Genomic DNA, 71,581 nt, shown 5'->3' with positions numbered 1-71,581 from the left:
CCGGCTAGCAGTGCTGTGCCTGATGCACCCCAGGGTATGGCTGGCCCTCTAGGCCACCAGGGCACACTGCTGGCTCATGTTCAGCTTGCTGTCGACCAAAATCTCCAGATATATCTCTGCGGGGCTGATCTTCATCCTCTCATCCCCCAGTCTGTACGTACAGCCAGGGTTGCCCCTTCCCACGTGCAGAATCCGGCACTTTCTCTTGTACTTCTAAATAACGACACCTGCACACCAGCTTTTTTATTGAGATCATCACTCTGAACAAACACATGAGAGCTATTAATGGTGGTTTTGTTGTTGTCTTTTCTCCATCTGTACAGTGAAAACCAAACAAGACATGAGACAGCTTGTCTTCATTAAATTAAAAGAAGCACCTTAGTGAACAGAAAATGCAAGAGACTCATGGTCTTTCATAGACATTGGACAAACGGACCCATGGGTGTTACAGAAAACATCTTACAGGAAAAGATTTAACATTAACTGTGCCATGTTAGACCCCAACTCATAAGCTGGATAGCCCAGAGCTGTAGGTCTGCTTGAGCCCACAGAGTCCATATTGTCAGCTCAGATTTACTCTCTGTTTTCTTTTAACTACGGACACATTAATATGTTTAAATTGTCATTATAGCATGACCTTGAAGCTGTGGCATTAAAATGCACAGAACAACCCAATGATACTGCCGATGTGAATTCAATTTCACAAGCAATTAAAACTTTATGTTTTGATTCTCAGTTTCCATCAAGTTACTCCACCATAAGTGTGAAAGTGTGTACTAATTCATATAGCATAACAACTGTAATTTAGACAAATACTTAAACTCTTAATTAACTAACCTTTTCAGGTTCTCTCCAGACTCGAGGAGTCATGTGCTGTGTCACTCCTTCCAGTTCTGGATTTCTAGGCCCTCATAATGAGAATCTGAATAGAGGAAGAATATCATTTTAGTCTTCAAAGTGAAGTTTATTTTCCACTGAAAGCAAAATATAGGGATCCTTCCATGTTCTGAGGTGTCTTCCTGGCATGGGTTCAAACCATGGCTGGGGTCTGTAGCTGGTTTGTGAGGACCCACTCAGCTCCTGGGTCCAACAACCTCAGGGACAACCTCAGGACAAAAGGCAAGTTACGTTACAGGTCTCTTTTCACAGAAGCAATGCAAAATGATTACGGGAGACAGGAGATAAAAGTGGTTGGAAGCTAGGTTTAAAATCATTTCACAAATTGTGATCTTCCCCACAGAAGTCAGTCTGCATTTCTCAGGAAACTTTAAATACTTAGAGCTCTCAGTTGCCACGTTGCACAAAAGAGTTTCTGTTTCAAGAACCTTTTTATTGTTCTTCCTGTGGCTTATGTGGTTCCATTACTGTAATATCTTTACCTTATACAATTATTCCTTATGACCTCAGCGGAGAAAGAAATGCTGCATCCTCAAGGTAATATGAAATACAGGTTGTTGAGTAGTGTCTTAGCCACCTCATGGGGTTTGCAGGTTTGCAGTTCAGTTTTCTATTCCAGCTTTGGGGTACTCATGATCACTTTATCTCTTAGAACTTCAGAAATGACATGTATTATCTCACTTGTTTTTTTTTTTTTTTTTTTTTTTTTTTTTTCACCTACTTGATTAACAAAAGTTCAGTATCCTGGAAGCTGCCTCTAACTGAAGGAAAAATTGGTGATAGATATCTTTGATGCACTTCTGTTTGTTCATACTTCACAACTTTTTTATTTTTATAATTTCCTGACCACAAAAAGCTTTGCATAGGAAAAAGTACACTGAGTAAAGCTCAGTTTGGGATTTTCCTGTTACACAGTGACTGCTTGAAGTTCTCTGATTATTACATGAATGAAAGGATGCTGTATCTGTCTATTTGTCTAAGAAAATCTGTACAGTGGTTTGTAGACTTCAAACATTTCTAAAGCTGATGGTTGGTGTTTCCAGCCATGTGTTGTGTCCACCAGGGTACCTGCGTGGATTTTGTGGTTGTTTCTTAACAGTTTGAGTTCCATGAGCTATTCCCTCATGTTTTATGCCTTGCTGCTACTGCTACAGTTTCTACATGCTGTGTGCAATATGACCATGCAGTTGAAAGCATAACTAGTGTTTGCTAAATTTTCTCTCTTTCAAAACTCTTCTTCTCTGCACCAGTCCTCTTTTCTGAAGAAAAGAGACACAAAGTAGGGCACAGAACTGCTGGAGTGCAGGAAGTAGTCTTTCTGTGCTGAAACTGCTGAGAATGGGTAAAAGACAAAAGCTACAGAAATGGACAAGTTACAGCCCCAGAGCATGTTCTTTAGCAGGGCTTCCAGGTTTGGAGTGTCAAGCTGGCAAGGAATAGAAATGGTGTGACCACAAGGACATTCAGCAAGCATGGGTTTGAAGGCACGTGGTGTTAGTAGAAGCTGAGGGGGATACTATGACACTTTTGCAAGTATAAGTGCATATATCCTTCTGAAAGTGGCGGCAGAGGGAAAGAGATCTCTTATGGACTCTGAAGCACTGAGCGCTCCCTCCATGTGGGCTGTGAATGTATTTTCACAAGCAGCTAATTTGCTGCAGACCCAGGATTGTGAAAGAGGGTGGAAGAGTTCCAAGGATGAATAATCAGAGCACTTCAAGCACACTCTGTCTAACAGGAAACTCCAAATCTGAGCCCTGAACAAAGTCTGGAGGAGGGAGAGACTAAAATCACGATTTCTTTCTGCTAGGAGTGCTAGGAGAAAAATGTGCTCAAAGGTTATCTTCCAAAAGGAAAAAGAATGAACATAGCACAGTAACAATTCTCTGTCATCCTCTTCTTCTCTGGAGGCTTCTGTGAGCAAAACCCATGTATATGTTCTAGGGAATACATGGGCATGGCAGAGTACTTAAGGTTTTGTTGTTGTTGTTGTTGTTGTTGTTGTTTTTGTTTTGTTTGTTTGTTTGTTTGTTTTTGTGGATGACGTTCCAATGTTTTCAGAAGGAAAACCCTACATCTTTGGATGAAGTTGGAAGAGATCAGATGAAGTACTAAATGTATGTAAGACATGAAAGAAAATACACAAGATGGAGAGTTGCAAAATGAGAAGTGAAGCACCTTGTGGACTTGTCTTAGGGATTTTGTTCTGGGGCTTTGCTGGTTCCTGAGTTTACCTGGATGTGCAGGCATGCGAGCAGAGATTCAAGCCCTATTGGTCCTGAAGAGTCTGCATGTTCTGTACATCCAGTTCTTGAGATTACTGTTTTCTTCTGAATGCCAGAGGGCTGCCTGCCCATCCGTGCACTGTCAGAGCTTCCCTGTTGCATGTGTAGTCAAAGGGAGTCCAGTCATCACCTAGAGTTATTTTTAACCTTTAGTAAGGAAACTGCTAAATAACTATGAAACATCGTGTGACGGAAAATGGAACAAATGGGGGAGGTTTGAAAAAATGGGCTTATAATGATCATTTTCTGTAAGATGTGTTTTCTTTGCCAGTCTTAGGCTATATTTAGGTATATAAACCATATATTAAAAACTATATTGTTGATATAGTTTCTGCTCATATACTACAAACTTTTGTTAAAAATACATGTAATTAGAGAGAGGGTTTACTCTGCAATGTTCAGATGAACAGATGGTCTGTAAATCACAGTCCTTGAAAGGTGCTGGAATAGCTTTATTCTTGGGAAGATGATATTTCTGTCTCAGCCTGTAAAGATTTGGACAGAACCACTGCTCTTAGTGCTGGGAAGCTTGGCCATGGTGGTCAGTAGCTGAGTTTGTACAGGGCCTGGCTGAGGCTCTTTGCAACTGCTCCTGCATCTTGTAAGCACCTTGAGCACAGCCTGAGTTCAGGCTGTGTAGAAGTACTGCTTATTTTTGGGGAATACCTGAAGATGCCTGAACCCTTTCTGAAGGGGCTTTTCTAGGCAAGAAAGGTCCCAAGCTATCCTTTTTGTCTGATTTTAAAACAAAAGCAGATGGAGATCACATACTCTGTTCTGGGAGGCTTGAGCCTGGTCACACTTGTTTTGGTCAAAGTCACAAACATATTTCCTCTTAGGAACAGGTGCAATTTAACTTTAAACTTCTCATATGACATTAACATTATCTCCTTCTCTAAAATAAATATACAAGTGTCTTCAAACAAATACTCAACAAACTTTCACAGTAGTGCACCACAGACAATGAACTGCAACAAGAGTTAGTGTTCAAGTACTGTGTATCACACAGATCCTAATTAAAAAGGTGAAAGACAAAAAAAAAATAAATGTAAAAATGTAGGATAAAATATGAGGTAGATAACAAACTGTTTTACAAGGGTTAGATTCTTATCAGCAAGACTTGATCATTCAAAGATTTCAAAACGGTTTGATTTATAGATCTGACAAGGAGCAGATAGTGAAGAAAGGTTATTGTACTAAACACATTTGAAACACTAGACTCAACAAGAAAAATAATAAGCAAATGGTTCATAAGTTTGTCCTGCATATGCAGTAGCTCATGTTATAATTTATAATTTATAATTAGGTCATTTATATTGTAATCTGTATTAGCTCGACATTAATATGAATTTATTTTTAATTTAAATCAATTTACAAGAGGAAAAGTTAAAATTCATAGCCAGGTACACAGCAGAATTAGGAGAAGATTTGCCCCTTTGGATGAAGAAATGCTATCACTTACACTGCTCACATGATTAATGTAGAGGACTTTGTGGATAACACTGTCAATGTTTTAGTCAATGAAGTAAAAACAGGAGATGACCACAATTTATACATTCTTTCTGACTTGGTTTCCAGACTGCTACTCTATTAAGATGATTCAGAGTTGTCCAAGTTTCATTTACCTTACTGATCACAAACAGTAACTTGTGACAGTCCAGCGACTCATTTCAGAGTCGCTCTTTCAGGACCTAATTGGGGAAATCAAGGTCAGTCAAGATCTGGTATCTTGAACTACACTCTTATGGAATTGGACTTGTTATTTCTGTTGTATGTACATGCCAAATCAAAGGTTTGATATTGCAGAGGCAGCTTTGTACATGGCATCTCATTCAAATCTATTAAAATAAGAGAGCCTAGCATACCATTTAGCTGTGTGAGCAAACCAGAGACCACTGGATTACTTCCATCTCCTTGGGAAAAGGATTCATTGGTTTTGCTTTGTTTTGTTTCGCAGTTTTCACAAGGAAGACATCAGCTCTCTTGGAAATAGATCGTCACGTGCCGAGCACAAGTATTATTTGGCGTATTGCCTGGAACTGAATTGATAATGTTTTTTTCTCTAAATTTCTCTATTGAAAGGCTTCTGAATAGTACAAAATATGTCTCTTTCATGCTCTGGTGTGTTTGCTGAAGATGTATAAAGCTCTTGGCAAGGGATGAGGAAGAAGTCAGGAGTTTTATCACTTCCTGACATTTTCATACCCATCCAAATAACTCCCTTCCTTTTCCATTTTTAAACAGGTTGTGGAATGACCTGACTCCCATTTCCTTACCAGGCTGCAAGAAACACGTGGGTTATTATTTTAAATTGTCTGCTTATTGAGTTTTCCTGTTTGTGACTTTCTCTGTTTAACACAGAGTGTAATTGCTGTTCATTGCAATAGGGGCATGGCCATAGCTTCAGCCACTACAGTCTCCAAAAAATCCTTTTGACACGCATCAACCAAACTTCAAAAAAGAAAAAGAGAGACATCTTAAAAATTCAATATACAACTATTGCTCTTTAATTTCCATTCCTTTGTATAGGGAGGCACCTAAGGTAAAAGCCTTTGTGTGAAAGGCTATCTGATGTTGTTCAAAAATCCCTTTTGAGATAGGGAGTCTACATACATACATGCTTGTGAACAAAAGCAGCTCATGGGCACTGTCCCACAAGTGTCTCCTCCACCTGCATGCTGCCTGGTACACTTCTGCCTCATATCAGCCAGCTTCTTCCCAGGAAATCCTTGGCTATGGTACAGGGACCAGCCCAGGCTAGGGATATTTCCCAGTCAGAAGTGAAGCTGAGAACACATTTTTGAAGGCAAAAAGAGCTATATGGAGAGAAACAGACAACCTGTTCTCTAGCCCATTAATTTATTTGTCCTGATATGACTGGGTGTGCAGGTGTTGAGAACACTTTTTGTTTTTATTGTGAAAGCTGGATTGTTTTATGGCAGAAAAGATAAAGGGACAGGGCAAAAACATGGCAAAAGATGAGAAATACAGCTTTAGATCCTGCAACATGATTCTCCTTAGACTGGAAAAAAATGTAACTTCTAAGTTGGGATGCAGAAAAGGTTTTGCACTTGTTCTGTGTTCTAACATAAAGCCATTCCCCAAACTCCACACCATTAATTAGACCAGTGTTAACCTGAAGGAAGATAAAGCACAATCTGCTTCTCTCTCGTGTACTGTAAGTTGATCCTTTGTAGCACTGATAAAGGATATGATAACTGTATTAATAGAATAGAATAGTTCAGTTGGAAGGAACTTTTGAAGACCATCTGGTCCATTAAGGTAGTCAAATGATGACCATGTTAAGATACACCCTTCTTAAGGGTGTGGTAAAGTAGACCAGTATTAGGCTATGAAGGCACAGAAGAGATTTTTGTTCAGCTTTCTCAGGTATGTACACAAACTCCTGCTAGGAGGGACTTACTTTGTTATCACATCTGTATTTTGTAGGCAGACTCTGCTTCTCTCACAAGGCTGAAGCAGGTTCTGGCAAACAGTGAAGTGGTGCCCATGTGGAGGTGCCTGCACTAAGAAGTGATGGCGTGCCTGGAAGCACACTCAGCAAGCAGTCTGGGGACACCTCCAGGCCCCCTATTCGAGCTAGGGCCGTGGAGCATGAAGAGAAAAAGAGCTCTGAGCCACTTTCCCCATTTTTGAAGCTGTAAGAGGATTGATGAAAAACTTAAAAGGGGAGTGAATGTAGTGATGATTTGGGAATCCTTTAGGCCTGCTGGCAATTTTTTTAGGCACCTAGGGAATTGTCCTCAAGTCAAATGCTATTGTTCACATCTAAAAATATGCGCAGCTTGAAAACAGAGGAAGGTGGTTTGGCAGCATCTTCTCTTTTCTCCCTGCCATACTTGAACCAAAGAGATAAGACAGGAATCTCCTACACATCCTTTTATTGTATTGTTTGTTTGGTTGGTTTGTTTTTTACAATTGGCTGGAAATGAGGGAGAGGAAGGCAAAGAGTTAGAGCCAACACCATCTCAGGAAGCTTCAAACAATCTTAACAGCTCATAATTTGATACACTTGGTGAAAACGACAATTTCCAACTTCTAAAAGATTTATAAGTATTTCTAAATTATAAATTATGCATGGGTTAATAAACTCTAAGACATGAAAGAGAGGAAAAGGATAAGGTGGGGAAGGAAAAGGGTGCTTAAGAGATGGGATGATGACAGGAGCTTCAAGCACATGTTTCAAGATTTAGCCAAAATAAATTGAGTACTGGCAATGGTACTGCATGATTTCAGTAGTGCCTATTATATTTTGGACTAATTCCTCACTGTTGAACAGCTGGATTTTATATTGGATTAAAATGATGTCATTTAATTAGATAATGGTATTGGCTAATGTGTCTTGCTGTAATTCTGGAAGAAAAATCTAGATTAAAATCACCATCATAGTTTATGTTTTAATTATGCAACTTTGGTGTTATGCTACCGGGTATACAAAGGAAGAGCTTTTGAACCTTTTTGAGAGGAGTTTTGCTCTCCTCCTGGGTTCAGACTAAGTGATGCCATTTTTCACACTTATCTCTTGTAAAATTAAGGTAAGAAAACATTTGTACTTGGAATTAGCTCATCTGGTTATTTACCTTTGACCCACTCAACATGAACAATGTACCACAGTCTGACCCGTAAGACAAGACCTCAAAAAGTGTTTCACGTCATGAAAGCACCATCTGTTTTTTCTAGCAAAGACTGTATGAAGAAAGCACTTATGCAAAAATACTGGTTTCTACTTAGTACTATGTAGAAGAAAAGTGTCCCATTGAGCCATCTTCGATAGAAAGTACAATCAAGCATCAAAGAAGGCAGAGGTATATCATTGAAACAGGTATAACGTCAATTGTATTTAGGACAGTGATACATAAAAGCATAGCTCCTGTGTTCTAAATTGGGCCAACTACCATTGCTAATTGGGTCAGCTAACCACAAGGGCACATGCTTCATTTCCTCTTCAGGCATGCCATTTGGTGGCTTCTCAGAAAGTTACAGCCTGTGTACTTTACAAAAATACTTTGAAACACACTCCAGAATAATTTATGTTCCTTTCACAGCCATTACTTTCCTTCTGTTCCATTTTCTGTGCCTTGCCTCAGTTATCTCCCCTTTTCTATTATCTTAATATATTTTTTTCGTCCTTTGTATGTTCATTTGTGACTTTATATTATTGTTATTTTTTACTATGATGTCTCTCTCAGTAACTTCTTTAGAATGATTTTTGGTTTCCAACTATTATTAATTATTTCTCTTCTGTGTTTTAATATACTTATCTGAGAAAGTTATGCACACATGACATTTCTTCAGTCATGTCCTCAATTCTTTGCCAGTTCAAATATACCTTTTCCCCTCTCCTTTTTCTATCAGGTTTGGCTACCTTGTCTAATTTGTTTAATCCAGCCCCACTGTTTTGGTCATTATGAGAAATTAGGAATATTGAAACCTAGATATCATAAAATATTAACTAGCTGAGTTGATTAACTCAGCTAGTTAATTAAATACATTTGACAATTATGAAAAGATGATGACAAATGTCAAACTCCTGTGCTTATAGGAAATGGAAATTTCCACAATACAGCATTCAGGAGAATCTTTTAAGGTTCAGCAAGGTTTTAAGGTTCAGCTCTGAAGATTTTGGCTTTACTGAACATACTCCATTGCTTTGTGGCTGTTGGTGCTGAACATACAGAACAAGTCTGTGGATCAGTCCACAGTCTAGGAATAAAATTGGTCATTGCCTAGACTAAATCTGTGTAAGGTTGGATTTGGAGCAAGTGTTTCATACTTAGGTAAGCAGTAAAAAGAAATAACAGAAAAGTGAGTGAAGTGGGTAGGAAAGACAGTCCGATAAAAAGAAATGTTTTTTGAGAGATTGAGAGATTGTTTAGACAGGGAGACTGGCATTAGAGGTTTTTTTTTTTTCCTTTTTTTTTTTTTCCTTTTTTTTTTTTTTGTAGAAAGAAAGAAACAACACAGTCAGAATATGACAGGAGATGGATCTACATAGAGTGGGAGATGAAGAAATGGGTGTGAGATGGATAGGGTGGGGAGAGCAACTGCCAACAACCCCCAGAAATTATGTTTGTGAGAGTGTATGACAGGAATGGACTGTACATAGTGGCCAAATTCAACTGATGACCCTAAATAGCATCTCCCATGGCCACTGCTGGAGACGGACTGCTGAGCCAGGTGGGATGTGGTGTGGTCCAGTTGGGCATTGCTTTCATTCTCAGATATTGTGTGCAGCTCTGAGCTTCATGATTTAAAAAGGATATTAAGATATTTGAATGACTCCAGAGGAGGGCAGCAAAGCAGGTAGAAGGGCTGGAAGGCACGTGCTGTGAGGAGAGGCTGAGGACACCAGGACTGTCCAGCCTGGAGAAAGGAGGCCAAGAGATGACCTCAGTGCTCTCTGCAGTGTCCTGAGGAGGGGAAACGCAGAGGGAGGTGCCGGTCTCTGCTCCTGGGGCACTGGTGACAGGACAAACGGGAACGGCACAGAGCTGTCCTGGGGGGGTCAAGCTGGGCATTAGGAAAGATTTCTTTCCCATGAGGGTGGTCAAACCCTGGAATGGGATTCCTAGAGAGGCGATTGATTCCCCATGCCTGTCAGTGTTCAAGAGGCATTTGGACAATGCCCTTAATAAAATGCTTTAACTGCTGGTTAGCCCTGATGGGGTCAGGCAGTTGGACTCAGTGGTCTTTGTAGGTTCCTTCCAAATGAATTATTCTTGTGTAGTCTAGTCTAGACTAGTCTATTATCAAGAGTAAGTTTATCAAGATCACAAAACAAATAATTCAAAATTATTTGTTTCTTAAAGTTGCTTATGCATTTTTTTTTCCTATGCATGTGTTATAATTATTTGTTGTACATTGTAGGAAGACTTCAGCTCTGTTAGTAAGAAAGAAGGTGCTGTCTTTTAATCATCATCTAGTCAGGACATTTTTTCTCCCCAGTAACTCAAGGATCATCCTCATGCTTTATCTTCTCTTCAAGTCCAGATCATAAAATATTTGTCTCTACATGTACCTTTTTTTTTTTTTTTCCTAGTACTGACTTTTCAATCAAGTTATTTTACATAGCAAGCTCGTGCTATAAATTTAGTCAGGACAAGGCTGTGTGTTGAATACAGTTTTTACTTATAGCTGCCAACAAAACTGACAAAGAAAAAAAGGACACACCATAACTCTAAAACTTACATGTGACAGGTATCTTGTCATCAAGAGACTAAATACTTTTGAACATTGAAAACTAGGAAAGGCCAACAGAGGGTGAGATGTATCAAAGTCAGGGAATAAAAGTGTTTGCCATCTCTTCAGAATGGGAGATGCACAAGAAATACGAAAATGGGAATGAAAAGGAGCATCTGCCCATGGGTCCCAGCTGCTACTCCTTGTATGGGTCACGTTCACTTTGAGTATGTGGGCCAGACACAGGTTGCCCCAGAGTATAGCATAGATGTGAACTAACATGTATCTGTTGTAGATACCCTGTTTAACCCAGACTGCCAAATATTATTAGATATCTGAAAATGTGGAACAAAAGAAGTGATGAAATTTTCAATAGAAAATATTCTTTTTTTTTTCCAGTGGAAAACAACTTTGCAATACCTGCAAATGCTGATGCTGCTTTATTCTTTGTCACTACTACTTTGTTCTCCCTTTACTGAGTGTTGCACGGAGAGGCAGGAAGCCTGGCAAACCACAGAAGTGTAATCACAATGTGCTGGTACCATATGAGCAATTTTCCAGAAGCAGCCTAAGCTGCTGTAGGGTTGCACTGATTGATGCGATGTACTATCTTTGGTGTAGCAGATATTATTGCCTTTGTGTAACTTAGCTTGTAGCTGAAAAGCTTGTGAATTCAAAAAATCAGTGTCCTAGTGATCTTACAATTTCACTTTTACATTTACATTGAGGAGTTGTTTTCTCTGTAGTCTACTTTTTTTTTTTTTTTTTTCTTCTAGGTTTTCAAAAATATTTGTAATCAATAAAACATTTTTCTGAATGTAAGCAATTTCCTTTGAAAATCATTAGCACTAAACAAAACTGGTGACCATTTCAGCATTGCAACAAGTGTGGGTTCCCACAGGAGGCTCTTTCAGCAACTTGCATTATCAGGATGAAACAACTGTTTTTTTAAGCACCAAAACTGCTGTCCAGCTTACCTCAGTGTAGGCTTTCCTAAGAATGTTTGTCAAAGACTCTTTCCAGTGGCAGCCATTGCAATCAAAACACACTGGGAAAAGATACCTTTCAAATGCATCTGATTTGTAAATAGAGCATGTTTTGGCCAGTTTTCTTGTAAGCTGTTATAATTGGTGTGCATTAGGCTGTGAAAAAACTGGATCTACTTACTTTAATGCCAGGAATAGAAACATAATCTTTGTCAGGGACATGGTGCTTGCATTTCTGTAAAGTGCTTTGCAGATTTGGCCAATTTCGAAATTGCTATGTATTTCATCTCACCCGTGGCCATATTTGCTGAGTGTTAGAAGATAAAGAGTTTGGATATTTTTTTTTTTTTTTTATGGTTGTTCTGTCTGATTTCTGTCCATGCTCTGGGAGCTCAGTTTCTGTGCCATGCGAAAGGAAGTGTTACGTTATTGCAACATCTTCTACGCAAGTCATTGACGCTATATCTTTCCAGAATATCTCGAAAATTCTGGGTCCTAACCACTGTAGATATCAGCATAAGGAATTTGAGGAGGCAGCCTGTGCCTGCTCTTTTTCAAGCCAGCTGGGACCATGGGCTGTTTTTTCCCAGATATGAGGGTGCCTCTGAAAGCTATTCTAAGCTGTAGCTCCTTTGGAGTGGTCTATTAGGGCCACCAGGTGACTCTGCTTTGGTTGTTCTTTTTCTTCCACTATTCTTGGAAGAAAGAATCCACTATTTTTCTTCCACTATTTTTCTTCCACTGTTTTCTTCCACTTCCCTTCTCTGCTCTGGCTTCCCTAATGGCTAGGGTGGCCAGAAATGTTCACAATGTTGTCAAAAGCAGGAACTTACCCAGCATGAAGTCTCTTGGATGGGCAGGAAGCCTTCTCTGTGTGCTGCACAGCGCATGAACCGAGCTCCTTCCCCTCCCTGCCACTTGTGTTTATATGTATTGGTAAGCAATGTCTCTGAGTTAGCATAAAAATACACGTCAGATTTGAAATGTTTCAGTAAATTGAAATGTGTCCTTGAAAAACTGTTCTTGAAGAAAGCAAAACAAACTCTGAGAAATTTCTACCAAGTGAAACAACACAGGAAAATCCCAGTTTTGTAACCTATTGGAGCTGTGTGCTTAACTTTCTAAAAACAGAGAAAAGGTCTGATCTGCAATAAGATATATGCCAGAGACAGCTCAGCTAATGTATGGATTTGTCTTCTTTCCCTTAGCTCTGTTCTTTCTCTTGCACTCCTTTGTGTCCTTTGCCTCATTTGCTCCTTCTCCCCAGTACGCTGTCATTCTGAAACCAAGTGCTGCATTGCTGCTGAGCAACATGGCACAAACACCTCACAAACGAAGGGTGGGGAAATAAAGGCAGGACTTACTGATGAATCATGTAAACAAAAATTATTTTTTCCAGCTTGCCTACATGTAGTGTGCATTCCCGCCCCCAGTATATCCTGTTTAAGAAAATAAAATAACAATAATAAAAAAAGCATGGGACTGTGGTCTGATTTCTTTTCCCTCCTTCAGGCTTCTTAAGAAGAGCAAGAAGCTGAAATCGGAAGGAAGCAAAGCTCACTCATCATCTGGCAGAGCAAAAGATACTGGGAGAGTTCAGAGCTCAGAACTGCTTCTCCCATATGATCCAGGGATGGATGAGATGCTGCCTCCCATGATATCACCTTCCCAGCTCTCCAGAAAGTGGCTAGAGACCTGGTAAGGGTGGATGGGGTTGGAGGGAACCAATGGCTACATTAAGTAGAACGTTTTTCTGCATCCCAAACAAGAATCAAATAAAAACCCAGTTGTTTTTGTCCTTTTTATTCACTTTCAAACTCTGCTTAGCACTCCCGAGAGGTTAATATCATCAGTTTAATAGCTTAAACTACTATCAGCTCAAGCTACTGGTTTGACACCAGTTAAATGGTAGTGTCTAATTCAGGTTTTGTGCCTCCTCTTGTGATCAGACATTCTGGTCACCCACATTAAGATAATCCCCCCTCAGATGGTGAATTAGCATCAGGCTTAGACAATGTCCAAAGGAGGAACTGTTGAGGTGGCTCACGTCTTGCTCTCTGTATTCTGTTTTCTCTGGCTGTATTGCTCAATCCCACATGCTTGGACCTTTCCCATCTCATTACAACTTCTTCTAGCTGGAGAAACATCAAGGCTGCTGCCATCAGTGGTGAACGGGGTGACTCTGAAGTCGTTATTGTGTCTTCAAAAAGAGTTAAATCAGCAAAAGGTCATTTCATAATAGCAGTAAAAGACAGCAGTTATTGTTCAATGCAACATATTGGCTGGTGGCTTAACAGGTTACATTCTCACCCAAGCTTTCTTTGCAAAAGGAAATATAAAAAACACTCCAAACAAACCTACGTCAATGACTTGATGTTCTTTAAGCCACTTTGGGTCCTGTAAGTAAGGTTAGGCTCCCTCTAACAATAGTTGTTCCTGCTCTGTACCCCTGATTATTTAACAGCTTTTGATGCTTCCAGTAGACAAATAGTAACACCCTGTTCCCCTAATCCATAGAACTCTGTTGCTTTAAAGCGAACAAGAAATGGGAAAAATAACAAAGCTCCATGACACATTTCTCACTCTCTAGCTCTACTTGCATGCAAAACTATGGTTAACCTCTGAGTCAAAGCTCTGGCTACTGTTTGTATCTCTTCACTCCCTTACCACAGCAGCACAATGACACTTGAATGACTGATTTTTATTAGGAATCCAGTTCTAACATTTGCCATAAACTTCTTAAAGCTCTTGGTTGCTCTTTTGCAAGGGATAACAAGGAAGCTTTTCTTTACGTGCAAGCACTACCTTACTTTACTTTATAATAGTGTTTCACTTCACTTTTTTCAGCCTTTCTTCTGAACATATCCTCAGAAATCTGGCCACCAGCTTAAATATAAGTTGGTGGTTTTAGCTTACTAGCTGGATTTCCTTCCCCAAATCCTCCTTACTTCCACTCCTTTCTCCCTCCTGATGCAAAGTTTTTACCATTCACACAGCATTATAGCATCTTTTTCAAAAGGCTGTCTTGGACTCTCCCTAGTACATGCAGGTCTTGTTTGATTTTCCTCTTCTCTTCTTTACACAAATCTGGCTATTCCAATGCACTTCCAAGGTTGAAGACACAGGCTAGGACAGTAATATTTTCTATATAAATAAAATCATCAAAACATAAAGAGGCTGCTATCTCAGAACAAGGGAACAAACTGCATTGTTTCCCTTGGAAGACCATACGGAGAGTCCTCATGCATTGCTAATGTTCTTCTTGTCCTCCTATACAAATACTTCTTCATAACACATTTTAGTTTTACATGTATTACATTCTGTTGTGGGCAAAGGTGTACATTATAGCTGTTTGACCACTGCTTTGCTATTGGTAAGCTCTGTTAAAAAGGCAAAGGGCACTAGAATCAGAAACCTGTATAATTAAGGGAACTCAAGCATTTGAGTCTTGAACTGTTACTTCTTACAGTGTTGATTTAATTGCCACACTTTTCAGTAGAAAGGTCTAAGTGTTTAAGGGGAAAATGTAGGGTGCTGGTAGACAGTAAGAATGGCAACAGCCTTCTTACACTATCACCATATATTGTGCCTGACATCTCATGATAAAATCTCCAGATATATTGGGGGCAAGTCAAATTATTTGAAATATTTTTAGATGGTGTCAGTATGAATTACTTGAACTTGAGATGCATGTGGGATATATGTCCTCTTTTGTTTCTAAAGCTTGTACAATATAGGAACCTGGTACTTAAATTCTCTGTGGGGAGTAAACTGTCTTGATACCATGAAAAGGAGAAGAAAAGAAGAAGAAAATATTTAGTATATGTTCTTAAGTTTAGCCTTAACTCTTCTCTCCGAAAGAGAGGTATTATGAAAGGCAATGAGCACAGCACATTCTCTCAGTTTGTTTGTCCATTGTTCGATCACTCTGGATAACCCCCCTGTGTTTATCTAGCAGCATCTGAAAGGGCATACTTGGTCTTGCAGGTCCTTATGAACTCTGGACATAAGTGGAGGACATAAGATGCCACACAACATAGTTATGGTCTCCACAGGCTGGGAAGCTGGTCTGGAGGATGGTCCTGGTAGGAACTATAAGATGTAGTATTAGGTAACCTTGATCCCCTAATCTCCCTTCTGAATAGGCTTTATGGTTTCATCTCCATAGTGCTGACTAAGCACATCTTGCATCTTTTGTGCTCCTATCCCTGTTCTACTTCATCTCACATCAAAATGGATGTTCTGAGAGTCCAGCTGTGTATCCACCTCTTCAGACATAGAGAAATCACATGCAATCCAGAGAAAAGGCAAGGACATAAGGAACACATGGAAATCCAGAGAAAGAGTGAATGTGATTTCAAAATATTTCAAAACAAACTTAACCTATTCTGGAGCACAGCATTTCAATGTGACATCTGTTGTTGTATTTATTGTGGGCGGAAAACTGGTTATGATTACCAAAACCCAGGCAAAATATAATCTGTAGCCCAATAATTCAGTGAATACATCAGCAATATTTCACTCTAGCTTCCATATCCCAAGTCAGCAGCTAGCACAGGAAAGCAAGGACCATGGGAACAGAAGCGACTACTTGGGCAAAAATGTACACAAAATATTTTTATTTTTACTCATTTACCATGGTAGTCCTTAAGTATGGAAAAATGAAGAAATTTTAATGAAATTCAACACAAGAGCTCTCTGTGGCTCTGTGCCTATTGAAAACAACAATGCTGTGGGTTTTTCTTCTTCTTCTTCTTCTTTTTATTTATTTATTTATTTATTTTTATTATTATTATTTTAATTCCATCTCCAAAGTGCCATTCAATAGCTGTGGTCCAAAGGAGTTTTATACCAATGAAAACACACAGAATGAATGTCTCCATAGTGCCATTCAAAAGCTGCGGTCCAGTTGAGTTTTATACCAATAAAAACACAGAGAATGAATGTCTCCAGAGAAGAAAGCATAATGCTAGTGTTAGCTGGGATTGCTTAACACCACTGTCTACATTTGCCAATTCATTTTTAAGGATTTCACTGACAGAAAACCAACTCGTAAACTACTTGTGTATTCCACATTATTGTTTACTGTCTTTTGGCTGAGGAGTATGCTGGCTCTCCAAGCAAAGGAAAGTTTTAGTGAAGAATAAACACAGCTACTGCAGGTACTTTGGGAAGCAACAAAAAGTTATTAGTTTGAAACATAATGCAACCGCTGAGAGAAATTGTCTTCTCTTCTATATCATGATCCAATATAATAAATAAGTGAATTAAAAAATGCATAAAATGCATTATAGATGCTGCAGGCTGTTTAGAAAGGTCTGAGGACAGGATTAATCTCTTGCATTGTAGACATCCACAGCACAGAGAAATGTCTATGGCTGAACCAGTCACCTGGCTCTGTGCCTGGTGACAGGAGTGCAGCTTGTCTCATTTTCAAGCAGAGGGTGACCTCCCTGTGACTCTTGCTGACCACAGTTGGAGCCTGTGCTGAGATGAACTCTACGTTCCGAGTGCTCAAGTGAGGCATTTTGAAAGCCCAAGGGACCTACAGACCAAAAGTCCCAAGGAGCTTGCCCTGAAGGGAAGTTTATGTAGCACTGAGGAATAGGAAGAAAGTAAAACCAAGTATAGCAGTGTGGCAGTGGGACACTTGGACACCTTGACAATAAGGAGGTTGGAGACTGTTTTAATTTCTGCTGAGTGTTGTAAGACAAGGATAGGATTTAGGAGAAGCTGTTGTGCTGTAATGAATTAGTCTCCTTGTGGTAAGATAAGAGAGAATTGCAAGGCTACTCTTAGAAGGTCTGAGCTAATGTTTGTGTTTGAAAGACATGTGGAAAGGAAAGAAGCAAAAAACATCCGTTAGTGTTATGTGTTGTGAATACTGCCGATGACTAAAAGCCTACTGAGAAAAAAATAGGTGTGTCCTGATTGATGTGCTACAATGAATGACAGGGATGCTACAGGGAGGGCCCTGTAACAGGTAAGCTTTGTTTATATACGGGAACTGCAATGAAGCTGTGCCTCATAGGCTTTAAATCTGTCCGTTTTGATGGTGAAACAATTTTGGTTTCAGCTAATATGCTGGCACTGAGCAAAAGCTATGGCATGACACAACCATAGCTGTCTTCCGCTATGAAAGTGTTTGTGTTTAGTTCTTTCCACATGTACCACTAATTAGATGACTGAAATCAAGTTTCTGCTTCTTGTTTATAATCTGTTTCTTTTGTCCTTCCTCTTTTCCTTTGGCTCCTCGTTTTGTAAGCTAGATAGTTCAGGGTGGGTACACAGTGACTGTGAAGAAAAATCTGTGTCAATAACTACATTTTGGACTTTATAACAAGTATTAAATAGCAGATAGATGTTATTAATATAGAATACGTAGAAATTCTATTAATATAGTATTAATACAAACCCAATAATAAGAATATTCATGAGCCATTCTCCCCAGGGAGCCTGAAAGTACCAAATTTTTTGAGTAAGGGAGCATGTTGTAATACTGGTTGCATTCACCACCCCAGACTGTTTGGTCTTTTCCTAAAAGTTCTTTGCAATTAGGCTAGCACTGGATCTCTATTCAGTTTGTACACAAAGCTTCTGAGGACTAATTAATTAAAAGCTACTAACAAGGGGAGTACTAATTATTTGTTATGACACTTTAGCAAAGTCAATGGCTTAAGCTGGCATAGAGTTAATTTTCTGCCTAATAGATGGTATGGTGCTTGGATTTATGGTTTTGGATTTGTGATGACAACAGATTTGATAACACCCTGATGTTTAGTTGCTGCAGAGCAATGCTTACTGAGGGCCAAGGACTATTCATCTTCTTGTGGTGCCCTGCCAGCAAGGAGGTTGGGGGTGCACCAGGAGCTGGGAGGGGACACAGCCAGGACAGCAGGCCCAGGCTGACCAAAGGGATATTCCATACCACATGGTGTCATGCTCAGCAATAAAAGCTGGGGGAAAGAAGGTGGAGTAGGGGATGTTCAGAGCGATGGCATTTGTCTTCTCAAGAAACTGTTACATGTGATGAGCCCTGCTTTTCTTGGAAGTGGCTGAACATCTGCCTGCAGATGGGATAACATGAAAGAATTCCTGGTTTTACTTTGCTTGTGCATGCAGCTTTGGCTTCATCTAGCAAACTGTCCTTATCTCTACACAATTCTGTCCCCCATCCCACCCGAAGAGAGTAAGCAAGTGGCTGTGTGGTGCTTAGCTCCCTACTGAGGTGAAAGCATAATAAGCAACAAGGTGAGAAAACAGAAAAATCAAAGCTTTTGAAACAACTCAGGGATGATACCAACAGAGGACATCTGGAAATGCATACAGCAGACAGAAAATTGACTGCTTGGCAAACATCAAAAAGAAGTCGAGTACTCTGCTGTGTCCCTGGAAGCATTTGAGGCAGCATTTAACACAGTGATTTGTGTTCAGCCATTTAGAACTCAGCCCTATGTAAGACAATAAACTATTCTCCAAAAGGAAAGGGTTCATGCTCCAGTCATGGGAAATCCATTTCTGTTGAGTACTAATTATTTTATTTTGTCATGTGCATTATCTTCCACACAGCTAATACTTTGATTTTTTTTTTCCTTCAAGAAATATCATAGCTCAGGCAAAAATAGTTCAGTATTTATTTTCCTACATCTCTTGCTGTTTTGAGGCCACAGCTTTTACAAGTGGTAGGAGAAAGCAACAGTACTGTCATTTTTACCTGCTTCTGAGGCAACTAATCCTTCTAACCTGGGCTGAAATTACCAATAAACCTTAGCGTCTCTTGGGACAGAGGTTTATTTTTTCAAAGCTCAATCTAACACAGGTTACTGCTCCCAAAGATCATTTCAATCGCCATATTTCAGAGTCTGCTCTAATTTTGTGCATCTTTTTTTTGCACTTTCCTAGCAATGTAAAGAAAATTTATTTTGTATATGCATTTCCTCAGGCCAATTTGTTGCTCCAATTTGCTTTTTTTTTTTTTTTTTTTTTTTTTTTTTTTTTTTTTTTTGTTCATATAATTTAGTGGTATTCTAGCAAGGGACTAGATAACCTGATTATAGACATTCAGACATTGTATGCTTTGTGCAGACTTTATTGTGTGCTGCCTCTTTCTGGCTGGGTAAAAAGGCTAAATTAAGGATTCTTTTGCTCACAGTTCTAGGTTCCTTTTAATCACATTGCCCTTTATTGTATATTTTTTAAGAAAAATTTCTGAGGGTACATGTTATGTAGGAAATTCCAAAAGCAGAAGCTAGACAGCCGCTTCATAACAGCAGATAGATAGTAGTCATTATAGCTGAGGGCATTTCAAACTCGTGCTAGCTGGATGTGAAGGATAAATTACTGCATCCATCTTAAAGACCTCATTGCAAATTAGTTACAGCCATTTCAGTTGCACTTCTGCTGTCTCCAAGAGCTTTAACCCACAAAGCAGGATAAGATCTTGAGGTGGCTGTGTGTCAGAGATATAGTTGTGAAACTTGATTTTAATTTCACTGAGTCACCTACTGGCTAGTGAAGCCATCACTTTCTTTGGCATTTGGTGAGTTTTGTTACTGCCAGCATATGGGCTCCACCTCAAGGAAGTGGAGGGAGACCAAAAATAACCCTGAAGTTATTTCGAGATATGCCTTGAGAACTGCTTCAGTTCAAACCAGAACTATTGAGTTAATGTCAGTAACACAAGCACTACTGATTTGTTTAAGTGTAATTGGTAGAGCCAAAAAAGCAGGGATTTGGACCTGCTTATTGTGGTGGGTTAAACTTGGTTGGGCAGCAGGTGCCCACCGAGCTGCTCTCTCACTTCCTCTCCTCAGCAGGAAGAGGGGGAAAATACGATGAAAAAACTCATGGGTTGAGATAATGACAGGGAGATTGCTCACAGATTACCATCATGGGCAAAACTCTTAACTTCGGGAAGACTGATTTTCATTATTGCCAATTAATAACAACAGAGTAGAACAGTGAGAACTAAAAAAGTGAAACGAAACAAAACAAACAAAATCCACCACCAACAACTAACTAAAAGCATCTCCCACAGTCCATCTTCTTTCTAGGCTCATCTTCATTCCTGATCCTTCCACCTCCTTTTCCCGGTGCAGCATAGGGGAATGGGGGCTGTGATCAGTCCCCAATGCTTCATCTTCGCCACTCCTTCACGGTCACTCTCTGCCCCTGCTCCATGAGGGGCCCCTCCCACGGGATGCCGTCCTTCCCAAACTGGGCCTGCGGGGGCTGTTCACAGGCAGCAGCTCTTCAAGAACTGCTCCCACATGGCTCTGTACCACGGGGTCCATCCCCCAGGAGCAAACTGCTCCAGCACGGGTCCCCCACGGGTGGGCGGCAGCTCCCCCCAGACCCCTGCTCCTGCGTGGGCTCCTCTCCACGGGCTGCAACTGTGGCCCGGGGCCTGCTCCTGCGGGGGCTCTCCATGGGCCACAGCCTCCTCCAGGCCACATCCACCTGCTCCACCAGGGGCTCCTCCACGGGCTGCAGCGTGGAGATCTGCTCCATGTGGGACCCATGGGCTGCAGGGGGACAGCCTGCTCCACCAGAGGCCTCTCCACTGGCCACAGGACAATCTGGAGCACCTGGAGCACCTCATTCTCTGACAATGCCTGCGGAGTTGTTACTCCCACATTTTCCATGCTCCTCTCTCTTACAGCTTTTGTGCAGGACTTTTTGCCTTTTCCTAAATACATTATCACAGAGGCCCACACAGCGTTGCCCCATGGCTCAGCTCTGGACAGCTGTAGGTCTGTTTTGGAGCCAGCTGGAGCTGGCTTTTATATGAAATGCATGGTTCCTGGTGTCTTCTCACAAAGGCAACCCCTGCAGCCCCTCTATTGCCAAAACCTTGACATGTAAATGCAATACACCTAGTGGGAATGAACAAGGCTATAGCGTTTCTGCATGCTAAAGACAAAAAGAAAAAAAATCACCAGCAATTCTCAGCATTCTTCTCAGGAGGCAGGGAAAACAGTCACAGAAAAGATAAGGCAGAAGCATCCTGTCATCCTGTAAGGACATCCACAGTGATATGCATTTATAGGAGTGGATGGGGAGAGAAAGGTGCTTCTAGCTCTGCTTGCATTCCTGGTTAAGAGTTGCAACTGCAGTCACACCATTGCAGAGACCTTCTCCACATTAGCTGCAGTTGCACATGGAAACATGTGGAACTGATGAAAAATCTTCCATCTCCTTTGAAAAGAAAATTAAAATATCTGTTTTTATTCTAAACAAGATTCCAATTACTAAAGCTGTGTTTTGAGACATGCGGTGTGTTCAGGTTTTTCACTTACTTAAAATGTCATTTTGAGATCAGTTGCTCTAACCAGTATAAATTTGCTCCAAGTGCTGACAGATATATCTGATCTTTGCTTTGCATGGAAATGCTGGACAGTGTGACTGAACAAGTCCGAACACATGAAAATATGCTTCAGATTACTGCTGCGTGTACAAAGCAGGTTTGACGTGTCCTTGAAGTAGCACTAAAAGCACTCTTGTGAGGGCAATGTTACGCCTTTTTGCTTCAGTTGCAAATCTGTATTACTGAGTCTCAGTTTGAACTTTGGACTTGGTTGAGTATTCTGCACTAAACAGAAAATCAACGACTCATACATTTAAGATCTTCTAGAATGAGCACCCTGGTAGGCACAAGCTCTGATGCTGTGTTGAAACAGGTATGTTCAGACTGCAGAAACTGAGAACTGGTTTGTGTTTTCAAAGATCTATAGCTTTTGGTGCTACAGCAATCTGTAGCATGACTTAACTCAGTGTACATAGATACTTTGGCATAACTTTGTCTTTCTTGATTTCTTTTCACATTATCCTACTTTAAGCAACAAGTCCAAAGCGTCCCGTGGAGAACTTCAGTGGACCTACCAGGAATACCTTTGAGTTACCAAATGTGATAGCCATCAATTCCCACATCAGTGATAAGATGAGTCAAGTGCTGTACCTTTCAGGACCAACGGGAACTAGTTACTGTATTACTCTGAAGTTCACCCTGGCCAGATACTCCAAGATACTGAAGGACACAAACCTCTGTCCAGTTTCTTGATGCTGACTGATTCCTGAATAATGAAGTCTTACTAGCAGCAACTTGGCATCTGCCCAGAGGTCTGAGCCCTGAAACATGCCCCAGACACATGCAGTTGGAAGCAACGAGAGGCTTTTTCCAATTACGTGAGCTCAGTGCCACAGTATATTCTCATGATTGACTGTATAATTGGGGTAACAGGCTGGGTTGTACAACTCATGAGGGAAAACAGTTATACATTAGGATAAGAACAGACTTTAGCGAAATTATTCTTTTCTAACTGCAGTCCTACTAGATGTTTCATGATAAATTCATCTTCAACACTCAGGAAACTCTGGGAAACATCCTCTGCTCTAAGAAAGACGCATACTTTGCCACTGAATCACTGCTTGGCAGTACGGACACTTGCGTGCGTTCTTTCAGAATTGTACTTTTGGTTCCACATGATTAGTTTCTCTATAATGAATGACAGTCAGTACTTTGGATTTTTTACTTTAGAAGAGTGGTTTTGACAGATATGAGATACCACAATTATGGAAATAGTGATGCATGACAGATTCTAGAAATGACTACTTCATCTTTCAATATGTAGGTGTTACTCTTTCTATGAGACTGATGGGTTTCTGGCATCCTCCGTATTCCCTGGCTTTCCTGCTTGTTGCCAGCTACTGGGAGAGACTTCTTTCTCTGAACCCTCACGAGTCACCAACTTTCAAACTAGTTGTGCAGCTTAGTTGGAAGCATTGCTATCATCCTTTGGACATTGTGGAATGATGTATTGCACAAATGGCCACTCACAACACCCTAGTATCTTTGTTCTTAGGATTGCTATAGCCTATGAAATGAATGTTTCAGTGTTAGCCAGTCACCTTAACATCACCCTTGAGTCAAGAAAAGGCAAAAACAGATTAAAATATTCCTTAAAATATTCCATTAAAATATTCCATTAAGATATTCCATTAAAATATTCTCCCGTGAAGGCAAAAGCAGATTAAAATATTCCTTCAACAGAGCTAAAATAAATAGGAGAGTTTGCAAAGGTTTATAAACACACAGGCAACAGGAAAGATCTACCCATCTACCCATCTACCTCATAAGGGTTCATCTCACCCTTTATATCATCCAATAAGCTGATCAGCATTTCATGGCTTTCCTTTTTGACACCTCCATGGCTCAGAGAAGCTCTTCATCCTAAAATTGTCAACACAGAAGAAGCCCTGTAGGACAATCCCATCTTTTCTGTAATTAGTGTTAATGAAACCAAGAGACAAGTAATCTAGCCCTTTCTCCCAAAAAAAGACTAAGCTTCCCGTTTTGGAAATGGCAATGGTTCTGTAAGTCTGGAACAGAGGATCAGCTGTGCCATTTAATAATTTAAAATATTCCTTCCCACACTTTTCTAATCCCTTAACAAGTCCCTTCACACTGTTTTGGGAATGGCTCAAACCCAAAGGGGAACTTTCTTTTTATGTTACGTTTTTATAATTCATCTTATGAATGCTTACTTCATCTGGAATCTCAATGGAGTTAGTGTATGTAGAAGGTTTTGAATAAAAGCAGAGATGGGAATAAGCGGTCACTGAGTACCTTGCAGTCAGGTTTTTGAGGAGTGACCAAAATCATGTTGGTTGGAATCAAAATGAAGGAGGCTGAGTCAAATTCAAGGAGGAGAGGACACTGAATTGAAAAATATGGGCAATTAAGTGATTCCAGAGGAACTTTTCCCTGTTTGGAAAAAAATTACATTTTTATGTTTGAACGTGCTTAATTTCAACCATTGAAGTAAGGAATGAGAACTTCTATAAAGTTACTACCCAAATCCAGACAGAAAAAGCTAATTGTTTGAACTGGAAGAGTGATGCCCTGACACAGCAGAAGGGACAGACGACCGAACAGGACAAAAAATAGACACATATGACAGAAAGCAAACAAGCTCTGCTCCAAACCCGAGCATAAGCTTATAAACTCATAAACTCGTGAGCCATAAACTCATGTTTATGGCCCTGAGGAGCTCTGAGGAGGGCTGCAGACCTCCCCGCTCACGAATCTCCCTGATCCCTGAGGGAAACTGGGCTGCCCTGAGGCCGTCCCCTCGGAGCCATCCCCCGGGCGGTGCAGGCCGAGGGGCGGCCCCGGGGAGGGGCGAGTCCCCATCGCGGCTCGGCAGCCGAGGCGGAGCCAGCTGCCTGGCCGCTATGTGGCGGAGCCGGGACGGCGGCCGAGGCTTGGGAAGCAGACGGAGGTGAGGAAGGGCTCGGCGGGGCTCGGGGAGCCGCCTCGGCCGGAGGCGCGACGGGGAGGGCGGCGAGGGTCCTGCTGCGCGGGCCGCGCGGGGGCGCGGCCATTTTCCCCCCGGGGCAGCGAGGGGCTGCGGGGGCCGGGCGGCCGCTGGCTCGCAGCGTGCCCGGCACGGAGCAGCCTCGCTGGGAGGCGTTTGCCTTCGGCGTGCCCCTCTGCTGCCGCTCCGCGGGTCCCATTGCACAAGGGCAGGTAGGGAGGAAGGGCAGGGAAGCGAGAAGTGCGGGAGCGCCGAGCGTGCCACGTTTAAAGGCTTATAACAGGAAGCAGGACAAAGCTTTTCGTAAATCTCCTTGACCTGGTAAAGCACCGCAGCAACAACTGTTCATTGCACAACACTGATCAAACAAGCGCTTCAAGCACTTTTTTTTTTTTTTTTTTTTAAACTGTTAGTTATGATGACGAGAGCAGGCTTTGGGCAAAAGCGCTGCCCTGGCAGAACTGCTTGCAGATCTCCCTCCAGCAGAGCTCGGGGCTGGGATGGTTGCAACGAAGCCACCGCATGACAGCTCGGTAGGAACAAGCTCGGAGTGACAGCTCGGTAGGAACAAGTCGTCACCCAGCAGTTCCCGAGCTGAATCACGGCCCCAGTTTTCAAGTTTCCAGAAGCAGCTCGTAACTTCGGGGAGTTTTCGCCAGGGATGTCAGGAAACCGCTGGATGCGTTTTGTTTTTGTTCCTCGTAAACTTGGTAGCTTTGGTCTTGTTTGACTTGGACTCCCTGCATGTGCTTGAACTCTCAAAAACAGTTCCTAAATGAACACACTGGTCTTTCATACCGATTGTGAAATTGGAATGGGTTGAAAGCTGGGGAACTGGCATAAAACTTTTGCACAAATGTTTAATAACACAAAATCCTTAACTTAGATCCTTTAAGTTAATTCTCAAGTGAGAAATACTTTCTGGTTTTGGTAAACTTTTTTTTTTTTTTTCAGAGAATAATACATTTTTATATTTTTTTGCATCACCGTGTGTTTTTTATATTTATAGTTTTATCTACGTGACCCCTCCAGGTCCTTTTAAATGGCTTCGTTCTTTGAAAATGATGGTGAAAAAGTAATAATTTACTTTCAATTTAAGTAACAACTTTTTCATATTACTTTATATTGACAGGCATCAGGAGTTGAAATGACATAGAAAACTGCTACAATCTCTGACTACAAAATGAGCTTCTTCCACTTGATGCTGAAAGCAGGAACTGGGTTTGATTTATTTGAACACTGGTAAGTTCACTTCCTTAAAGGTAGCGTGGATGCTCTCATTGTCTCCAGTTTGATGTGAGGTGGAAATTTGTGGATAGGTAGCTTTTCGTTTTGCTGGCATCCATGGTTAGTTATCCACATCTGCAGATATCCATCTATATATCTGGACAGCCATTCATCTGTGTTTCTCTCTTCCCTTTCTCCCTGTGCTTTGATGAAAGGTGAGGCAGTACCTGTAACAAACACTTAGCTCAGAATCTAGGCATATGGTTGCTAACACTTTTTCTCACAGCTGAACTGAAAGATGTCTGATATGGTCAGCTACATTTGGCTCATATATTGAGCACATGAGACAGGAAAGTGGGGACCTCAGGTACAGTAAACGGGAAACGAAGTATGTCTGGTAGAAAGTCTGTCTTGCTTTGCTTAGCTTTAAGAAGCCTAATGACAGGAGTAAACTCACCAAGGAAGATGTGAGCTGTGTGAATTGTTGTGGTAGGTTTAATCTTGTCTTGGTGGTTGTATTTTGGAACAAGAACATTTTTTTGTTTGTTTTTATTGTTCCCCCCACCCTCCGTCACTCTCCCACCTTCACTGTTTCAGTTAAACTTTAATAAAAATTTTAGTTAAATATAAAAAGTTGACTCATGTAGGTGTGCTTATAAAATCGGGGTACTTTATATCTCAAGGTGCACTTCAAGCACAGTTTTTGTTTCTTTATGGCTTAGAGACTAAGGATCTGCTAGTCCCCTGATAGTAACAAGTCCCTGTAGGTAGTGATCAATATTGAAAACCACTTAAATAAGTTAGTAGCAAAGTGCTGATAAACAACTGAAGGATCTAGATGCTTTCTTAGCTACTATCCTGAATGATTTGTCATTGTATTGGCCTCTGCAAGAATCGGTCATCTCCATGTACTTGTAAATTATTTACAAGTAAAATCATTTTAGAAGTTGCAGACAGAAAATTTTGAAAAGAAAGTAATGGTTATGCCTTTTGCACAGCTTCCTGAAGGACAAGTTTGCTTAGGGGCCCAACATGTCTTTAAAAGCTATTCTTACCATGTTTAAAGTTGGCAGCGTGCCTAAGGCAAGTAAAAGGTCAAGTTCTGTGGTGACAGGCATCTTTTGATGAACAAAAAGTCAGTATCTTAAATCAGGTCAACATATTTACTGTTTCTGTTTTCAAGATGTTAATTTTCAAAATTTGAAGGAGAAGTAATAAGTCATATTTCAGCTACGGGAAGGTAAACATTAGGAAAGTAACTTGGAAATCAAAATGTTTCTTTTTTTAGTAGATCAAACCACAGATATGATTGGTAGGTGGGTGGTTTGTTTCTTTCTTCTTTCATAAAGGCTTTGTGTACAAAAATTTTTCCTTTGAACTCAGCAAGCTTTGAGCTGAAATAGTTTTTCAATATAAGTATATAGGCATTGTCATCCGTGAAGTTGCTGTCCTCTCTACATAAGTGAGACATTTTGAGCCTCTGTAGCTGTGTCACAGGGGCATCTCATACTGCTGAGACTGAGGTAGAAGGCAGTACAAGGCTAGTCACTAGGTATGTGAACAAACATCTGCGTTTTAAACAAAGTTTCACATTTATGGAGTCTGAATAATGTTTCACTGTATATTCTTCTTAAGAAAGAATGCTTGTAAGAATCTTTTGGGTCACTTGAAACCAGAATAAAAATGTTCTGTGTGTTCTCAGATACTGCAACTACAAAAGCTGGAGGCTTCTTCCCTTCTTTCCAGAGTTTCCAAGTTTTACCATTGCAGTATTTGACCTAGGGGGAAGGAAGTTTGTAAATAATAGAACTTTTCCTAAAATGCTGAGCTTTACCGTACACTATTAGAAAGACATCCACCCTTGGTATTTGAAGCCAGTAATGAGTGCAAAATGTAAACCTTAACCTGTTAGATTGCTTACTTATTTTTACCCTAAATTTAGGCATCGTTTACTTTCAGTAGTCAGATCAGTCTTACAAAGTGGCTACTTATGTCTGGCTTTGTTGATTGCTTTGACAAATCTGTAATGTCATCTTTTTGACAGAAACAATATTTTTCAAAGCTCTTGGCTAGAATTCTTGGTCAGTCTTTGCTGCAAGTTTTATTATTCCGCTTTTGTTTTAAGTAGTGTCTCCAGTGTAGGCACAATTATGCTCTTGCTTTTACATTTAGGTTGACTGTTGAAAAAAATTAGCTTTGTGTTAGCAATTTCGTTAGTCAGATTTTCAGCCAAATGATTGTCCCTCTGTACTCATCTCTGGTGAGGCTGCACCTTAAATAGTGTATTCATTTTTGGGCCCCTCACTACAAGAATGACACTGAGGTGCTGGAGTGTGTCCAAACAAGGGCAGTGCAGCTGGTGAAGGGTCTGGAACACAAGTCCAGAGGAGTGGGCTCTTCTCCCAGTCATCAAGTGATAAGACAAGAGGAAATGGCCTCAAGTTGTACCAGAGGAGGTTTAGGTTGTATATTAAGAGGAACTTCTTCACTGAAAGGGTTGTGTGGCATTGGAATAGGCTGGCCAGGGAAGTAGCTGAGTCTCTATCCTTGGAGGTTTTCAATAAATGTGTAGATTTAGAACTTAGTAGCATGGTATACTGAAGGACTTTAGTACTAGGTTAAAGGTTGGACTAGATGATTTGAGAGGTTTTTTCCAAATTGAATGATTCTATGATTCTATTGTCCAAATAATGTGTTTTTTACCATCGCTTTTCCCCTTCTTAATTTTTTACAGGTAAACTGGAATGTCAAGAATGATGATCTACTCTGAGAAGTTACAAGAAAAACACTTACAAGGCAACTAAATAAAGGCTTTGGTATGAATGCTTTGTCAGATAAAAAAATAAGCTGTTGGTTCAAAACAAGCAGATATTTAGAAGCTCTTATATTCCAGTGTTGAACTCTGCTCTGTGTGTCCCTTCCTTGTGCCCTGATGCCTCCTTATGTGCAAAGTTTCAAAAGAAGTAGCTGGTGGGGCCTATACGTTGATGTGTGAACTACTTTGGATATAAAAGTAATTCAGGGCCATGGGTGTTTTTCAGGGAATACATGCTCTTCTTCCAAGCCATTGCTAGCTGATTAAAGTACTAGTACCTGTGGTCATTGCATTTGCAATGATTGTTACACAGGAAACCAGATTGCTTTAGTGCAAGAGGGAGCAGCACGCAGAATAGTCATATATGAAAAGCAAGATGGTTAAATGCAGACCTTAACCTACAAAGAGCTGTCAGAAAGGAAAAGGGTCAAGTGTTTGCCAGCTGGCTGTCAGTATGTGGCTTGGGAGGGGCTCTGATGACATCTTGCCAAAGAAAAAAGCAGGCCCATCTGAGAGAGGGCTTGGTTAAGGCGCAATGATTTTGTAGAAACCAGCTCTGAGGGCAGTGGTTTTCTGTTCAGTCGTGTATGTGTTAGAGAAACCCGTGAAGAAGACCTGAGGTGTGAAATGCAACTACAGTTCTAGAAGGCTTTGCTGTTTTGTGTCTGACCACAGCAATTCACATCACCCACGGCTTCCACATATGTGTGTCTGGAAACGTTGTCACCTTTAGACACAAATTTAAGTGCCTGCCAGATCATTTTAGAGTTACAGTACGTTTGTTCTCCAGCAAAGAGCTACAAGTTCACCAGCTGTTAAAAGATTCACCAGCTGTTAAAGTGCTGCCTTAATTGTAGGAGCGCAGTTTGCAGAAGGAAACCTCATGTATCTCTGGAACTGTGTCTTTCGTAAATATGGAGAAGGAGCTTAGTCAAGCTCGGTATCAAGGTTATACAGTATAGCTTAAATGTTAGCTGTATGCAAGCATAACTTCATCCATGTTAAAGTTGTTTTTGGATTTAACTAGGCTGGCAAAAGAAAAATACACTTTATGCAAGAGTTCTTCCAGAAGAAAACTGGAAAAGTTCCATTGGAAAGCTGAAAACTGAGCAGCCTTCTGTGGGCACCAACTTTGGTGGTGGCCAAAATATTCAAAGGCTGGGGCTAAACTGCCAAACCGATTTTTCCCTCCCCACAATGACTAATGCTTCTCCTAAATTTTTAAGGACTAACGCAGGGTGCAGAGGACATTGCAGCTTGGAATGCTTGTACCACATTAATGGAAAATATTTTTTTCTTTGCAGCAAAAGATGAATGACATCTACATTTTTGCTTATTGGTCATCTAATTCTACTGATACCTTTGTTCAGTGCTGGTAAGTTAAATACGTTGCTGAAATTACTATTTTATAAAAGAAAACCTGCAAGAGACAAGTTGTGCATGTCCAGTAGAAAAGAGTTACTGAGAGAAAGTAGTGGATTCGGAGTGTTGAAGATATTCTGAATTTTGGGTTGAAGTTGCACTGGGCATGGGAAGGACGGGTTGACATAAATAGTTTTAAATCTAGTCACATAAATCTAGGGTACTGAGGCTTTGAATAACTACTCCCTAATTCCTTTAAAGAAAGTACAAAGAGATTGGCTTCCTTGACTACAAGTGAGCTGTTTAATGCCTTCTTTAAGAGATGTGCTGTTTCTCTAGTCCTGAAAACAGACGGGTAGAGGCCAATTTCCTTTGCAATTAATTAGTAATATTTTAATGGTAGATCTAAGTTTTCAGTAGAGTTTAGGCTATATAATTTAATGGTATTTATAATGCTGTTCTTGGAATAAGCAGGATAATAATGGATTTACTACTGACTACTTTAATAGGGAGAAGTTATGACTTAAGCTTTGTGAAGTATGTGTTTATTCAACCAGAGGGTACTAAACAGACAAGAAGTAGTAATCTTGTAATATTTTAATAATAAATTGTTAGAGAAAGTTTACTTCCTAATTCTTTTTAACTTTGAATGGATATTAACACTTCTTAAAACAAACAAACAAACAGATTAAAAACAATAACTGTTTTTTCTCTCTTTTTTTTTTTTTAATAGAAGAGTGCATTATTTGTGATTACTTTGTGCTAGTTGGAGAGCCTACAGCTATCAGTTGCCCAGTAATAACATTGCCAGCGCTTCACTCTGATTACAATATGACATGGTATAAAAATGGTAGTAATACACCCATAACCACAGAGAAACACGCCAGGATTCATGTGCGAAAGGGCTTGCTTTGGTTCATTCCTGCAACGCTGGAAGATTCTGGACTTTATGAATGTGAAGTAAGGTAAGAAAGGGAGGAGGGGAACAACTGGATTACTGATACTTACAGTGGAGTAACATCTGTGGGACTTGGGTGTACAGAATTTTTTTGTTTTAGGTAGAGACCTTAGATCAGTTAAAAGCACTGTATTGACCATGCTTTTTGTTAATTTTGTGCTGCCTTTTTTTCTTTCACGTGTGTAGAATTTGGCATTGCAAAAGTGGTTCAAACAGAAAACTTTTTATCTTAAAGCTCAATAATATTAACAATATTATTGTTAATGGGTGTGGGATATTTCCTTTGTTTTGAATGAAGTGTAAGGTCACTGAAAGAAATCTTAACTCCTTCAGTTCTCCTGTGTTCAAATGGCTGTTTGATACTGACACATCAGAAGGACATTTTGCTTTCTTCACGGAATGTGGTTAAATGTAAGGAGGATCTAAGTAGAGAGAGTTCGCTGTATGTTACAAAGGATCAACAAATACAGATGTTCTGGAGAGCTTTACAACTTTTTTTTGGAATCCTTTGGGAAATTTATAAATTAAGAGGCCATAAACCATTGTTATATGTCTTATTATAAAGCATTGCTAAGTGTTACTGGTAAAAAATGAGAATGCATAAGAAGAGCAAAGCAGTGTGCTAGACAGCTTTAAAGACAGTGAGAGTACTATGTCCTCAGCACTGTTCAGAAGATCTAAGTGCATGGAGAAGAAACAGGAGAATCTTTTCGGCTGTTTGGCATCTTCAAGCTCTTGTTATATTTAGAGTTCAGATTATTGCACTGGAATTTACTGCTTCAGGTGCTCAAATCTTACAATGGCTGAAATTCAGTGTGTGCTGAACAGGAAATTAATGCCAGGAAGGCACATAAAATTTTTGTTGTTGATGTTGTGGTCTTGCCACATCATGCTGAGAACAACCAATGTAGGCTTTTTGTGTGACCCAAAATTTGTTTTAGTAGGGTGTAGTTAGGTGTACTACAGTGCATACAGCCCACCAGTTATGTTGAAAGGATTTGGATTGTGAGTGTAGTCACAGTAGTCTGCAAGAACCTCCAGTGTAGGCACAGGTCATAAGCTGTTGCAGCTTCTTACTTCAGAGTCAATAATGAATCCCAAATTTAAAGAGGAAAGAAATGCAATCCCTTCAAAGCTAACTACTTAAATAATAAATATCATTTTAATTTAGGCACTCTTGCTTTGTCTTTTCTTGGGTACCTTACCTCTTAAGTCCGGCTTGCTTAATGTCAGCATGCCAAAAAACATATACTAAAATTCAGTTGCATTAACCTGGCTATGGTTTGTGCATCAGACACTTAAGTCTTAATTATAGCGTTTGTCAAGGTGCAGCATATGGAAGTTGTCGCCAATTCTGTCAAAACATACAGTTGTCTTCTCTGGAAACCTGTCTCCTAAAAGAGCACTGAGAAATGAAGAATAAAGTAGAAGTAATGAGTATTCCTTTATTTCTGGCTTAGACTTCTGCTTTCTAGTGCTGTATCTTCTGGAGAGGTGCTATACCACAGCTTGTTCTCTGTTTCCTGTAAGATCTCAGTCTGAAGTAGTTTCACACCGATGTTTCATCTTGGTGTACACGGTATTCAAAAGCTTTGTCTCCTGCAAAAAAGTTAAGCCTTCTTGTCTTAAAGTGTCCCTTCAAGGACACAGCCCTTCTTCATAAGAGAGGTGCTTCAGCCCTCTGATCATCTTTGTAGCCCTCCTCTGGACTTGTTCTAACAGGTCCACATCTTTCTTGTGCTGGGGGCCCCAAACCTGGTCACAGTACTCCAGTAAGTAAGATAAGTCCTGAAGTCCCCTCTGGTGCTTCCAGAGCACCACAGATTCCACTTCTATACACAACACAACATCAGAGCTTATCCCTATCTCTCATGGTCTGGAATGGGGAGTGAGGAGTTGAGAGTAATGTTTAAGAGCTAGGAAGACTGTAGCAGGGGTGATAGGAGCAAGGCTGGTGGAAATATTGAAGTCCCTGTAAGTCCTGAAATCTCTTCTCTATAAACTCCCTGAGCTGCTGAAAACAAGAGACCTTGTTGTTAATGACCTGACTTGTCTGCTCTTCTTGTTACAGAGGTCTTAATCGCTCTAACCAGAAGACTATAAATTTAAAGGTTTTTAAGAACGATAATGGTTTGTGTTTTAATGGAAAAATGAAGTATGACCAAGTGGTGAACAGCGCAAATATTGGAAATATTATATGCCCTGATCTAGAGAATTTTAAAGATGAAGACAATGTTAAGCCCGAAGTACACTGGTATAAGGTACTGTACATAAATATTTCAGATATAGAACATAGAAAATATTATATTTAAAACACGTTATGATGTAATTGTGAACAGCAGCTTTTGGAAGGAAAGTTTATTCACTGTGAGGTTTGAGTATGGCATCTACTTTATCATACTGTTGGGAAGATGTGAGGAGGTATGAGAGATATTTAAAACAAACAAAACAAAACAAAAAACCACAACACTGTGTCCACTTTGAAAGAACTTGCAGTCTAAAAAATGTGTTGCTTTTGTTTGTTGATTTGTGAAATGTCCAGTTTATATAGGTGTTAAGTTTGTAGGTAAAGTATAGAAGCAGTAAGTTCAAAAACTTGTGTTTCCTTAAATACAAGGCTCTGCGTAGCTATTTCTATTTCTTAGAGTGTTAGGCTTGTCTTAACTGTTGATTATGGTGCAGCATTCATATGCCTATTGCTCTGATTCTGGCAAAATACTCTGTAGCCCATTCAAGCTTGGAGAAGTATATTTTTGTGTTTTTTTTTTTTTCTTTTTTTTTTTTTTTCTATGTTGAGGTAAAATTCTAAGGCAGTTCAGCTCTTAATTCTGTTGTTGGTCTTAAAGCACTTATATGGGCCTGTATATTATATCTGAAATAAGATGCACAAATGTAGCACCAAGGTTCTTCTTGAGATGATGTGGTTGTAAACTGCTTATAGGTCAGAGAAGAGAAATGATTATTTTTTATTTTTTTTTTGCTGCTTTTGCATTGCTGCAGATGTGATAATACACCCAACAGCGTGAGTCACTGCTACAACAGCTCTGTTTCAGGGAAGTAGAAATGTAGACACGCACAGGCTCTGCGTGTCTACATATCTCTGTAACAATGGTTGAGGGTGAAAGGACCTCTGGAGGTCATCTTGGCTCAGACAGGGTCACCTAGAGCACATTGCACGGGGTGACATTCAGGCAGGTTTTAAATAACTCCAGAGAAGGAGGCCTCACAGCCTCTCTGGGCAACCTGTTCCCGTGCTCTGTCACCGGCACAGTAAAGAAGTTTCTTCTCGTATTAAAACGGAACTTCCTGTGTTAGTTTGTGCCTGTTGCTGGAACCACCGAAAAGAGCCTGGCTCTATCATCTTGACACCCTCCCTTAAGATATTTGGATACGTTGATAAAATCCCCTCTCAGCCTTTTACTCTCGAGGCTGAACAGTCCCAGCTCTCTCAGCCTCTCCTGATAAGAGCGATGCTCCAGTCCCCTCACCATCTCTGTTGCCCTCTGGGGGACTTCCTCCACTATGTCCAAGCCCCTCCGAGGCCCCAGGCACAGCCCTCTGGGGTATCAGCAAGTCCTCCCAGCATTGTACCACCAGCAAACTTGCTGAAGGTGCACTGTCCCTTCATCCAGGTCACTGATGTGTAAACTGAACAAGACTGGGCCCAGTACTGACCCCTGGGGGATACCGCCAGCTACAGGCCTCCAGCTGGACTCCTGATCACTCCAACACTGCTGAGCACAACCCCCAAACTCCGCCATACAGCCAGTTCCCAATCCACCTCACTGGCCTCTCATCTATCCCACACTTCCTGAGCTTGCCTAGGAGAATATTGTGGGCGACAGTCTCAAATACCCTCACTGCAGGTGTAAAAGACTTCTAGTACACCTGGGGATATCTATTTAACTCAAGATATTAAATGAAGTCAGTGAACTAAAAGACTACATCTGAAAACTTAAAGAATTGGCTGCAGTGATATTTAAAAGGTGCAAATGCAGCAAGACCCCTTTGGGCTTCATGTTAGGGCACAGTGACGCTTGTATATGACCCACATTGTGGTTTTTTAAAAAAAAAAAAAGACAACTGATTTTTAATTAATTTTCAATAAAATATCAAAATGCTGATTTTTATTTATTTTTAATAATTAGTAGAGTTCATTAGCGGGCTTAATTATAAGATGATTAGTTCCCCTAACTCACAGGTACTTTTGATATATTTAGGAGTGTAAGCCTGGATTTCTAGAAGACAAGCGATTTGTGTTGGCTGAGGGTGAAAATGCTGTCCTGATTCACAATGTATCTGTACAAGACAAAGGCAACTACACATGCCGTATGGTGTATACATACATGGGAAAACAATATAATGTTTCACGAACCATGAGTCTAGTGGTTAAAGGTGAGTTCACAGAGGTGGTTTTCTGTTTTATTCCTCTACTCGTTATTTTTATGCAAGCGTAAGCAGACTGGCATGACACTTTTCAGCTCTGTGGAAACAGAGCTGCATATTATCTTTACATCTTTTTTTTTCCTAGAATGCTACAATTAAAGTACAACAATGCATACTGCTTACCCTTGAGCATTGCTTCAGAGGAAGAATTGTAATAGGGAAATGAGAAATGTGTGGTTAGAAATTAGAAGAAAGCAGGGGTGTTGGTTTGTTTTTGCAAAAACGTGTAAGTAGCCATTAAAACAAAAACAAACAGAGTGATTTTATTTATTTATTTATTTATTTATTGCTGAGACCATGACAGCAGAACTCCTGCTGGCCCTATTGGTCAACCTGTCTCTGTAGAGAGCATTACTAATGACCTGAGCGCTACCATGGCTGTAGTCCTTTCAGAAAGGAGGTACATGTAAAGTGGAGGTAAAAGTTGGAGATAAAGTGTTCATCTTCTTAGATTAAATCAACGCTCTTACTTTAGATAGGTGATACAAGAACAGCGGCTTGTTAGCAGTGAGTGTATGTATCACGCAGAAAGATAAAATTCTGTTTGTGTATTCTTGACAACTCTTTTACTTAAAAAGATGTTCACCTGAAGTAGGAGGTCACTGAGGTAATTTCTCTTCCTTATCCATCTCTTTGACAGTTCATTGTACTTCTTTGCTTGTGTTTCTGTTATCTGGTTTTGTATTACTTCTACATCAACTGTCAGTAAGTCTGAGACTTTTTAAAAAAAATGTTTTTAAGATAAGGTGAAGTTTCCTGCTATCTTGGAAACTAGAACTTGGATGAATACAGCAAATTTCATTAGAGATTTTTTCCATTGGAAAATTGAAACTGGTAGTACATAATGGTGCTCCAATAGTACCAAAAAATAAAGCAAAATAATTGTGAAACTGTTGGTTGAAGTAAGTCATGGAACTCATTGTCCAGAGATTTATTTTTTCTCTTTCTTTCTGTTAGAAAGCCCACTGCAGATGAGACCAGAGTTTATTTATCCAAGGAATAACACAATTGAAGTGGAACTTGGTAAGTAGTGACTATTTAAGAAATCATTAAAACTTAGAAAGACTGGGAGTTTTACTGAAATAACATGTTAACAATTCCAGTGATTTCAGCAAGACTGTTAGATAGGCATGTGGATTGAGGTTATCTGGAACACAGATGATAGAACATGATTCTTCCAAGTAATTTGCAGGGAGAATAACTGTGTGCACCTAAGATTGGAATTTCTTGACAAGCAATGTCATGTTGGATGCATCTATTTTTTGTTTGTTGCCATATTCCCTTTTGTACTTCCTCTCACTGCCTGTGTCTTGACATATGTACAGTGTCATTGGGAACACAGTTACAAATATGCAACATGTTAGGATAGTTACCAGTTGACTGGTTTAGTAGTTTTTCTCTTCCTCTGTGTTTCCTGTCTTCCTTCCCTCTCAAAAAAAAAAAAAAAAAAAAAAAAAGATTTTTAATCATTCTTCTAGGGCATTAAACGGTTTCAGATACCATTTTGTACCAAGTAGAACTGTTTCAAGCTAAGTCTTTGATTTAAAAAAGGCTTTAACTGATCTTGGAGAAGTGTGAGTGGCTATTTACTACAATTTCCTAGTGCAGAGAGATCTGAGATGTCTTGTACTTCTTTAAGTAAACAACTATTAGCAGTTAGGGCATTAAAGAAGCTCAGAGGAAAGGTCATGTTGGGGATCTGGCTCCATATGGAAACTGAGGCTGTAGCACTGTGGATTATTCTTCTGTAAATCACAGCTACTTCTGCTGGTGCTTTTCCTGTCATTGAGTTTACAGTTTGATGTGAAACATCTTGTCCTGCTCAAGTTCTGACTTTGAGCATATGGTAGTAAACTAAAATGAACAAGTGAACAATACTGAGGTACTGGGTAGTTTGTTTGTTTCCTTGCCTTTTTTTTTTTTTTTTTTTCCCCTCAATTTTTTCCCCTTTTTCTTCTCTTCCTTTTCTTTGATGACTTCAACAACTTGTGAAAGATACCTTGTTCCAAAGTTGCCAGATTCTGATGAGGATGAGATTTTGATCAGAATAAAGCTTTAATAGGAGTTATTTTCCTTCAAAGTTTGGAAGACTTTATTTTAAACAGTAGTCTACTGAAGTGTGAAAATTTAGGACCTGATACAAATAGTATTATTGTAGACTTACAGAGCTGTGGTCTTCAGATGATCATTTAAATCTGTTGGAAAGTTAGAAATGGCTCAACAGCCTCCTCTCTTGTAATTACAGCTTCTCTGGTTTTGTTAGAAATACGTATCTGAAAAGCTCTATTTGTGCTCTAATAAGGAAAAGTGCTATATGTGCTGCTAATAAGGAGATTTATTTACCAGATCTTAGTCTGAAATAGGGATACTTGCCACTATCCTTTTATAAACTCATAGAGCCCTAATCTTCTATGAAAACTTATCTTTTTCTTTGCAATTGTAACTGTGGAAGAAATACAGTAATATTATGGTGGTGTTTTCCTGTACTAAATCTTGCAGCCACTCAAATGTGTAAATCTCATCCCAAATTCTTATTGGTAAATTAATTATGACTTCCCATAGAATTCAGAAAAATTCTGGCCAGTGCAACCACTACTCAGGAGTCAGAAGTGCATAGGACCTTAAAAGGCATATTCATTTACTGTATGCGTCCTTTAGGATTTTCTTTCTCCTTTGATCATGCTTGTTGAGAAAATGGAGAATGAAGTAAGCAGCAGTCCGGGGCCTGCCTGTGGTTCTCAGCCTATATTAAGATTTGTTATGGGACAACTTGTTTATATTCCTTGATATTTTAAATTAACAGTTGATCCACATTTTTTATGGCTTGAATATTGTTGATTACAACTTACTGTCATATTACTGTTCATTTTAGCTGGTCTAAGGTACCCAAATCCAGCCTTAAGTACCTCACAGATCCTAAGAAAGCAGTCACCCATGAGACTAAAGGGAGACACTTACACATGGGTATCTGCATATGAGGTAGGGGCTTCAACTCATGTTATTATAGGACCTCAGTTCAGTTGACTAAACATAGATGTCTAGTGCTGTTTTGGATGAACTGGCTGCTCTAGGTATGCAGATTTTCTGAATATCTGGAGGCCTATTTGCTAGCTTCCTACAGATGCCTGGGTTGCTGGTGAGCATCTCAAATATTAGGCAACCGATTTGGGCCCTGAAGATCTTTTAGTAATAGTCAGTGAAGTCCAGAGAGCCATTCAGATGTAAAACCCAGGTGTCTATTTTAATATGAGCAGAATCCAGTGGAGGTGAACTCCTTTATAGCTTAGATATCTGGTTCATGTGTAGACATGAACATTCAGTTACCTACGTTTAGGGTGGGATTCACATCCAGATTGGAGACATCCAGTTGTGGAGTAGAAATGGATGAGTTTAATGGACTCTGTTTTTCATAAGGTAGGTAAGATTTTCCTTATCCCTCCTTTTCCCAGTTGTTCCCTGGTCACTTGATCCCGCTTCTCTTACAAGACTTTCAGTTGCTGTATTTAAATGGTTTGTTTTGTTTTGTAGGCTCTCATGTAGTCATGGAATGCAATGTATCCTCTGGCATAAATAGCTTGATTCCATTCTGGGAAGTTAATGATGGATATGTTGATGACTTTGATAGCACTTACAGGGAACAGTTTTATGAGTAAGTATCTTTATACATTGAACTGTAAGTGCCTTTCTAGGTGATGTAATCTGCACTAATTTGCAATGAATTCACCGTAAAGTTGACTAGTAGTCAATGGCAGTAATCATGAAAGACTGATTAGAAGTCTGCATCAAGTACATTGTATTCTTATTGCTTGATTTTAAAAACAAATAATTTATTATAAATAGTAATGCATCTGATACAAATGGAATGAAGCAGCCATACACACATTTTTGTAATGCTGTTATGAAACATATCATTTTTAAGCCTTATATATACATTTGTTTTTATGAAATTCTTTTGTTAATAGACTATACCTTCCCCTCCATCATTAATATAGGAAGGGTAGATTGCTCCAAGGCAAAAAAAAAAAAAAAAAAAAAAAAAAAAAAAAGCCCTGTTGAAGTACAGATGTGACTGTTAATTTCAAAGAACACAAAAGGAGAAGCTCTTGTAGAAAATCTCTCTTCCAAGAGAGCAGGACCTGTGTTACTCTGTGATAATTGGTCTGTGCTATTGTAGAGTGTGGATATATTGATGCTTTCTCATTATAGCAACTACTGCTATTAATTATAATCCTTAAAACGTATTAGAAGGAAGTACATGTGGGGGAAAGGGTGACAGGATTCTCAACTGATCAGTTCAGACTCATGCAGAAGCATTGTTGTTTCCACCAAGTGCCATCATCAGTTTAAAAAACAAACAAACAAAAAAAAAGTCTGGTGTTATGTTGCAAACTGCTTTCTTTTCTACAAACCTCTTAGGTTTGTAGAGGTCAAAAATGAATGTTCATGTATTTGCAAATAGTGTTTAACATGGGATAGATTCAGCAGAGATTCTAGTTTCTATACTGATATTTCTTTTTTTATTTTAATCCTTTTTTAATGACAGAAAGGGGATGCCTCATGGAATTACTGTAGCTGGAACAAAATTTAACATTTCAAAAGTGAAAGTAAAGGATTATGCCTATAAATTTTTCTGTCATTTCATATATGAGTCTCAACAGTTTACATCATATATCAAATTGGAACGCCCAGGTAAGATATCAAGTCTTGATAAAAATTGTGATCAAGGGTGCCTACTTTTCAATTAGTTTGACACCACACTACTTGCAGCTAAAACTGTTTATTAGCAAAATTAAAGGGAGTAGCACTTTGAATTTGCTTTGCCTTCTCTTGTTAGGTATTTTAGCAAGCATTAATGAAATACTTAAATTTCATTTGAAGCAAATATGAGGCCTCAGTGGAATACTGTGCTTCATTTTGCACACTTGTGAAGAAGCATGTGAATCAGAGGAGATATGTGTGTAGAAGAGGAGTGAAAATGGCCAGTTCTCTTAAAGAATTGAGGGGAGACATAACCAAGTATGGAACAGAGTGTGTCAAAAGCAACTGAACATAAATGTGCCACCTGGTTGTCCTGTCCTACTGTAACAAATAATGGGCTCAGATTGTCAGGCGGAAAAAAAAATCTGTTTAGATAGTAGGAAAAGCTCTTAATGATGATAAAGTGAAACAGTGAAATAGGTTGCTTGGAAGGTCAGGGAGTTTCCATTACTGATGCATATGCTTTGTTACCACCTTCTAGATAGGCACAGGAATTTTGGTTGGGGGCATCAGCTTCTTGTTGAATACTCCTGTCTTGTGCTCAGAGACAGGGTAATTTTGACCTGGCACTGGCTAGTCAGAAATCTTTCTTTTTGGTAGATGAACCTTCAAATAAAGGTAAAATGAGCTTGTAAAAACTCAGATGCAAGGTTCAAGAAATTAATTCTTTGTAGTCAAGAACAGATACACAGAAAAGCAAACCATTAGGTTTTTTAAGTGTCCTTTTTTTTTTTTTTTTTTTTTTTAATATAGCTACAGAATATTCCCTAGTCTACTGAGTGACAAAGCTGATTTCATTGATTGTGAGCCAGTCTTTTGACAGGTGTCACTTTCAAATTTGCCTTTAGCTGGCCACATTGTAAACAGATAACTGACTGAAGGTGGATACCAGCCCTATCTTGTTACATAACTATAAACAAATTATTTGCTTACTCTAAATAAAGGCCTTCACAATGACCCACAGGGTAGGAATTAACCTCAGACATTCTTAAATGCATGAACTAAAAATTGCAGTTCATGTGGACATTTCTGGGCTTTAATCTATTTATTTAATCTTTTTTTTTTTTTTTTTTTTTTTTTTTTTTTTTTTTTAAATCTTTTAAGGATAACAAATTAGTTGGTTCAGTGGTGGGTCTTTCAAGAGGCTTGACACAATGAAAAGCTGGTTGATGTGTGGAGAACAGTGTGGTTAGGAAGTCATCTCCTCTCCTCTGACTTTCTTGCTTTCTGACTGATCAAACTTTGTATGAGAATTCTCTGGGCTATACATTAATATTTATATATATATATATATATAAAATCTTAATTTATATATATGATACTAATATTTTGGTGCTTTGGCTGAAGAGTAACCTCTCGTCTCATTGTTAAGGTACCTTTTCTCTGAAAGATAAAAGCACACTTGTCAAATAACAATATTTGTAGGAAGAATACATGGAAAACTTTTGGTCCTGTCATTCATTACATCTGTTTTTTAAAATCCTTTAATGACTAAGTATTTGAGGGGAAAACTGCCAGTTTTTAACATCACGTCTAATTTCTTATATATAATTATATTTTTGTTTCTCTCCTTTTATTCCACTTTCTACTGCAGCTCAGAACATCCAGGGTTACTTGATTGGAGGAGGAGTTTCTTTGGTATTTTTAGTGTTTGTTATACTCATTATCTACAAGATCTTCAAAATTGATATCGTGCTTTGGTATCGGAACTCCTGCCATCCTTTCCTGGGTGAAAAAGGTATGTTTATGTTGCAGTAAGGTGTACTTAGAGTGTGCTGTGTGTTGTTAATGAGCAGGTTGTCTCCATCTTCTCTTGCATTCTCTTGATTTTTGAAAATAGAACACATTTTTATGATGTATAGAATTAGTTCAGATGACAAAAGTATCTATGGGAGAAAAATCAACAACTTTCCAAGAATCCAGTTCTATCATTCTTTTCTCTAAAGACATAATTTAGAGGTTTGAATGCTGTTCTGGCTGCAGCTCTTTGGATATCCTTTAATTACCATTCTTACAAAAAGCAGTAATACAATGGAATTGCTCCTCACTCTGGATGAAACAGGACACATTTCACCTTTTTTTTTTTTTTTTTTTTTTTTACTATTTAAAGATATTTCTAATTAGTTTACTTTCCTTAAATTCCTGGCGTTCAGAATAATGTTGACTGGTGTGCTATCTATAAGAGCAGCATGCTTAAGTATGAGTCATTTCCAAACATCTGAGGGGAGGTACATGGCTAGAGAAACTGGAGGTAGTTGTTCTGATGGATTTCTGTGAAGCCTTTTAAGTTTGGTCTTTCTGGAAAGCTTGTTCCTGAATACCTAATGTGCTTCTGATCCTGAATTTTGCCAAATATTTTGGTTTTGTTTTCATGTCTAAGCGATTGTTGTATTACGAAACTTCTGGTTACGAAAATGATCTGCTAGTTATATGGCTACTGGGGATCTTTAAGAATTCAGTTATTCTGCTGGAACACCTATTTTCTACACAATTCACTGGTAACATATATATGTGTATATATATGTTTATATTTAATTTAGATAGGTTTGAGTTTTCTTTATTCAACCTTAATTTTGCAGGTCTCTTGCCTATTCAGATCCAGTATGCTGAATCTTAAAGGGCTGATTCTACAAATACATCAGGCTTGATATAGTTATGCATGCTTAGGTAATAGTTGTATTAGAACCCAAATCAATGCTTCAAGCAGAGTGGGAAAGTGTTTAGGGATGTTTTTCTGCTTGTGTCTTTAGATTACATTTTTATATATATATATTTTTTTTAGCTTCAGATGGGAAGATCTATGATGCTTACGTTCTGTATCCAAAGAACAGAGAGAGCTGCTTGTACTCATCAGATATTTTTGCTCTGAAGATACTGCCAGAGGTCTTAGAAAGACAGTGTGGATATAACCTCTTTATATTTGGGAGGAATGATTTAGCAGGAGAAGGTAAGCTATCCAAAGACAAATTAGACTTGAGTTTTCTTACTAGCAGCTGAAAAAGGAAAGCAAAGTGACGTTAATTTATCAGGCAAGAATCAAAGTGTACTTTGCCCTAGTGAAATTCTTACAAAGCATTGCCTTACAAGGCTTTAAAACCCTTGTGGAGGTTTCCTTTGTGTGTGTATGCACGCGAAGTTTCAGTTTCTAGCACCTGACACTGAAAATTGCAAGGTCTGTCCCACTGACTGCTTATGTGAAATGAAATGAAGAAACTAATCTGAATCTTTTGCAATTTCACCTATGGTAATAATAAAGTGACATCAAGTCATAAGTAGTAGAAAGTTGGTAGCTCTTTTCCATTTATGCAATACAAATATGTATGTTTTCATGTGGTCAGAGCGTTGCATTAGCCAAATCTTCACTTGTCAGCTAACCCACAGTAACAGCTTGGATGCTCTTATCCTGTCCCTATTTATGAGGTAAAGGGAGGCTCAAATATCAAACAGTGAATGAAGCAGTTGCAACATATGAGTAACAAAAAATAAAACCCTGGCAGACAGTCTGATTTTTTTTTTTTTGCACAACCTTTTTTTCTCTCTACAGCTGTGATCAGTATTGCTGATGAAAAAATCCGTCAAAGTAGAAGAGTGATAGTTATTTTAGTACCAGAACCATCATGTTACAGTATTCTAGAAGACGCATCTGAAAAGCATCTAGCCATGTATAATGCTCTTATCCAGGATGGTATTAAAGTAATTCTGATCGAACTTGAAAAAATACACGACTATACTAACATGCCAGAATCCATCAAATATATTAAGCAAAAGTATGGGGCTATCCGATGGAAAGGTGACTTCTCGGAAAGGTCTCATTCAGCAAGTACCAGATTCTGGAAGAAAGTACGCTACCACATGCCGTCCAGAAAACGTGGATCTTCATCAGGATTTCACTTGTTACCATAAAATACTAATTCTTCCTAAATAGCAGAAAAATGACAATCACTGCCAAAGTTCATTATAATTAGTGATGGATGAATTGAAGGTCATATGTATCTGTTTTGTACAGAAAATCTCATCCAGATTTGCTAGATTGAAGGTACTACAACTTTGTCTACAGATGTGAATCACACTTTCTTCTGGCCAAATCAATAGAATGTTCTGTAATACCATCAGTAGCACACTGATGACATGGAAGCCATATAGGAAGTACATAAGGATACAGAAAATACGTTCTCTTGAAAGAGAATTGCACTGTGATTTGTTGGAATATTTTTTGACTTTAAAAATGGAAAGGAGAAAAAAGAAAACTTCTTTCCAGCAATTTAAGGTTGAATATGAAGGGAACTGTATTAATTATAATTGTGATGTTTTGTAATGGGTTTGGTTGATGCCAGTAAATGTTTGTGCTTTTTTTTTTTTTTTTTTTTTTTAAATGAAATTACATGAATCTTATTTGTTACAAGTTTGTTATTTGCTGCTTTGTTCAGTTTGCTCAAAGATAATTCCATTTGTGTTAGTGCATCAGTCGGGTATCATCCAAGAGAAAAGGTAAGAGACAATCCCAACCCCCCCAAAAAAATACTATTCAACTTGGCGAAGCATAGATTCTCTTACCTGATCTTTTTACATTTTAAAGAACTGCATGGTTTTCAATCATTTATCCCACTCAGACATCATAAAAATACTATATTGCTGTACCAGGTCATAAAAATGTAAAATCTCCAGAGGACTTTCTTTCCAGTTATGTGGCTTACTATGTTCTTATTAGCCGTGTGGAACAATGAGCTCATGACACATTCTCTCATACAGAGTTCAGGATGGTTGACTTCTTCCCCTTTCTCCTAGGGACCAAAGGGCTTCAGGGCACAGGCAATGCAGCTGGGCAGTTTTCATGGGATGCCATTGGTAAAAGAGAGCAGGTCTCCTCTCCTGTTCCCAGCTAGGGTTCTGGCTTTAGCATTTGGCACCTCTGAAAACTGAAGCTGCCTGAACGGACTAACATGGCAGAAATTCTTTTCCTTGTAGCTTTCTCCCAGATAAGTGGGTTGATCTGGTTGCTAGAGAAGTCCAAGTGCAATGGCCGAAGTAAAGGGGTAGTGTGGTCAAGCTTTTTGGCTCCAGGTGCGTTTAGAAAATAGAGCTAAAGTAACATTGCCCAGTGCTTAGAGAGAGAGAGATGGCTTGTGTTATTGCCTGTAGCTGCTTGCTTTTCTTTTTTCCCCTCTCCACTGATGTCGTAAGGAATCTAAGATGACTGGGCACCTAATTTAGCTGGGGTCAGATGAATTTATGCTGGAGTTGCAACTTCTGTGCAGCTGTTTGGGAAAGGAATCTATTAAAACTTACTGTGGACATCAAATGCTTTTCCTTTCCCTCTTCTTTATTTTTTATTTTTTTTTAGCAATATTATGTTCAACACAATTTTGTTAGCTCTGAAGCTAAGATGCATATAGACAGTGATGTAGTTTGTAATAATAAATTCTCTTGCAGGGCATTGATTGCTAAGAAATTATCAAATCTCTTTAAAATCATGTTTATAGCTATGAATTTTACAGGAATGAGAGATGTGAGAGCTAAATTGCGTGTGCTTTTCAGTCTGTGCTCAAAAGTTTACATTTTTAATTTAAGAGATTTGTTTATGTATGGAAGCTTCAGCGTGTGTCTGTTACAAGTGGGCTGTGTGCTCGGAGTATAAGGCATATCTGGTTCTCCTGAACAACTGGAGCACCTTTTGTTCTCCTCCAAATCAAATTTCAGCAAATCTTTTCTCATACATCTCCCTTACCGCAGAACAACTATCTTACTACTATGTCAAATTCCAGTGCTTTCCAAGCTGTACTTGAAGGCTGTTGCTAATACAGTATTAGGCAGAAATTTTGCCTTTGAGTTCATCTGAAAAAAACAATGCTCTGCATCATTCAGAACTCTTCAGCTCTTTGAAGACTGCTTCCTTCATTTTGACACTACAGTCTTTATTGGCTTTTTCTTCTTTCATGACTTTTCTGCCCTCCATTTTCAACCAAAAGAAACTGATAATGTGAGGTGCCATCCCACAGAACTGCCAAGTGACGATGGGATGCTGTGACTCTTGTGTTCTGCCTCACTAGTAATAAAACCAATGGAAATAGCTTCCACCTGAAGTTATTTGGTTACCTCAGTGTGTGCTGGAAATCTGAAACCCTGCTTCTGGGGAACAGTGCCTTCTGAGCTTCAAGCTTCATGTGTTGAGTGTGTCTGACCAGAATCTCTTCCCTTCAGGATAGGAAGGGAAAAACGTGCATTTGAAATGTCAAGATTTATCTCCAACTTTTATGATACTGGAATGTTTAATTGATGAATGTCATGTGTGTACAGACCAATACGTATGCTTATCTTCTGTTCTCATTGTGTGTTTTATACAAGACAAAAATGTCAGGGAAGAAACACTTTTGGTCATGAAGTGCCACATTCACTAAGCTGTTGCACTAAATTTCCTTTTCAATATAGTGTGTGTTTGGTGACAGCCTGTTGAGGGAGGGTAAAAGAGCCTTGAGATCCATCCCAAGTTACTGAGATCCATCTGGGCAAGGCGAATGTGCTAATTGTTGTGGTTCACATTGACAGAAGAATTTAGTGGGACAGCAGCTCTGTGGTTTGGTTTTGGAACTCTTTTGTCAGAAGATCCCTATATCAAATGTGAAGACTAGACACTGGAAATACTGTATTTATACCCTGAGGACTAGTGCATAATATTGACTTTGTATTTCCACCTTGACAGTTTGTGGTTTGCAGGCCAGCCAACAGAGCTCCAGCAACCTCTGGCCTCCTGAATTTTTCTTTTTATTTTTGCTGTCTGGAATAGATTGTATGATAAACTGCTACTTGTTATGCCTACCTTTGGTGGAAAGTTATTTTACTGAGCCAAAATACTTTTTTTTTTTTTTTGATACTTGTCCCTTTTGCTATATTTATATGACTGCTGAAGTTTTCCTGTGTGTTATGTAAAGACACTTTGAAGAGAGGTCCACTTTTAATTCAATAAAACACTACACAATTTTTTCTTACAGCATTGCTTTTTTTTTTCTCCTCATTCCTCCACTGAAGCACGCTGTGAATGAAGAATGGCACACAGCTGTCTTTGGTTTGAAAGTGTATCGATCAAAATGGCTTTTACTAGCTCTCCATTCAAGCTACTTTTCCCAGAATTGGGAGTGGAGGGGAGAGGGTCTCACTAACATGGGTTTAATCTGGTTTCAGTACAACATTAGCACAAACCACTTCACCCTGGTCATTCTCATTGCTCCCTGAGCATTCTCATTGCTCTGAAGTCCAATTTCAGTGGTCATTGTTACAGCTAAAAAAATTCTTATTAAATGTTTTGACTTACCCTACAAAACTAAAACTCCAATGGTCCAGTTCTCTAGTTTTTTTTTTTTTTTTTTTTTTTTTGTCACCACAGTTTCCCCCAGGTGAGTTTAAGCATTACAAACCTGCAGGTAAAGAGAGAGAAAGTAAATTTGTTGGAGGGATGAAAACCAATGAATCATTTCCAGGGGGGGAAGGACAGATTTTGCCATAAAAAGTGGTCTTTTACTTTTTTTTTTTTTTTCTTTAATTATTAGAAACTAGATGTTTCTTATAGAAATACGAATTATTTCCCATGCTTTACTGGTGAATAATTTGCAAGATGCTTGATTACCACACCTATAAGTCCAGAAAAAGTCCTGTAAAATGGATGTAAATGCTAAGTTAGTTGCTCGGTGTTAAAACCAAAAGTGGAATTGATTGTCTAGTAAAATAGAATTACACATTCTTAGCACTGAAAGCACATTTAGGCAGCCTTGACATTCTTAGGTACCTGATTTTTGGATAAACAGTACTAAACTAGCCTGTTTCATGCAGCTTTAAAGTTATCTAAGATAATTACCTGCAAGTACATTTTGTGATATATTTTGTAGATTCAACAGAGAGTTTCATCTGTGCAAAGATATTCCTAACATCTTTAGCAAAGCTTAAAGTAGAAATTGCAAGAAAATATACAAAAACGGCTTTAAAGTTCTGTTAGGTTTGGATTCAACCTTTTCAGTTTCTGTTGAGAAAGAAATACGATGAATGTGTATTGTAGCCAAAAGCAAAAAATAAGACTGTGGCTATGAACCAGATAGCTTTGCCCTAAATAGACTTCCGTCTGTCTTAGAGATGTGCTATGACTAGAATCTCTTTTCATGCAGAAGGCATAGTTTACCGGGAACAGGTAAAGCACAAGGTTACTGATTTCTATCATTTCCTTTTAAAAAGTAGCAATTACATATCTTGCTTTTGTCACTTGCCCTAAAAAAACACAAACACACAACCCACACACCTCTCTGTCTCCCCTCCACTCCCTTCCTTCCACCCCAAAAAAAAAGAAGGTTGGAGAGTGCTCATGTTAGTACCATAGCTTAGGTCTATATAAGGAAGCATTGCCCTGAATTTTGCAAGATAACTCCACTGGTGTGGAAGATCTGGTCTCCACCCAATGCACATATCAAGAGGTTTTATTTCAGACTGTAGTCAGCCAACTTCAGTCCCACCCATACAGCAGCGAACATTCTCGCTCTGATTTGCAGAAGGAATGAAATACTTGTTTCAGGTATTCTCATTGTTTATATATCATTTATCAATGAAATACTATCCAAGGTGGGGAAAAAAAATAATTAAAAAAAAAAAAAAGGATTTCACAGAAAGATCCTAGTTGACAAATACATCATTTGGGGAAAAATGAAATATACCAACTTCTACACACAAATCTGTTCTCCTCATTACTCATTACCACCTCCGCAGTCACAGAAAGATAAGCCATGTCATGACCATTGCTCTGCTGCAATCCATTTTCGAAGATGGAACTGATAAGTTGAGTTAGAGTCCTCCCTGTGCAAATTGCAACATCATTCTGCCTCAGAGCTTCACGGCTTTGTTGCTGGAGCTGGTGGTTCTTGGTCTGCTTTGAAGTGGTGCTGGTGACAACATCAAATGGTCATGCAAACCAATGTCAGGTGTTGGACTTCTCTGGTCTTCCCTGCCTTTTTGACTTGTAACAGCCAAATTCTGTACTTCAGGTGTGACGTACCCCCGGATTTTGCTGTCTCATGAAACCCAGTCATTTCAGGTGATATTCCTCCAGAGGATTTGCTGAATTCTAATTCTTATCAGTCTCTGCAAAGTTGAATGATTGAATAGATCTCATTTTACCTGTTCATTTTGGTAATGTTTTAACAACATTTTGTTAACCAGAAACATTTTTTCACTATTAGTGATATTATAGTGAAGTTATGAGAAAAAAGGAATACTTCAGAGGTCTCTACCAACCTTGGCCATTCTGTGATTCACTCAGCAGAACCTCCTATGTGTATGTCTCAGTATTCTTCAAAAATGATTTTTTTTTTTTTTTAATTAGCGCTTCTAGAAAAAAAGCAGTAGAACAGATTATGGAACCCCTCACTTGTCTTTATGATAAACAGATTTGAACCCACAGATGTTTTTTGTTAGTGCAAAATAACATGGAAAGTAGAAAACTTACATAAAAATAATTTGACCTTAAGCAGTAAGTGCGTAAGAAACATTTTCAAAATGAAATACGGGTATAATTGCTGACAAAAGACAGAGGAGGTGACTGCGTAAATCCTTAACTCTTTACTGAGCCAGGAATGAGTTCATTCTCTGTGTTCCTCCCAACAGGATAACGTCTGGAGCTGTTACAACACGCCTGCAGCCAGCACTAAGTACCTTCCTTTGGTGGAGGGCAACATACGCAGGCATAGCAGAGCTTCGGCTCTTATCTTACCTCATCTAATCTGTGGTTGTCATGTGGTGAGCAGGATGGTAGAATGTGTTTGTATTTGGTAGATACAGTTTAGAAACAGTGCCAGAAAGCACAACAAAAATAAAAGCAGGGTGGGACAAACAGGATAAGCAACGATTATTCTCCACAGCTTTCCTGAAGTGTTTATAACTGGCTTAGCAAGTTTAGCAAATGTGTTTACGATGTACTTTTACCAAGAATGAGAACCTGCCTCGGCAGTCCCAAAGTGCCTGTGATTTCTGATTACTTTGGAAGGAACCTAGGAACGTGCTTTGCTCTATCTGACCATGTATTTTCAGGTAAGTTAATCAGCAAGCTACAGCGGTAAAATGCTTGTGTCTGATTCTGTACTGGCTGTGTGGTTTTGAAGAGCTCTGAGTCCAGCAGTGGCGTGTGAGTGAAGCAGAGAGCCCCACACACTGGCGTATTGTGAACACAGCGCTCCTAGAGCAGCCGCAAGCCAAGTAACCTCCAAATACCCCATCAGGGCTACTTTGTACGTGCTGAGTTTGCAGGTAAAAGCTTGGCAGTGAGATGGGACTACACCAGTATGTTCACGTTTGAGCCACAAAATAGTTCAGCGTGACACACAGCATGACCAAGCTGTTAAGGCAACCTCTTGAAAAAGCTAACAAACAGCTGGTGTCCCCGAGGGGCTCCTTCTGGCGCCTCCACCTTGAAGGCACACCGTCTCCTCAGCTACAGAAGCGTGCTTCTGCCACAGCGATAAGAAGCTGCCTGTGATACAAGAAAAAAAAAAAAAAAAAAAAAAAACAAGGCAAAAAAATAGAAAAAAAAAAAAAAAAGTCCGTGACAGTCTGTTGTGATTGCAGCTGAGGTAACAGCTTGCCGGGTGGGGAGGGGAGCCCAGCCCTGACGTGGGGCTGCCTCACCACCACCATCGCCGCTGCCTGCGAACAGTGGAAAGGGAAGAGGAGGCTTCACCGGCTGGAGCTGCCCACAGGACGGGGTGAGGGGCCCCTCTCACCCCTCTCAGCCCCTACACAGACTGCCAGGGAGCCAGGCAGCAGGTAGACAGCAGTGGGGTTTCCCCTGGGAGCCCTCGGAGCTGTCAGGGGGATGGGGGGATCAGGAAGGTGCCCACCAGCCTGAGCTAGGTGTCTGGGAGCAGGGCTTGGGTAGGGCAGCAGCTGATGTGAGCTTGGAGCAGGTACCCATGCTCTTCTTGTCAGTCGTGTTGCAAGTCATTTGGCATCAGCAGGGTTGGGATAATCCCTCTTTCCCTCCAGGAAAATCGGTACAGGTGTACAGGTAATCTTCCAGGTCCTGTTTTTTTGGGGGGGAGAGGGTGCAGAGACAGGGGGCAGGGTGGTGTCTCTGACCAAAGTGTTGTCTTTTGGCTAAACAGGGCTGGAAACTGTTTACAAGCAGGGGTGAAATATTTCACAAAAGGTCAGTGTTTTCCTCCGCGAGTAATGCGTGGTTTAATCTGACTTAATTTCGGAGAGGATTTATACAAGTACTTTTTCTCTGAATTTAAGCGTTGGCTCCTGGGCTGGATCGGTGTGCGTAGCCCATCACAGCGCCGTTGGCTTGCTCAGCACAGGCTGGTTGGGGACCGGGAGTGCCATTATGCTCAGGTCCTCTGCCCCACTCACATGCGTGTTTCGAGGAATAGGTAAAAATTGTAATGCTGTAAAGCATTTTGGTCCCCTGCGTGGCAAGGGATGTGGGTGATTCACAGAAAAATGGCTAAAAATAGATCACAAATGAAAGTCCTGTTTCCGTAACCACCTCTGAATGGGTGGACTAACACAGCTCTCCAGCGTCAGCTATATTGCGAGCACAGGCATTTGCTGCAACCGGGAGGGACTTGACAAGTTCTCACGAAGAGTCAGGGCAGACTGTGCAGTTAGAAGCATTTAAGGTAGTATGTATGTATATACATTTTCTGATTTAAAATATTTGTGGGTTTATGTAAAAGAAATGGTGTCATAGTCTTGTGTGTGTTAGTTCTCTTCAGTTCCAAGAACAGGAGTGTTACACATTTTAATCCATCTGTGTGTTTGAACAAGACATTCAAAGAAAAAGTGCTGTGAGTGTGCAGTAATTACTGAAAGCCATGATTCTTCAAAGTTTTGATGAGACTATGTTTGTTTTTTTATTATTATTTTATTTTTATTTTTTTATTTTTTATTTTTTATTTTTTTAATTGAGTATATCTACTTTGAAAGGGATAAACAGAAGTGTCTTTCAGACATTTCTGCCTGTCCGTCTGTCTTTTAAACTGATGAGGATATTTCCTTTCAGGGTGAAACTGTGGACATGGCCTCAGATACAACGATTTTTTCCCCTTCTGGAGAATTTGGGCAAAAATAATAGCAGCTGAATTCTGTCCTGAATGGTAAAGCTCTACAGGTCACTTGCAGACTCAAGATGTGGACAAAATGGCTGGGAAAAGGGAGAAATTTAACTGTTTGCCATGGCATAATGTGGTAGGAAAAACATTTGCACTTGATTCTGCAGTCATACTTTATTATTTTCAGCATGATTTATGAAAACATGTCTACAGAACAGAGCCTGTTTTGCTGTCAGATATAACTTAAATATAAATGGATTTTTTTTTTTCAGTGTGGGTCCCCTCAGAGCAGTTCAAGTGCCTGGTTTTACACAGTGCTATATACTTGCAGCTCTTCCATGTTGGCAACAGGGCAAGTTAAAAACAAAACAAAACAAAACAACAACAACAAAAAAGAACTATTTAGAAAGAACATTGAACTTATAGAGGAGGGACCTGAATGACTGTTCTTCAGGATATGGCAAAATACTACCGCTGGATAGTTTCTGAATCTGCTGGTGAGGCAAAAACTGCTTGGAAAGCATATTTGAGACAGAGTAATATGGTAAGGTAATAGAACAGAGCTTATTAAAAAATGATTCAAAAAGTTATAAAGAAAATACCTGGTCAAAAGTGGAGTCCATTCAGTCCTGTTTTCTCTCTAAATTATTTCCATTAAAATATTTTAATCTTCTTTAAAACTAAAATATAGAAATTTTAAGAAAGACTGTCTACTCATCACATTTAGTCAAGAAAGGTGGAGTTTTGTACAAACACACATGAAACGCCTCTGGTGATTTAGAGCATAATGTGTTTCTTTTTATGCTCAGTGTTCTTGTGGGCACTTAACTCCTTAAAGCTAAGCAAGAAAAGACGTGCCTGGTAATTAGAACGGAAATTGCAATGAGGGAAGAGAAGGGGAGGAAGGAGCAAAGCAGGCATTGCAAAAAGCAGTGGGTATGACTCAATGTATGGCGCACTCCAGAGTCAGTTTGGTGAAGAAAGACACAGATTCGGAAGCATCATATTTGATTACTGTTTAGGTTGGTGATTAGCTAAAGATTTTTAACATCAGGATGGGATTCTCCTGATTGTTCTTCAGCTCGTATAACTGCATTTTTCCTTTCATAGCTGTGTAAAAAGTGTAGTAGGTATCTGCAGAAGGTAGCTTTCAAGAAGAGAATTAGCAAAATTTTCAATGCATTATATAAGGATGGAGTCAGCATTAACTTTTGTGAAGGGAAGTCACGGCCCACAAACACTACAAGTGTATTAGAAGTGTAGATGTGTATGTGAACACACTGGCTGCAGAAGACATGGTTAATATAATCTGTCTTAATTTCCAAAAGGCATTCAGCAGAGCACTCAGTGAAACCAGACTGCTATGGTATATGTAGTCTCACATGTATAAATAAGTAGTTAAAAGATAAATGCTCAGTTTCTGAAGTGGAGGAAGATTGCCAGTGAAGTCCCAAGTGAACCTTTTCTGTTCAGCCTATTTTTTTAATGATCTGGACAATGCAGAACTGTTGCAGTGGCAGAATTCACTGACAATACAAAGTTATTCAGGGTAAAAAGTGGAGGTGTTAATTGCAAAGAGTGTCATCAAGATGTCACGATAGCTATGCAGGTAAATGTAAAGAAAATTTTAAATGAAAACATATGGGTGAAATACTAACATCACATACAGAGTGGCTGACTGGGCTTCCCTGACTTTTTAACACTCAGTGATGCGATCACAGGCCCATGAAAATATTAGGTCAATACTTAGTCGTAGTCAAAGAATGAATAGAAGTTTAGAAATTACTATGAAGTTATTAGAAATTAGTCCAGAATAAATAATTGTTTCCATTCATAAATCTGTAATACATCTATGTTTTGATGACTGGATGCCACTTCTGTTTTTTCCTCACCATCTCAGGCAGGCTGTAGTGTACCTGGGGAATCACACTGAGGGGATGAGGTTGGCAGGGACCTCTGGAAGCCACCTCATCCAACCCCTGCTCCAGCAGGGCCACCCAGAGCAGGCTGCCCAGGACCATCTCCAGGTGGCCTTTGGAGATCTCCAGGAAGGTACAGAAGATGGTGGCAAAGATGATCAGATGTATGAAATCAGGCTCCATCTAAGGGACAGTTAAAAAGATAAAAACTAACTTGTAAAAACAAAAACTGGGGAGGAGTGTGCTAGAGATGTGGAAAATTCTGAGTGCTTGACAAGCTGAATAGGAAATGATCACTATTTTTTTTTTTTCTCTTCTGGTATAAAAGTTAGGAGCTGTCAGATAAAAAGAGCAGATAACAGGCTCAAAACAAGCCAAGGCAATTTTCTGTGTCAGTATTTAAAATCTGTGGCTCCTTGCCATGGTTTCAATGGCTTTGGAGGTTGTTGGACTAGTTTCGTGGGAAAAAATCTGCTGGGGGCTATCAAGTATCTAGAGACTGACTCTGGCATAGCTTCCTAAATCATGATTTGATGGATTCTAGGAGACTATTCCAGAGGAATGTCTGTATATTCTTGTTCTCTTGCACTTTATTTCCCAAGACATCTGATATTGGCCACAGCTTGAGACAGGATATTGCTTTTGAAGGACCTCTGATGTTGCTGGCATACACATTCTTATGTATAGCTAGTTGCCTGTCACATTCAATCAGAATTGAGCCTTCCTTTTCTAAGAGAAAACGTGTTATGTAGTGGGGTGGCCTCGTAATTATTGCTTTTTAATCCTAGAGATGGTTGTATTTTCCTGTAAGGTAGATGGTTCCTTTTAATATGCTACAAACATGTGAAGTGAATACACTTATATGAGAAAAGTACAGTTGTCAAAAGACACTGAATATGTTATAGAAACTGTGTAATGCAAATGTTGATTTTCAGTTGTGGAAATTTATATTGGAAAACAGTAATTCAAGATTTTCTTTCCTTTCCTGTAGGGAAACATTACAGCAAAAACATTACTATCCTGCAAGATCACAACAGCATTTCTGTCTTTAATTATTGCAGGTAGGTTCATTGGTGGCTATGGAATGCCTTGTTTGGAAACTTAACTTTTCACATACGTAATAGTAATTTTCTGTGAAAATGGCTGAAAATTAAATTTAATGGTGAAGGTTAATTTTATGTGCTTGCTGGAAAGATTTTTTAAAAACATTTCTAAAAGCAGGAGCCTGTAAAGTGTGATATCTTATGTACTATCTTACACAAAATCACTTAGGTTGTAGGTGACCTCTTGAGATCATCTAGTCCAATCTTCCAGCTCAAAGAAGGGTCAGCTGGAGCAGGTTGCCCAGGACCATGTTCAGTTTTGTTTTAAACATCTCCACAGATGGAGACTCCACAACCTCTCTGAGCAACCTGTTCCAGTGTTTGATCACCCTTATAGTAAGAAAGTATTTTCTTGTGTTCAGATGGAATTTCGTGTGTTTCAGTGTGTCTCATGCCTATTGTCCTGTCAGTAGGCACTGCTGGGAAGAAGCTGTCTCCCTCTTTTTCATTCTGTTCCATCAGGTGTATAAGTTTACACATTGATAAGATCCACTCCACCACCAAGCTTTCTCTTCAAGTTGAACAGTCCCAGCTCTCTTGGCCTCTCTGATGCTCCAGTCCCTTAGTCATCTTTGTGGCCCTTCACTAGACTCCAGTAAATCCATTTCTCTCTTGTACTAGCAAGTGCTACTCCAGATGCATCTCACCATTGCTGAGTGCAGGAAGGATCACTTCTCTCAGCCTGTGGGCAGCACTCTTTCTAATGCAGCCCAGGACACCTTTAGCTACCTTTGCCATGACCAAGCATTTCTGACTTATGGTCTGCCAGGACCTGAAGGTAGTCTGGAGTCTCCTGGACCCTGAGGGGATTCTTCCCCATGTACAGGACTTTGCATTTACCTTTGTTGGACTTCAGGAGATTCCTGTCAGCTCATTTCTGCAGCCTGTCGAGGTACCTCTGAATGGCAACACAACTCTCTGGTGTATGAACTGATGAAAGGAATTGTAGTTCTAACTTTCCAAAGTGTGTTCATATGACTTTTTTCCATGTTGGAAAATACAGCCATTTGACAATTGATACAATGTCTAGATTTTTGTAAAACTACAAGAGTATTCAGTTTAATTTCTGCCCTTCAGTTGTCAACCAAGAATCCAGTGCATGTTAAAACTTTTCAAATGGATCAAATGAGTTGCTGTAATAATCTTGTCTTGCTACCTAGAATCTTGCTGCAATGCCAGATTGTTAGAAGAAAAACACTCTGAATTTCCATTCCTTGAGTTTCTATTGTCTGTGGATGGACAAGTTCCTACACTCACCAGTCGTTTGGATATTTTGTTTTTGAAGCTAAGTTAAAATAATGGTCAGCATTAGGGGAGAGGGATTTCAGAGAATGTAAAGCAGGAAGTGCTCAAAATATGATACTATTTCCAAGCCTTAGGACTTAGTGGCAGAAAAATGCATCAATTTGTGTGGCCACAGCAAGTAATTACTGGTCTTCATTTCATAACCATCAAAGTTATGGAGCAATCTGTACAGATATCTGAGCTATTCAGTGTCTTGTTAAGTAATTTGGTATGCATGTAGGATATATGCGTGTACTAGATGGTGAGAACATTAAGGTAGAAATTCTTGGGAAAAATACTACTTTGACATCTCTGGATGCTCTCTGGAATCATTATCTGTGTCTTCACTGATGGTCAGAAAAGCAGAATTTTAGGAAAGAAATACATTAGAAAACAAGGCTTTGTTATGCCTTATATAACTTCATGGTAAATGTGCATCAGTTGAACTCTGCAATTCTGATTATTCCATCTGGGAAAGACTGGGTCAAAATAGGCAAAGAAGTAGGTGACAGTGTTGTCTGAGATGTGATGGCTTCCATATGAGAAATCATTAAATGAATGAGGATTCTGAGGTAAAGAAAAGAGATGACATAGGGAAGGTGTGGCAGAGGTCAGTAAAATCATGACTACAAGAGAGTAGGCAAATAATGGAATGTTTATGTTGTCATTTCTCATAACAAGAAATAAATGATACCCAGAGAAATAATAAAAGGCAATAGTATTTCATGAAGAGCATGAAAGGGAAGAGAGGGGCCAGAAACAAACTATTAATTTACACATCCTGTCCTACTTTACTTTCTTATACATATGGAACTGACTGTTATCAGAGACAGGCTTTTGGACTGGACAGATGCTTGCATGGCCGTGCATGGCTGTTCTTGCATTCTAGTAAAACAAGTTATTTTAGATAAATAGTACTGACTCTGGAATGTGACCAGCGTATCCCGAGTTGCTGCTTTTTTTGTTGTACTGACAAAAAAATAAAATAAAATAAAATAAAATAAAAATTCTTGTGGTGTTGCTCTTTTCCCATCTGAATCTCCTTGGGTTCAGGGGAAAGAAAATGAGCTCATCATAAGTGCTTGTAAAAGTTCCTCTCTAAATGCTCATAAAATGAGGGATGAGTTGAAATTTCCATAGCAAATTTAATTCTTGTACAACTGCAACTTTAACTTTTATTGTCCTCTTAGGACATTTGGGTACTGCAAGTTTAGTCTGCCTTAAAAACTTACTTTGCCTATACTTAAGTGAAAGTAGCAAATAAAGACACTAAATTTGAAAAATGTGTGTGCACATGTGTATTATGTGAGTGAAACAGACTGAAGAAATGCAAGGACTCTAATCATTTGCATCTGAACTAAACATACAAATGACAATCAGCTACAAAGTGATTCTGTTAAACATAGAAGTTGCACTTGGAAAACAGCATTTCACTTCAATAGCACATCTGTATATTATTGAATAATGCTCTCAACTCCAAAGACAAGGGATTATAATTGTATTTTAGTAAATGACGTAAGAATGAAGGTGAACACTACAATAAACTTAGTAAACATGATCAATGATCAGTAGTTCAGTGTATTCTTTCCCAATGTTTGAGGTTTTCTTTAACGTTTATCTCTTTCCTTTAGAGAAATATGAAGCCTATGATGTGATGTTTAGGCACAGTCTTGTGCCTGCTGGGCAGCCTCTTGCTATTACATGTTCTCTGGAAAAGAGCTTGAATGTTAAAAGTGGAGACTACAACTTAACATGGTATAAAGTTGGTAACCAGACAGCTGTGCCTAGAGACAAACTTTCTAGAATTCATCAGCAGAAGAATTTAATTTGGTTTCTCCCTGCAATGTTAGAAGATTCTGGAGATTATGAATGTGTCATAAGGTGATGGTTAAAAAAATTAAATTGCTATAGAAATGAGTTGCAAATGGAATAACTTTTAAAAAGCAAGTAGGATTTTTGGGGTAAGAGAAATACTAAATAAGAAGGGAGAAGAAGGGGGAATATGTTCACAAAAACTAACTTTATAGTGGTATTGGGGGATGTAAGTCTTTTTTTTTTTTTTTTTTTTTTTTTTTTGGTAGGCAAAAGTAAATCTATAAGAGAAATTATAAATTGTAGTCCTCTCTTTCTCTTCCAAAAAGAATACAATACATTTTTGAGTTGGAAAATATGTCAAGTAGCTTAATTACGTTATGTTAGTTGCAGGAATTTGACAAGCTGCAGCAAAATGTCTACAAAAGTAACGGTTTTTGAGAGGATTGATGGTTCATGCTTAAACAAAAAATTTGCTGTAGAGGAGGTGGTATTTACTTCATCATCTGCAAAGGTTGTGTGTCCACACTTGAGTTACTTCAGGAATGAGAAGAATATTCTGCCTGTTCGCTGGTATAAGGTAACAATACCCTCTTTTTTACTGACATAAATTATTTAATTATTATATCAATTATTTAAAATATAAGTAACTGAGGTTTATGAATTGTAGGAGAAAAACTACATATTTATTATAAATGTGAGAAAGAATATTTTAGAACAACTGGAGGAGGGGGAATAAAACTTTCATCTTCTAAAGTTATATACAATTTTTTTTGAATAATGGGATAGAAATTCAGTTTAAATGTAGCTTTGACCCATATATCCACTAGGTGGCATCTTTTAACCTGGTAGTGAAACACTGTCATTCATTTCTTTTGCGTGGAAACAGTAAGTGCTTTGTGAGACAAAACATATCCATTGTGTGTTCAGTATTGTTCCATCAAATAAATGTCATTTTGTATTGTTTACAATTATTTTATGGCTACTTCTGTTAAGAACATATTGCCTTCTCCAGCATTACTGCCTCATGCCTGTGCGATCTATAAGATACTGAGAATATTTGAGTACTTGAAAAAATTAAGTCTAATTATTGAGTGATTCTTCATTAACAAATACTTTTATAAAACCTGACCCCTCCATGTCACTTCCTTATTTCTCTCTTTTATATATATATATTTTTTTTTTTTAATATGAGAATAATGGGTGTATCTGTGAATTAGAAACCCAGAGTCAAAATGAACTGTGGTTTGCTTTTATTTTAGCCCCCTTCCCCTTCCTCAGGCCGTACAAGGAATCCATCCTTATGTTGTGGTCCACTGAAAGCTCAGATTGCATTAAAGAGTTACAAATCATGTGATAGTGATGTGAGTTCTTTACCCATGTTTAGGACTGTCAGCTATTAAAAGGGAGAAGGTTTGCCTTTTTAAACAGTGATCTTGTGATTTTCAATGTGACTGTGCAAGATCAAGGAAACTATACTTGCAAAACAACATATATCTACAATGGAAAGCAATATAACATTTCACGAGACGTTATTCTGACTGTAGCAGGTAAGTAGATAAATTCACTTTTTGTTTATAGCAAGGACTCTACAAAACTTTGTCCAGGTTTCTAATGACAGTTAAAAGATTCAATTTGTGGTAGACACACATAGGACAATTAGTTTGCACCTAAAAAAGGGAAATAAATGCTACATGAGAATTTATATATTTTAATCTACTGTTACCACTCTGTTGACTACTCTTCCTTTGTAACTTGTACAGAGAAATAAACTTTCCAGAGTGTTGCATGCCTAGTACTAATGTAAACATCTAAACAGGAAGGTTGGTGTTGTACTTCCTTTAGATAGTGCTCTGGGCAGAACTGTAAGGCCTTTAATGGAGTACAGAAATTTAATTTCACCTTTATAATATTGAAAGTCTAAAACAGATAAATTGCAGTCTAAAATTATTTATCTCCAGTTTGTATCTGTGAGTTGCTGGCTGATAAGCTAGCCAGACTGTAAAGTGGTAATAATATAGATATTTACCCATATCCTTCTCTGCACCTCTGTGTACAATATTACATGATTTATATGTCATGGAACAGAGAGTCTGTCATCACCATGATGACATCAGATTAGTAGCACTACATTTTGGAAAGGGTGGAGTGAAGAATAGTTGAGCTTCAAGTCACAAGAAATATGACTGTCTTAGATATGACACTGACTATTGAGTGATGTCTGTTGTAAAATTGCTGCCAACCTTGTCCATAGGACAGGGTGTTTTTAGGTTGTTGTTTGGTTATAGAGCATAGAACAGGCTGCAGCTGTCCATGTTTTTCTGAAAAGGACTTTCTATCTTTTGCTTAGTGAGCCCACCAAAAAAGCCTCCAGAAATATCTTATCCACGAAACAACTCCATTGAAGTGGAACTTGGTAAGTAATTTTCCCTATAAAAAATATGATTTTGTATCCTAGTGAAAATTCACGCCCAAGAAGAGTGTGTGCTTGTTTTCTTTAGACAAAAACTAGTTCGGTGACCAGAACAGTTTCTCCTTTACACCCTGCAGTCTCTTGCAGGAGAAGTGTTTGGGGGTGGGAAGGAAAGAGACAAGGGATATTGCTTAAAAAGCCATAGAAAAGCCATAGGGAAATTTCTCAGATGCGATGAAAGTTATAGGGAAACTAAGTGAATCTCTGTCACATCCATTGCTTTCCATCACTCTGAAAGAGGTTCTGAAAACAGATCCATCTTTGAATCTGCAGGGAAAGTGATACCACAAAGGGAGACATCTTCCTGATTTGGTCTCTTCCATCCTATCAGTCTCTTTTTGAAACAGCACATCACTGAATGTATAAGCACTATTAGAGGAGCTTTTCTGAAAGGGTGTGGGGCCTTCCTTAGCTGGTCTGTATGGGAGTCTGTGAACAGAACTGTATAGCTTTTAGAGTATGAAAATTAACTTTTCACTTTGTAACACAATTTTATAGGCTCACAGGTTACAGTGGATTGCAATACAACAGGTGCTGATGGGTATGAAGTGTTTTGGACAGGCAACGGTGTGTATATTGATGTATTTTATATGAGCAGAATTTTTGCAAGGCCTTATGAGTAAGTATATTTTCAGATTAGAAAATACTGGGTTGGCAACTAAAGTGGAACTTTCTGACTCTTGCCTCCTCCATTTCACTTTTGGTTTGATGTAGAAACTTGAAATGTAGTAGGTGCATGGATTTTGTGTGAATTATGTTATTTCTGGTCATTATAAAAACCTGTCTAAATTTATGACCTTGGGAAAAGGTGACCTACAGAGGCGTACAGTCTCACAACTGTAATGCATTTTCTGCTGAGCAAGTTCTGGCCCAGAGGACCGAGACCTCTTTCAGTGGGGTCAAGCATGTCCTGCCACATGATCTTCAGACTGTCTCTCCGGTGTTCTCCTTGTCCTTCCCATCTACCTCTCTGAAAGGTTACAAGAAGGATAAACTGTGCTTTACAGGAGAAATTGAGACTTCTAGTTTTAACAGTCTTGAGTTAGAGAAGTGTAACTGCGATCAGGTAGAGAGCTAATGGAAGATTTTGTTGAGGATGTGCACTGAAGCTTAGTGGAGTGAGAGGAGAAAAGGAAGACAGATTTCCATGATGGGTTGGGGTCTGAGAGGAAGACTGAGATTTGGACTGAGTGAAGCAATTGTGAGATAAGGTGAGGATGAAAGGAGGGAAATGGAGTTAGGAGGGAAAAAATTAGACCTGACTTGGAAAGGCAACTAAAAGTGAAGCAGAAGGAAGTCTGAAAAAGTGTCACAGATACGATTGGTTGGGAACTAAGGTACTGAAAGCTAGCTTTTTTGTCAACCCTCATCTCTCGGTGGTGCTATGAAGAATAAATGTGATTGCTTTTATACGTTCTCAAGCACCATCTGTGAGGGAGAAACTGATGAAGAAATTAGAATGATATCTTCAAGGTAAGAATATGGTTCTGAGAAATTATTAAGTCCTCATTGTAAAACAAAGGGGGAAATAAATGCTGAATTCTTTTAGTGCTCACCTAGAGAAAACCCTATACAGAAGTCATATCTTATAACGTCATAAGCAATTGTGATGTCATAAACAATTTGACCATAATACAGTCATTGAGCTGATATCATAAAAGTGATGTTATTTTTTTATATTTCCTAACACTTAAATGGTTGTCTTGTTATATTTGCAAGCATAATATTCTCTGGATCTAGTCATTTGTATTAATGACATTGATTCATTTACTCCTTACAGTGTTCAAACTGCTATAACCTATTGGTCATATACAGATTTGTGTGGTCCTGTATGTGGTTTCTATGATTTATTTCAAGCCTTTTTTTATTATTATTTTGCATTTGAAGTGGTAATTAGAGTATGTTTTAAAGGACGAAAAGTTATTCGCTAACTAGTCTGGTTAGTTAATTTTGCATTTGAGATCTACTGTTAATGAGGTAGTAATATCCCTTATTTTGCTGATTGTTAAAAAGTTACTTAGTTTGAACATCAGTCACACATAACAGAACATGACTAATTGAATGTGCAGCTTTAATTTTTTTTTTTTGTGCCCTTATGCAATGGGAATAACTTGTTGTTACAACATTGCATGTTGTAATGGTGCAGCCTGATGTTATAGCTGTTCAGAGTCTATTCTGATTCTTGGGATGAAGCAGCAGTGTAGATCCTATTTCCTGCAGATGGAATGCATCATGAGTTAGTGTTGTCTGCTTTGGTTGACAACTTCATTGTCTTCCCTGTCCCAGAGCTGCTCACCAGAAGATGATGTCCTTGTACTGGGGCCACTTGTTAAGTCATTTCATGTTGTGCAATTTTCTCTTCAGGCAAGCACTGGGGCTCTCCACAGGGGCTGAGAACCCCCTGTAACAAGAGGGGGGTTTATGTTTGTAAGATACATGTTTGTACTGTAGTCTATATATATCATATTTTTTGGGGAATCAGCTCCTGATAGGATTGGCTCATGTTTTCTGATGTCTATGCTAAACCTCAGTAAGAGGCCCAACTGCTGTTTGGGTGTCCCTCATGTAATGTAGTTACTCATCTGCTGTTACTGAAGTTCAGTTGACATTTGCAGATAGAAGTGACCATTGTCATGTTTCAGATATTAGTAAGGAAGCCATTACAGAAAGGACTGTGTTTTTATGTCTCAGTTTGTCATCTTTTGCATAGGGAGGAAACTTCTTATGATGGACGCCCTATCTATTCTGTGAAGCTCATAATTTCAGAAGTGAATAGTGAAGATTATGAACAACCATTTGTCTGTCAAGCTTCAAATGCCTTTGGGCAGGTTGCATCCTATATTATACTAAAACACAGAGGTAAGGACTACTGCTATTTTTTGTGGTCTTTGTATCACTTGACTTTCCTGGAAGGGGTTTTGACACCAAATGCTCATAAATCGCATCAACAGAATGCACAAGGATTACTCTTTGTGTATTTATGCATGTCCCCCATGCATATGGGAGGAGTCGCTGTAGTTATATATTTATCATTATTAAAATAATAGGTGGAAATGAAAAATATGAAATTCAAATTTGTATTACGTTTGTGTGAAAGATCAGATTTGGACAAATTCAACATTTTCTTTTTATTGTTATTATATTTTGTGCAGTTCCTGATACACGAACATGGCTGATTGGAGGGCTTCTCTCTTTGTTGATTTTAACATTTATTATTTTAATAATCTATAAGATTTTCAAGATTGACCTGGTGCTTTGGTACCGGGATTCTGGATGTGCCTTTGTAAGTAAGGAAGGTAAGTGAGTGTGACTAATTATGTTGTAACTAGCCTATCGATTTTTTTTTTCATTTACCTTTATTTATAAGCAATAATATGATTATTTAATAGAACATATTTGGAATTTCCTTGAGAATTATTCAGATATGCTCTGAAAGATTTTTTCAGTCATGTGGGTGAAATATGTAATCATAATTGAGGTGATAAACACTGAAGAATAATTAAAACAGTTATGATGAGTTATGGTCAGAAAGAACTCTATATTTTTTTCCCCAATTAGCATGTTGCACTCACTTTTCTGTAAAGTAGTTTCTCTGTGTGTAGATTTGTGGTCACTGATGATGATCAATAGGTGTCAGCAGAGCTACATCCCATAGACTAGCTGTTTAAAAATGTGCATTAAATATTTATAGTAAAAATGAGACTCCCATTTTCTCAGAGAAAAGCGTTGGTTGATTTGTTTGTTTTTGCGCAACTTCTCTGTCTTACTCATCACTTTTCCTATAAATCCTGCAAGTTATGATGGTTACATGCCAAAGAGAAGAAATTATACTAGTTGTCTCTTCTGTGATTCAGTGTTTCTATTACTTATTATGTGTTATCTATTAAATATGTGTTTCTGTTGATGTAGTGTAGATAAATACATTGAATGAGTGTGAAAAAGTGGGAATAAGTGCAACATAGTTTATATTTTGCTTGGGCAACCCTTAGAATTTGATTGTCTGAAGTTCCCCGGAGCTTGAAAGTAAATGGATTATGTGCAATAAGATAGTAAACATTTAAAAGCTGAGTTTTCCCAGTAATTTTTAATATTCTAATGGGAATATAAAATCAAAGAAACTATGTTTCATAACTTGGTGAGCAAAACTTATCTTGTTGAGTTAAATTTGATTTTGCTTTAGTTTCTTCACTTCACTCCTGTTTATTATGCAATATTGACTCTCAAAACTTCAGGCTTTTTCTGGTCTCTATCTGCCTTTTACTCACATAATTATTAGGAAAGAATTGCCGTTTTTCCACCCTTGCTGGTGGTTCATCATAAGTGGAGAGAACTGCTGTTGGGTTTGTTTCAGGAGAGGTGGCGAAGAAAGTCCTGCAATAAGACAATTTATTAATGTCCTGGCACTTGTGGGGCTGGGGACTCCTTCCTGCAGACCCCAGGGTCTTGCATCCAGCTCACTTGCTGGCAATGTTCTATCCCATGAAAGGAAAAAGAGATCAGATTCTGTGGTTCATCATCTTCCTTTTGACCTGTAGAGCATTTTAATGTTTTGCTGTTATTCTGTCAGGCAGGTGTGAATAAATCCCTCATTACTATTTTTTAAATAGTTTAGAATGAAACCTTGTAATAGAAGGAAACCTTGTAATTTCCTAATAGAAACATGCTTCTTCCTTTCTGTTTAACAGAAACATTTGTGTTTGTTTTAGATGGGAAAATCTATGATGCGTATGTCCTGTATACAAAAGGCAGCGGAGGCAGCAGCTTCTGTCATCTGGAAACCTTTGTTCTTGGAATTCTCCCCAGTGTTTTAGAACAACAATGTGGATATAATCTCTTTATATTAGGAAGGGATGATTTACCAGGAGAAGGTATGGTTTAATTAGCAGAATTAATATGTTGGGGTTAGAAGATTACATATACAACCGAAAAAAAACAGCTATTATTGTAAAGCAAATTTAAAACTAAGTTCTTGTTGTTGTTGTTGTTCTTGTTTATTTGTTTGTTTTTATATGGAGAATTTGATCTCTTGTCCATTGGATAATATGTTAATTTCTAATAAGTTGTTGTTTTTGGTGGTGGTGGTGGTTTTCCATATTCAAATTTCTGTTTTGATGTTATAAGCACCTGCATTTTCTTTCTAATGATAAACAAGCTCCTGGGGACTGAAGAAAACAATTTTTGTCAGCAATTTTATGCAATGGACTTGAATCATGGATGATAGTTGGGAGATCTTAGACCTATCAGTTCTTTCTCTGAGCTAGTTATTATTCCATATATATAATATACATATATACACACATAAAAATTTAAAACTATGAAATATTTTGCATCAGTTATAAAGTTTCTATGCAAACTTTGATTGTTCTTTCAGCTGTGGTCAGTGTTGCTGATGAAACCCTTAAGCAAAGCAGAAGGCTGATAATTATTTTGGCATCGGAAACACCTAGTTGCCTGTTAGAAGATGCTTGTGAACAACAATTAGCTATGTACAATGCTCTCATCCGTGATGGGACTCAAGTAATTCTTATAGAAATGGATGAAATACTGGACTACACAAGCATGCCAGAATCAGTCAGGTACATTAAGCAAAAACATGGGGCTATCCAATGGAAAGGAGACTTCTCAGAAAAATCTTGTTCAGCAAATACAAAATTCTGGAAGAATGTACGCTATCAGATGCCATCTAAGAGAAAAATGTCTCATTCTGAAATTTATTTATTGCGCCAAACTTTGAACAGTTCCACCACGAAGGGAAACTAAGACCCACTTACTAAAATAATACTGCAAAGGTAATTCTAAAACGCTTTCTACAGAAATTCTGTGTGTTATGAACAGTGTTTTCTTCAAGGAGTATGAACTACTCATCCTGTCCCCAGATTATATCCCTAATTGGAAAATTCTGTGCAACTTTGTTTCTGTTTGGGCTATGGATAGTGACACAATTTATTGTGTTGGCCTCAACCAGACATTTGAAGTAAGTATGCAGATGTTGTTGGACTGTTAAATAGTGGTAATCTACAGAAATGAAATATCCACTGAAGAACCAACCTTGAAGTCCATCTGTTTCCTAATTCAAACTGCAGATGATAAATTAAAAACATTTGTGTAGGCTGCATTTTCCTAGTCTTTTTGTTCTTCTTGTTGCCCCTCTGTGGTTGTCTGACTTCCTCATTACCACAAGAATTTGTACTGTGCAAGTTCTGGGGGCCCTTCCTGAGCAACAGTCCTCATCATTGCTTCTTTAAAGGGATGGGGAAATATATGACATGGCAGGTATATTTTAAACTCCTCATGATACTGCATGCATTTCAGCTGAACAGTTGATTACCAAATGTGTTAGAGGAACGGAATGAAATCCACGACTTCTTAAACATTTATTGAATAATCCTGTGAGAACTCATACATGTTTTTTTTTTTTTTTTTTTTTTTTTTTTTTCCTAAACTTTGAAATGGTCAGGAAAATGAAAATATTTCAGGTTTCTTGCAAACCCGAAGCTTTCTAGACTGTGCTGCTACTCAGGAAATCATGGCAATAAATCATATCTTATTTACGGCCAAAAAAATAATAAAAAAATAGAGGCATGTGGCTTTATCTACTTGGAAGTAGCTTTGTACTTCTAGGCACTTCTTTGTACTTCCATTGTTTTATGTGTATCACCATGAAAAGGGGAATGCTACTTCCTTTCCAAGATGGTCTGAAATAGCAACAGTTTTCACTCTCCACCCTTGAAGAGCATCATCTGAATACAAATGTGAATTCTACTTGCTTTTTGTGTTCATATCTAAAATTGAGCAGGTTCTTAAATTATATTTCTTGTCAGGATAACATCTCTCACTGATTCCTTTCCAGTTTTCAGACATGTTTATGTTCTGGTATATACTCATAGTTGGGCTTTATTTGTATTGATGGGACAGACATTAAGAACCAGGAGTGTAACATTTATAAAGTGAAAGACTTGCAGTAGCATTTCATGGTAGCTATTTCTTTGTGAAGGTTGAATTATATTCCTTACGAGCAGTGTCCCAATGTCCTGGCTGTTGGGTTCACAGCTTCGTAATTTTCTACAGCCTCCACTGGCTAGAAGTATCTTCTAAGATATTGCCATGTAAATGGAGATCAGAATAGATCCATCAGATGAGGTAATGTTGTTCTAGCAGTTTTTGAATCAGTCTTTAGAAATGCATTGTGTTTAGGCTGGAACCTTTAAAAAATAAATTTGGGAAACTGAAGAGTTTAAATAATCACTAATGTCAATTTTTATATTATGCTGAGGCTTAGACTTGCTCAGAAAAGTGTTGAAAACTACTGTTTGTTTCCAAGACCTTTTTCACTTGTGTTAAAAAACAGAATCTTCTTATTTCCATGGGATGTAGCAAGGGAAATAATAAAGAAAAGATGCTGAAAACATGGTTGATTTTTTCAACTTTAGATTTTATTTTAGAGCACATAAAAATGAATAATAGTAATTAAAAAGTGACTCTAGGATTTGTAGTATTACAGATAAGTACATTGATTTGCATGGAGTTGTGCTGGTATTTTTTGTTTCATCTGTGAAAGTTCTGTGATGATTTCTGGTGACTTTTTTTGTAGTTCTTTTCAGATGTTTGCTACAATATTAGAGACAAGCATTTTTCCACTAAGACTCTTAAGGACTGTAAATGAAGACAGATGATTGTAAATTGGCATTTATCTACCTGAGACTTTCTTTTAAGCAACCACATTCAGTATGAGTATTTAGGCATTTTAAGGTTTGTGTGTGTGTGAAAAAGTGGGGGAGGTTTTGGTTATTGTGGTTAATTGTTAGTTAACTACTGGAGTGCAGCCCAAAACAAAGTGCCTTAACCTTCTACTGTGGGAGTTTGTTTGCAGTTGAATTTTGTATCTGTTTTCTGTTCTTGGAAACTTTTTTTTTTAGTTCAATAAAAGAACTCCCATAGAGACAGATGTGCTGATTGTTCTTGATTAAAACTAAAAAAAAAAAAAAAACAAACAATAACAGATTAGTTAGCAAGAGGTTTGCTTCTGGAAACTTCATAGGTCCAGAAGAAAAAAAAATAAAAAAAATCTCTGAAGTAGTATTTGTTCACCACAATGGGGTAGATGTACTTTAGTTCATTGTCTGTGCTAACAGAAAATAGTCAGAATGGTATGTGTTGGAAGATACACTCAAAGTATTCTTTCCACGATTTTTTACTTTTGAACCATAAATATGTAATATTTCTCCTGTTAGCTTGTTCCTGTCATTTTATTTATATATATATTTTTTGGCACTGCAAGTTGTCCTTCCCCTTTCTTGTCTTGTGATTAACTTGTCTCAAATTTTCTAACTCCAATCCAACTTTCCATCCATGCTGTGAACCTTTTTCCCCCTGTAGTGCTTTTCTCCTTTCATAATTTTTCTCTTTCCTGTCTTTGTCAGCTAATGCTGAGCATATGGCATACTTTACATTTAAATCTACACATCTATGACTGTAATAGTTCATAATAGAGGCTCATGTGGTGGGGAAGAGGATATGATGAGTCCAAACTAAAGGCTTCTGCCTTCTGTTCTGAGGCCATGGTGGTTTACGTTGGTAAGCCTTCCATATCTGCAGTTAGCTGGAAAGTAAAGCAGGCAGAATGCCATTAATGTTTATAAAAATTTAGGCTAAGGAAAACCTTTTTTTTTTTTTTGTCTGAAAATAATTAAGGATATGTTTACCTTCAAGATGGCATGTAAGTAGAATCGGTAACTAGCAGCTTTATTCCAGAGTACCCAGGTCACTGGTTCAGCAGTGTATGCTATGGCACAGGAACAACAGGAACAGTAAAGTTTCCTCCTCTCTTCTCTATGCTCATTATTCCCCTGCTGCCAATGTAGGCAGCAGCAGAGCAAAGGTAAAGTATGCCAAGTACTATGCATGCTTGTTCTCTTTTAAGATGTGATAGTAATAACCAGGGCTTGTTGGAAATCTACCGTAACTCACCTAGGAAAAAAAAAAGGGAGACTGAACAAGTGGGAAAACACATCTTCCCCTGACCCTGCCTCAGAAACTATTAACAATGACACCTTTCATGCTTTTTCTCCAGGGAGATGGCCAACCTTAATTTCTTTCTCTCAAGTTATCTCCTTGAAACTGTAACTTCTAGTAGTTCAAAGGCTTTTGACTTGCATATTGTAAAAACAGTATTTCTTCTACATATTGCACATTCTCACAATTGACACTTCACAGAAGTAATGAGAACGCCACCAGTATCTACTCCATCTATTTCTTATCACAAAGAAGATTTGATTTCACAGTAAGGCACCTTTTTCATACAGCCTGTTGTTCTATCTTAACAAATACTTGAAAACATTCTTCAAAGTCAGCCTTACCTGCATGCACTTGAGCTTCTAAGTTTATTTTTTTTTTTAATTATTATTATTATTTGTTTTTTAGGGCTGGGAAGGAAGCTTAGAATCCATGTAAGTAACTTCCCTGAAAACAGGCAGGGTGAAGGAAGTACTCAAACTCCCCAACACAAAACAATTGTAGAACCCAGGAACGCTTACCTGCCAGCTTCTGAACTTGAATCACTACCAAACTACTTCAAAGGGAAGCAGCACCACCAGTGTTTTCCTGTCCTGAGAAGGCACCACCAACGTAACTAGCTCATAGAATCTCTAAAACTATTTCACAGAGATAGTGGAAAACATGAAGAAAAAGCAGCCTACTGGAGAGCACAGAGTCCATTTCACCAGGACAGTAGAAAAGCACCCTAGGTAACCTGAACCTCAAACTCCCCTGGGGAGGCAATTCCTCCCATAAGTCCTCATGCTTCCTATATAGCAAGGGTCAAATGATCCCCACCTGGCAGATTTCACTTCACAAGGGTGAAGCCAAGAGACTTTGTGGAATAGGCTCATCTACCTGGCTTCAATGTTTTAAGGTCAATTGCTCCTTATCACTAATAGAAATAACCTGACAAGGGGCTTAGTGGTTAGAGTTGACCTAATGAATTATTTACAAGAGGTGCGTAAGGGCCATATTTCTGCTAGTCATTCTGTGAGGAAAATTAGTACAGAGTCTGTTAAAATAAGACAAGTAAACACAAATGAAAGAAATAAAAGAAAAAATAAAATTATCTAAAAGGCAAAATTGCCGTCATAGATTTTCACCTGTCTAGTCATGACAGATAAAGAATATAGCAATCAGAAAGACTTTTCTTGACATTAATGTTATTTAAATTTGCTTTTCTGAGATCTCTTCTTTATGCGGGACTTTTCGAAATCTAGTGTCATGACCTCTGACTGCAGTATTTACTTTGGCTGCATAAAAACTATCATGTCTAAATGCCATGATCCGGATCCTCACTCCCTATTCAGGTCAAGGACGGGGCTGAAAGTTTTGGCTTTAATTTGGTTACATGCCTACATTGCTGTTTTCTGACATGTCATGGGTAGAAGCTTTGTTGGCTTGGAGGAGCTTCTGTGCACATGGCTTTTAGGCTGCAGCGAAAGCGTTCCTCTAGATCTGGAATTTTGAAGATGGTCGCAGTCTCCAAGCTCAGAGCCAATCATGTATTAGTCTCACGCAATTGACTTTTGTGTTCCTCGCCCTAGCTGTTCCTTCACCTCCTCTTCACATACAAGGACACACCTCTCTTTCCTGCTCATTCATTAATAAACAAACCAGGATA

General features: G+C 38.7%; 2 protein-coding genes and 1 long non-coding RNA gene across 11 annotated transcripts; all 3 read left to right on the top strand.

Annotated features, from left to right (window-relative positions):
• The first annotated feature begins 24,536 nt into the window (after window positions 1–24,536).
• Window positions 24,537–28,746, top strand: LOC309875075. The gene is made up of 3 exons (XR_014316971.1): window positions 24,537–24,648; window positions 25,817–25,926; window positions 28,646–28,746. It is a non-coding gene; the product is annotated as an uncharacterized lncRNA (long non-coding RNA).
• Window positions 28,747–30,013: 1,267 nt separating this feature from the next.
• LOC309891923 (interleukin-1 receptor type 1-like) lies at window positions 30,014–47,401 on the top strand. Its single transcript, XM_082784876.1, has 10 exons — window positions 30,014–30,101; window positions 30,822–31,053; window positions 33,118–33,307; window positions 35,267–35,441; window positions 36,450–36,515; window positions 39,021–39,141; window positions 40,036–40,181; window positions 41,845–41,988; window positions 43,033–43,197; window positions 43,795–47,401. The coding sequence occupies exons 1-10, from the start codon at window positions 30,041–30,043 to the stop codon at window positions 44,151–44,153; spliced, it is 1,659 nt and encodes a 552-aa protein (XP_082641002.1). The 5' UTR covers window positions 30,014–30,040; the 3' UTR covers window positions 44,154–47,401.
• A 2,775-nt stretch (window positions 47,402–50,176) lies between these two features.
• Window positions 50,177–67,357, top strand: LOC309891921 (interleukin-1 receptor-like 2). Of its 9 annotated transcripts, XM_082784866.1 has the most exons (13): window positions 50,994–51,041; window positions 51,380–51,423; window positions 52,282–52,466; window positions 55,241–55,310; window positions 58,268–58,517; window positions 58,836–59,028; window positions 59,836–59,998; window positions 60,799–60,864; window positions 61,420–61,540; window positions 63,632–63,780; window positions 64,074–64,217; window positions 65,628–65,789; window positions 66,293–67,357. In XM_082784866.1, the coding sequence occupies exons 3-13, from the start codon at window positions 52,419–52,421 to the stop codon at window positions 66,679–66,681; spliced, it is 1,755 nt and encodes a 584-aa protein (XP_082640992.1). In that variant the 5' UTR covers window positions 50,994–51,041; window positions 51,380–51,423; window positions 52,282–52,418; the 3' UTR covers window positions 66,682–67,357. The 9 variants fall into 9 exon arrangements, with proteins under 9 accessions (XP_082641000.1, XP_082640993.1, XP_082640996.1 ...); XM_082784874.1 differs by lacking the exons at window positions 50,994–51,041; window positions 51,380–51,423 and adding an exon at window positions 50,177–50,309 and having other exon boundaries at window positions 52,282–52,375; XM_082784867.1 differs by lacking the exons at window positions 50,994–51,041; window positions 51,380–51,423 and adding an exon at window positions 50,177–50,309.
• Window positions 67,358–71,581: the final 4,224 nt, after the last annotated feature.

This window comes from Aythya marila, assembly GCF_965140915.1.
Source record: "Aythya marila genome assembly, chromosome: 1".
NCBI lineage: Eukaryota > Metazoa > Chordata > Aves > Anseriformes > Anatidae > Aythya > Aythya marila.
This window is presented reverse-complemented; position numbering and strand designations above follow the sequence as displayed.

Coding starts and splice junctions, on each gene's coding strand:
- LOC309891923 (XM_082784876.1), top strand. CDS start 30,041: ATGACATCTACATTTTTGCTTATTGGTCATCTAATTCTACTGATACCT. Junction 33,308..35,266: donor CCGAAGTACACTGGTATAAG/GTACTGTACATA, acceptor TGATATATTTAG/GAGTGTAAGCCTGGATTTCT. Junction 43,198..43,794: donor GAATGATTTAGCAGGAGAAG/GTAAGCTATCCA, acceptor TTCTCTCTACAG/CTGTGATCAGTATTGCTGAT.
- LOC309891921 (XM_082784867.1), top strand. CDS start 52,419: ATGGCTGGGAAAAGGGAGAAATTTAACTGTTTGCCATGGCATAATGTG. Junction 58,518..58,835: donor GATTATGAATGTGTCATAAG/GTGATGGTTAAA, acceptor ACGTTATGTTAG/TTGCAGGAATTTGACAAGCT. Junction 59,029..59,835: donor TGCCTGTTCGCTGGTATAAG/GTAACAATACCC, acceptor ACCCATGTTTAG/GACTGTCAGCTATTAAAAGG.